Source organism: Humulus lupulus, chromosome 4 (genome assembly GCF_963169125.1).
Source record: "Humulus lupulus chromosome 4, drHumLupu1.1, whole genome shotgun sequence".
Classification (NCBI taxonomy): Eukaryota; Viridiplantae; Streptophyta; class Magnoliopsida; order Rosales; family Cannabaceae; genus Humulus; species Humulus lupulus.
The window spans coordinates 23,509,467-23,581,555 of record NC_084796.1 but is presented as its reverse complement, the minus strand read 5'-3'; the positions used below and the strand labels follow the sequence as shown (position 1 = coordinate 23,581,555).

Sequence of the window (72,089 nt, the reverse complement as noted above, 5' to 3'; positions counted from 1 at the left end):
TGACGAAGCCTTCGACGTATTCAAAGCTGCTGACTGACCCTATATCATTCAAACTTTACCCTTATTTAATTTAATCCTCAAAAATACTTAATCCTTAATTACCATTCATAACATGTGCTTAAAATCCTATTGGTTGATATCTAAACCTAATAATATAACAAATACTATCCTTAATATCAGTCATATAATCTAACCTTAGGTTATACTTAATATTCTTAAACTATAGGTTAAACTTAGAAAATCTATAAGTACTACTATGAGTGTCCAAATAATTCCCGGTCTGAACCAAAAATCCACAGTAACAAAGATAATACTATACATACTATAATACTACTAAACAATTAGCTAAGTAAAGTTCTTGGACTCTACAGAGCTATCCCCACCAATATCGTATCTGTCGGATCAACATCTTCTAAAAAATGCAACTCTTCACCAATCAAGAATATCTTCAATTATTCTTTCCTTTATTAGAAGAATTCTTTCTCAGCCTTTATGAGCACGAAAAATGACTCTATAAATAGGGCTCTAAAGGCAGTGAGATAAGGGAACTCTTTTGTGCATTATTCGTGAGCATTATTGTAATATTTGTGAGAGTTCCTCTTTGTATTCAAGGTCATAAGTATTCACGTGATCTTGTAGAAATATGTGTGTTTAATTTTTAGTGGTGAGTTTATACCATGTTCATGAGTGAATACACATTGTAATTTGAACACAACGTTTATAGTCTTCGGGATAAGATTTTTACAAGCCTTGCGTCAGGAGGACGCAAGCACTCGTTGGCCATTGAAGGGAGTTCAAGTGGTGGAGCGTTTCAATCAAAATCAGATTAGTGAAGAGAAGTACAACAAAGTTGCGGCAAATCTCAAGAGGGAGTCTTGTTTTGTTTAAGTCAATAATTTGTACTTGTGATTCTTTATTAATTGGTTTTATTCTCTGGGCGTGGCCCCAAGGAGTAGGTTATCCGAAAGGGTTTCTAAACCTTGTAAAAATTTGTTGTGTTCTTTATTGTTTTGCACTATCTTTTTATTATGTTCAGTTCCTGTCGTGACAAGTTTGGATTCTGTCCCGACATAATTGAAATTTGTGTAAACAGTTAATTACCATTCCGTACTTTAATTAATTGACATGGTTTAATTAATTTGGTAATTACTAAAAACGGAATTTCAACCACTATCCAAATACCAAGTCGATGAATTAATTAAGAAAATGCAAACTGTGTGAATGAAATTTTCCAGCTCAATTCAAGTTTGGAGTATATTGTTTGTATATATACGAATCAATGAAATAGTTATGAATGTTGCAAACGTATCACAGATTGACACGTAGCAAGTTTGTAATGCAAAAAGAATGTTGCACAGGTCACTATATAACAACCCAGCACACGGTGATATCTAGATCCTTCTACATACACTTGGCATAACTAATTATGTATTAATAGTAAAATAGAATTAAGCTATATTCCTTAACACCTGCCCTCAAGTAGAAGGGTGATGTTGTCACTCTGAGCTTATCAATTAAGAACTTGAATATGATGCGACTGAGTCCCTTTGTCATACAATCGGCTACCTAGTCTTGAGATGGTACATATCATATCTGATTGCTTATGTATTACCTTGTCTCAAACAAAGTGCACATCAATCTCAATATGCTTGGTTCGTGCATGATAAACCGGATTCGATGCTAAGGTGCTAGCTCCCATATTATCACACCAAATGATTGGCACATATGGTAGTTTGAACCTCAATTCGTGTAGTAGTTCTTGCAGCCAAGAAAGTTCAGCAGCTAGTTGTGCTAGTGCCCTGTATTCGAACTTAGTACTGGACCTAGCTACTACAAATTGTTTCTTCGATGACCATGACACGAGCGTATCACCAAGAGATACACAGTAGCCTCCAAGCAACCTTCTATCGTGTGGACAACACGCCCAATCAGCATCTGAATAACAAGTCAATGTTGAATGATTACTTGGTAATATATGTAGACAATGATGCATTGTGCCCTTCAAATATCTCAAAATCCTCTTTACTACACTTTAGTGCATTTTTGTGGGAGCCTTGAGGAATTGACGTAGTTTATTAAGTGAGAAAGTAATATCCGTCCTAGTGTGATTCAAGTATTGTAGTACCCCGATAACTGATAACTCTACGAAATAGAGTTATTTTACCACATTTTTTATGCTAATTGTTGTTTAGTCTTTGAGTTTTTAAGTAATTTATTAAGTTTTTAAGTGATTTTGAATTTATTAGGTTTATTTTAATTTTATATATTTTTGTGTATTTTTATAGTTATATTATTGTAAAATGTTATAGTTTAATTATTTAAAATTAATATTGTTAAGTTAGGAGTAAAAAGATGCAATTTTTAGTTTAAATGTTTAAGTAAATTAAGTTTTAATTAATATTTTCATGGAACTTTTGTTGTATATTTTATTATTAAAAATATTTAGTTTTAATTTAATTTATGTTTGTTTTATAGGGAATTTGTTGTATTTGCCCTTGAAAAGCAAGAAGAATGATGAAAAAAAGTGGCATTTTTGTGAAAAAAGCAAAGGAAATGAGCCAGCCTCCAGCAAGCCCACGCCCAGCTGGCCCAATCGCTTGCCTCCCTAGGCCCAATTCCACCAGCTCGTGCCACCTGCTTCCCACGCTTGGGCCGCCTGCTCAGCCAGGCCGAACTCTCCCAACATCTGCACCCAGCCGAACCCCACCTGCCAGCTGCCTTCCTTCTCCCCATGGGCTGCATCTGCCCAGCCAAAGCCCACCTTGGGCCAACCAGCTCCCAACCGAAGCTAGCTGCCTCAGCAGCCTCCCAGCCTGCCTGAACCACTCTGCCCAGCCACCAACACTCCTCTTGAGCCCACAATATATTTTTGTCCCCCTATGTCCGAAAATGCCAACTTTCTACCCAATTTTTCCACATATTTCACCACAAAAATCATCATTACACCCTATAATTTACCTCTACATGCCATATTTACTTTGTTTAATTAATTTAATCAATTTAATTAATTTAAATTGATTATTTTAATAATCTCATTTTGGCTATAAATAGGGGTTTTCAAGACCATTTTTGGGTGCTTAATTTTTTGTTACCATCTTCTATCTACCATTTTTCTCTCTACCATTCTCTCTTCCATTTTGGGTTTTTCAAGAGCATTTTAAAGTATGTATTTTATTTATTTTGTAATTTCTATTCTAGTTATGTGCTTCTAATCTTTTTCATAAGATTATTAAGATCATGATGAAGCAACTTGTAACTAGATAATATTTATGTTGTATGTTGATTTCCCTTGTAATGCAACAAAGTTTATGGATTTTTCTTCTTCATATATGTCTTTCATCTTTAATATCTCATATTTTGGATTGTTAGATAATATGCACTTTGTTCTTCATTTTGCAAAACATAATATTCGTTGTGTAAGATGTGTCATTAAATTGTACACATCCAATGCTTAGAACAAAAATATTATGTTTTACCTTATAAATAATGTTATTTGATTTTTTTTTTTCATTAGGTTGATTCACATTAAATACTTTGAAATTATACTTTTTTGAAAAGTGAAGAAAAATCCTATATTTTTAGAAGTAATTTGTGCTTAAAATTATAAATCTATTTGGAAAATGATAGTTTAACTTATTTTAACTATCACTAAAACTTGGGAATCAATATACTTATAAATATTATTGAACTTACATTTTGTGGATTCTAGTATCTTCATAATCTTTCTTTTAACACTTATTTTCAAAATATTATTGGTTTATTTTTATTCTCTTAATTAGCTTTATTTTCAATCTTTTATTTTATGTTCATAACATTAAAACTCATCAATCTTTGGAGCTAGGTTAGAATTTATTAATTTTAGTTTAAAATAGTTTTCTTTTTTATTTTAGACAACTCCTTTAGGTTCAATCCCGTGCTTACATGAATACTATATTTCATATACGATTCGTGTGCTTGCGAGTATAAATTTTTAAAACATACATGTTTTTGGTCCGCCAAGTTTTTGGCGCCATTGCCGGGGAGTTGCAAGAAAAAAGAAACGAAATTTATCTCAAGGTTAGTAAATTCTTCTACTAGTTATTTTAACTTTTGAACTTAAAAAAAAAAAGAAAAAAAAACTATATATACAAAAATATAAAATATATATCTATAAAAAAAAGGATAAAAAGAGAATTTGGGATGGTTCTACCACCCATATAAAAAAAACTTACTTATATATATATTTGTATTTATTATTTTTTTAGTTGACGACACTTGTGCCTCCTATCTATCTTTTTAATTTTTATAGTTGATGGCACTTGTGCCTCCTAATTTTGTTGTAATTTTATTTATTTTATATCTTTGTTAGTTGACAACACTTATGCCTCCTAACCTTTGTTGTAATTTTCTTTATTTATCTTGTTGTTATTTTTATTTATTTAGTGCAAGTTACTAGTTGATGGAAATTTTGCCTCCTAGTCCTTTATCTTATGTTTTAGTTGATGGCACTTGTGCCTCCTAATTTTTACCTTATTTTTGTTATGGTTGATGGCATGCTATGTCTCCCTACTCTTGCCTAATTTTCGATAGTCTTATTTAATTTTACCTTATTTTTCTTTGTCTTTTATCATATTTTAGTGTAATTGTGAAAAAAATACTTGAAAAAAATAAAAGAGAAACCTAAATCTTATCCTTTCACCATAAGCAATTTTTGCTTAAAGGAAATTTGAACAAAATTTTCAATCCGCCTCTACTAATTAACCTCAGGGAGTTGTTAGTAGTGTGCGAGTAAGTAGAATCAAATAGGCCTGGGGACGAGTAAACCATAAAAATTATATTGTTGTGAAATCTCTAAAAATTCTAAGTATGCTTTGTGGTTGCGGTTTTAACTGATCTTCCATATCAGAAAATTGCTTATTTGAGATTATCTTTGTTGCCATGTTTGTGAAAATTGTATGCATCATTGGGAACGTAACTCTAAAAATCGATTAGTAAAAAGACGTTTATCTTTGTTTGAAATTGAAAGTGTTAGTAAAAATTTGAGCATCATGGAACCAATTGCTAATCCTGTTAATGACAATGTTGTGGCTGAAAAAACTTTGCTTGAATATTTTGCGCCTATTTCATCTAATGCTCATTCATGTATCGTTCTTCCTACCACTTCTGCTACCAATTTTGAGCTTAAACCATCAATCATTCAATTGTTTCCATCTTTTTATGGGTTAGATAGAGAGGATCCTTACATGCATGTCAAAGATTTCTTAGAAATTTGCTCAACATTTAAATTTAAAAAAAATTCTAATGATTCAGTAAAACTAAGATTGTTCCCTTTTTCATTAAAAGACAAATCAAAAGCTTGGTTAAATTCCCTTCCCAAAGGGTCTATAACTACATGGGATCAACTTTATAATAAATTCTTGCTGAAATTTTTTCCTATGTCTAAAACTGATAGTCTAAGGAAAGAAATCTCCGAGTTTTTTCAAAAAGATAATGAAGAGTTTTATGAATGTTGGGAAAGATTTAAAGATTTATTATTAAAATTTCCTCATCATGGTTTTGAAAAATGGAAACCTGTAAAATAATTTTATGATGGTTTGACTCCCTCTAATCGTCAAATGATTCAATCTATGTATACTGGAAAAAAATTTAAAATTTCAAGGACACGAGACTTCGGACGCCCTTGAAGATTTTTCTGTCAATTCACAACAATGAAATTATTTTAATCCTAGATCTAGGTCAACTAATTCACCAAAAAGAGGAGGAAGGTATGAAGTAAAAGATGAATTAGACTTAAGAACGTCCTTAGACAAATTAGCGAGAAAAGTAGAAGCTTTAGCCATAAGCCAAACTATAAATTCTCCAATACAACTAAGAAAAGATGTTTGTTCTATATGTTCTAGTCCTTGCCATAATGCCCAATCATGTCCTTCCTACCAAGAAGCCTTTTTTGAGGAGGTCAATGCACTTCATGCTTATGGGAAACCAAATGATAGCCCATTTTCATCCACTTACAATCCAAATTGGAGAAACCATCCGAACTTTTCATGGAGACAAAACCAACCTCAAATGAATCAAGGGCACCAATACAACATGAAAAACCAAACTCATGCGAGAAACCTTCCTTAGAAGATACTTTACAACAATTTATGCAATCCACTCAAAAAATCCTACAAAATCAGTCTCAATCAATTACCAAACTCGAGACACAAGTAGGACAACTCGCCACTTCTTTAGCTGATAGAGAAAAGGAACATTCCCTAGTCAACCTATCCCTAATCCAAAATGCCAATATGAGATAGGAAAGTCTAGTCATAATGGAGAAATCAAATCAATTTCAACTCTTAGGTCTGGAAAGAACATTGTCACACCCGATTACATACCCGAGGTTGAAAAAGAAAAAGAAAAGAGTCAGCCTTCTAGTTCTAATTCCAATGACTCTTAAAACAAGGAAACTCCAATCCATCATTTCATTCCAAAAGCCTCATTCCCACAAAGATTACTTTCAATTAAAAAAGGCGGCCAATATAATGGCATCTTAGAAGTTTTTAAACAAGTTAGTATCAATATCCCTTTCTTAGATTCCATTAAACAAATTCTTGCATACTCTAAATTTGTAAAGGATCTTTGTACTGTTAAAAGAAACACTAATGTTCCTAAAAAGGCATTTTTAACTGAACAAGCTAGTTCCATTATTCAATATAAGAGTCTTGTTAAATATAAAGATCCTTGGTGTCCCACAATTTCATGCATTATTGGTAATCATTTTATTAACAATGATTTACTTGATTTGGGTGCTAGTGTGAATTTATTGCCTTATTCTTTTTATAAGCAACTTGGTCTTGGTGAACTAAAACTGACTTTTATAACTCTTCAACTAGTCGATCGTTCTGTGAAAATTCCTAGAGGCATTATAGAGGACATTTTGATAAAAGTTGATAAAATTTATTTTCCTGTTGACTTCATTGTACTTGATACTCAACCTGTGGAAAATGTGCATGCTCAAATTCCTATCATTTTAGGTAGACCATTCTTAGCTACATCTAATGCAATCATTAATTGTCGTAATGGTATTTTGAAACTATCTTTTGGAAATATGACTGTTGAATTGACTGTTTTAATGTTGCTAAATCTGTTGAGTGTGATTAAGTGCATGAAGTTAACATGATAGATAGTATTGTGAAGGTGATGGAAATGACTTACTTGACTTTTGTGAAAAATACTTTGGTATGAACTTGCATGTTGATGACTCTAATGATGATGTGAATTCCTTGCTAGAGTCTATACCCTTAAATGAAACCAAAGTTGAACCTTTTTCACCCTTAGATCATGTTCAAACAATTTCCGAGTCTCCAAAGTTAGACCTTAAACCTTTGCCAGAAAATTTAAAATATGATTTTCTAGGAGAATCTAAAACCTTACCTTTTATCATAGCATCCGCCTTAGATAAAGAACAAGAAGATAAATTGTTAGGTGTCCTTAGAAAACATAAAGAAGCCATAGGTTGGATCATTGGAGACATTATAGGAATTAGCTCATCCATATGTATGCATAGAATCCATCTAGAAGAGAATGCTAAAGCCTCTCGAGAATGTCAAAGAAGGCTAAATCCAAATATGAAAGTAGTTCGAGAAGAGGTCATAAAATTGTTAGACGTAGGTATCATTTACCCTATTTCTGATAGTCAATGGGTTAGTCCAGTTCAAGTTGTGCCTAAGAAGTCTAGGATCACAATTGTTGAAAATGAGAAAAATGAATTAATCCCTGCTAGAGTACACACGGGGTGGAGAGTGTGCATAGACTATAGAAAGCTGAATAATGTTACTAGAAAAGACCATTTTCCATTACATTTTATTGATCAAATGCTTGAAAGTTTAGCTGGCCATGCATATTATTGCTTTCTTGATGGGTATTCAGGATATAACCAAATCCCCATTGCCCCAGAAGATCAAGAAAAGACTACATTTTTGGAACTTTTGCTTATCGTCGCATGCCTTTTGGATTATGCAATGCACCTGCGACTTTTCAAAGGTGTATGATTTCAATTTTTTCTGACATGGTTGAAAGATTTCTTGAAGTGTTTATGGATGATTTTTCTGTGTTTGGTTCCTCCTTTAATGAATGTTTGCACCATCTTTCACTTGTTTTGATTCGTAGCAAAGAGAAAAACCTTGTGCTCAACTGGGAAAAATGTCATTTTATGGTTAAAAAATGAATTTTTTTAGGTCATGTAATCTCATCCGAGGGAATAGAAGTTGATAAAGCAAAAGTTGATCCTATTTCAAACTTCCCCCACCTAAAACTGTGAAAGAAATTAGATCATTCCTAGGCCATGCCGGTTTCTATAGATGATTTATAAAAGACTTTAGCGAAATTTCTTGGCCTTTATGCCATTTACTTGGAAAAGAAAATGTTTTTGTCTTTAATAATGATTGCCATGTTGCCTTTGAAAATTTGAAAAATTTGTTGACTACTGCACCCATTATTCGACCCCCTGACTAGAAAATACCTTTTGAAATAATGTGTGATGCTTCTGATTATGCTATAGGTGCTGTCTTAGGACAAAGATTTGAAAAAATACCTCATGTAATTTACTATGCTAGCAAAACTTTAAATGATGCTCAATTAAATTATTCCACAACCGAAAAAGAATTGATTGCTGTTGTTTTTTCATTGGAGAAATTTAGATCTTATTTGTTAGGGTCTAAAATTATCGTCTATTCTGATCATGCTGCATTAAAATATCTCTTGTCGAAAAAAGATGCTAAGTCTCGTTTGATCCGTTGGATCCTGCTTTTACAAGAATTCGACTTAGAAATACATGATAAAAAGGGATCTAAAAATGTTTTTGTTGATCATTTATCTAGACTAGTTGTTGAAACTATACATGACTCCACTCCTATCACTGAAACTTTTCCTGATGAACAATTGATGCATGTTTCTTCATTGCCTTGGTATGCTGATATTGTTAATTATTTGGTCACTAAAGAAATACCATCTCATTGGTCTAAGCATGATAAATATAAATTTTATTCTGAGGTTAAAAACTTTATTTGGGATAATCCCTACTTATTTAAATACTGCCCTGATCAAATAATTAGAAGATGCATTCCAAATTGTGACCAATCAAAAATCATATCTTTTTGTCACGATCATGCATATGGGGGACATTTTAGTGGTAAGAAAACAAATGCTAAAGTTTTACAATGTGGTTTTTATTGTCCTACTATCTTTCATGATACATATGTTTATTGTAAAGCTTGTGAACATTGCCAAAAGTTAGGAGGTTTAACTAAAAGAAACACGATGCCTTTAAATCCTATTCTTATTATTGACATATTTGATGTTTGGGGCATTGATTTTATGGGAACATTTCCTAACTCTTTTGGTAATCTTTATATTCTTGTTGGAGTTGATTATGTGTCTAAATGGGTTGAGGCTATTGCATGCCACACTAATGACCACAAAGTTGTGCTTCGGTTTTTGAAAGAAAATATATTTTCCCGTTTTGGTTCACCACGTGCTATCATTAATGATAACGGTACACACTTTTGTAATAATCCATTTGAACATTTGATGAAACAATATGGCATTACACATAAAGTCTCAACAACATATCACCCACAAACTAGTGGTCAAGTTGAAGTGTCCAATAGGGAAGTTAAGCACATTTTAGAAAAAACTGTGAATCCAACTAGGAAAGATTGGTCCTTAAGACCCACTGATGCATTATGGGCGTATCGTACCGCGTACAAAATGCCCATTGGCATGTCACCCTACAGACTTGTGTATGGGAAGGCATGCCACTTACCTGTTGAGTTATAACATAGAGCATTTTGGGCTATTAAGTAGTTAAACTTTTCTTTAGACAAGGCAGGTCAGAAAAGAAAATTTCAATTGAATGAGCTAGACGAAATTAAGAATGATGCATATGACTATTCAAAAAGATATAAGGATCGTATGAAATTTTACCATGACAAAAATATTTTGAGAAAAGATTTTTCTCCAGGTCAGAAAGTCCTTTTATACAACTCACATTTGCATTTATTCCTGGGGAAATTACGCTCTAGGTGGACTGGTCCTTATATTGTTCGAGTTTTTTTTCCACATGGAGCTATCGAAATTGAAAATCCTAACAATGGTGATATTTTAAAAGTTAATGGACAAAAATTAAAACCATTTTTAGAATTAAAAACCAATGAAGTGGATGAGATCCTCCTTAAGGACCCTGATTGCCATGCTCTTTGATTCCTATTTGATCTTGATAACTTGTGTTTTATTTGTTTTATGTGTGATTTAATTTTTGTTTGTTGTATATTTTACTCTCTTAGTGATGCACCATGTCGAGGTACGACCATTCTAAACTCTAAACTCTTGTCAATTTTAATTTATATTTATATTTTGACACATTAAAGACAATGTTTAAATTAAGTTTGGGGGTAGCGAGTTTAATGGTTGTTTACCATTCCTTATGTTGAATATGAGGGTAGAATTGTGTTAAGTTTGTTTTTAAAAAAATTAAATATATATACTGTTTTATTTTGTTAAGTTTGTTTTGAAAAAAAATTATTATTATTAAATATAAAAAAAAATATTGGTGATATTTTTCATTTTCAATGATAAAAATCTTGATTGAGTTTGAATTTAATTCTCTTAAAAATATGAATAATTTTTAAGCTTTATCTTTAATTATTGGGTCAATTTTGCTTGTAACAAAAACTACATTTTTCATAACAAGAACACTCTTATTTCCTATAAGTTTAAGTGAAAATTAATTTTAATGAAAACTTCTTTTTAAAGAAAAATTGACAATTTAATTAATTACATATGTTTAACTTTTATTCATAATAATTTTTTTAGACTTATTTTCATTGTGCAATTGTTGAGAAAATCCTTTTTATATCACCAATTATAAAAAAAAAAATGTGTGTTTTAATTTTTCTTTTGCTTGAGGACTAGCAAAACTTTAAGTTTGGGGGTGTGATAACTCTACGAAATAGAGTTATTTTACGACATTTTTTATGCTAATTGTTATTTAGTCTTTAATTTTTTAAGTAATTTATTAAGTTTTTAAGTAATTTTGAATTTATTAGGCTTATTTTAATTTTATAGATTTTTGTGTATTTTTATAGTTATATTATTGTAATATGTTATAGTTTAATTATTTAAAATTAACATTGTTAAGTTAGGAGTAAAAAGATGCAATTTTTAGCTTAAATGTTTAAGTAAATTAAGTTTTAATTAATATTTTCATGGAACTTTTGTTGTATATTTTATTATTGAAAATATTTAGTTTTAATTTAATTTTTGTTTGTTTTATAGGGAATTTGCTGTATTTGCTCTTGAAAAGCTAGAAGAATAATGAAAAAAGTGGCATTTTTGTGAAAAAAAGCAAAGGAAATGAGCCAGCCACCAGCAAGCCCACACCTAGTTGGCCCAACCGCCTGCCTCCCCAGGCCTAATTCCACCAGCCCGTGCCACATATTTCCCACGCCTGGGCCGCCTACTCAGCCAAGCCCAACTCGCCCCCACATCTGCACCCAGCCGAACCCCACCTGCCAGTTGCCTTCCTTCTCCCCATGGACTGCATCTGCCCAATCAATGCCCAACTTGGGCCAGCCAGCTCCCAACCGAACTCAATAACACTTCTATTAGTTGAATTATTTTCCAATAGAATTCCATCATGAGTTGACAGAGGTCTACCGGCTGTCATGGGTGAAGGAAAAGGTTTCAAGTTCACCATATTCACCTTTTGTAGCAACTCTGCTATGTAGCGTCCCGGTGAGAAATAGATGTCAGTGTCATCTCTATAGACTTTTATTCCAAGAAGGTAATGTAGAGGTCTCAAATCTTTTAGAGTAAACTCAACATTTATTATATCAATAAACTTCCTGACTTCACTTTGTTTGTTTCCTGTCACAATTATGTCGTCAACATAGATGAGTACAATTATCACATACTCTGTTGTCTTTAGTATAAATAGAGAAGAATATGTAGGTATTAAAAGTGTAAATCAGAGATATGTAGCGGAGAATCGGAGTTTTGAAAAATTTATTAATTCTAGTCAGGATCATACATATATAGATATATTAAAACACATACAAATAGATTATAGATTATCTCTTGAACCTTATCAATTATCCATGAATCTTTTTGTATAAATCAACGATCTTCCAATCCAGATTCTGAAAGCTCGCACATTGATCTTCCAGAACAATCCTCAAACACACAAGGACAAGTGTGGGCACATAGGATTGAAAATGTTGATTTATGACACTCTAGATGTACTCAACACATGAGAACTAGAAATGTTTGATAGAGAGAAGATTTATTGGATAGTTTTCCAGGTTTAGGAAAAACTATCGCTTTCTTTTCAGAGAGAGGGTCTGACAGTCTATGAAAACCAATTATTGAAAAGTATCGCTTCTTTTAAAGTTTATAAAGATAATTAACTAATTTAATTAATCTTTATTTTATTAAAATAAAATGGATCAGTTATAACATATTTAATTATTTAATTTAAATCATATTAAAAAAAAATTAATTAAATAAACAAATTATTTGAAATTCAAAATTCAAATCATAAATATAAGAAATCTTTGTGTTTGGCGCCACTCACTGTGCAATACAGTGAGTGGCGTGAGCCACATTAAGGTTTTTCATAATTTTCTTATTTGTTTATTTAATTAATATTTAAGACAATATATTTATCCCAAGATAAATATCAGTTAATTAAAAACTAACTTTATCTTAAATATCAGTTTTAAATAAATAAATATCTTATTCTAAATAAGATAATTAGTAATCTCTCTTTATATTAATCCAAATATTATTAATATTTATTTTAACCTATAGTTTTTCAAAATAAAAACTATATAGTAAAATAATTAGTTAATTCATAATTAATCAATTGCCCATAATTATCACATAATTATTTCATTGCCCTGAAAAATTAATTCATTTGCAATTAAGTCATCTCTACAAATCTTTCGTATGACATCCTTACCCTTGACAGTGTAGGACAGAGGTGATCTGTGGATATAATACGAAACTCCAATAAACTAGATTATTAATTAAAATCTTTAATCCAATAATCTTATTTATTAATTCCATGATTACTTCGCTATAAATATGGAATTTCACTCTAAGTATTTATAGAATTATATTTACAGAGTTCTATCTTGTAGTCCATTGATATAATCAATAAATGTAGTTCTGTCCTCTATTTATTTGTTCGCTAATTAGAGTTGATCAAGATTACTGTTTTACCCTTCTAATTATCTCTTGATCCTTAAGTACCATTAATCCACTAACGAATAATGATATTGAATCTCCAAAACAAAAGTCATTAGCCTCATTATACAAAGAAACCTTATCGAGTGAATCAAAAGATCCAATAAACACAAATAGGAGTTCATGAATACGTAGGATTTAGATTGATCTACAAATTATCATCTATTATGATAAGAGTTAAATCTTTATGTCAAACAACAAGTTTATAAAGATAATTAATTTTCATCATTCCTGTCATATATGATCTCTATTATATACACCACATTTACTAAGATGTCTATCCACATCAGTAATCTGAATCTAGATCACTCGCATCATGTATGCATAGTAAACTACACTAGTAACCATTCATTAAAGATACATTACTGTAATATGTTACTGACTATTTTATTCATTATATATGATCTTAATTCTCTCATACTAATACAAGATCATATTCTCATGAATGAATAAGGAATTTTCTTGATATTATTATATAATTAATTTAAACATTAATTATAACATTCAAACATAATAAAATTGTACTTTTGTTTAAATCAATAAAATGTCTTTACATGCTTCTATGGAATTAATTCTAACAGTATCATCCCTTGAGCCATCAAATTTCCAGTCCAATATTGACTTCTTCAGACGATCGTACCATGACCTTGGAGCTTGTCTTAGCCCATAGATTGATTTCTATAACTTACACATGTAGTGAGGCCTTGTTGAGTCTTCTAAGCCTTGAGGTTGGAGCATGTATATGTATTTGCCAACGTTTCGCTCAATAACGCATTGTTGATGTCGAGCTGTCGAGTATCCCAGCCATGACTTACAGCAATTGCTAGCACAACTCTTATTGTTGATGCTTTGATTACGGGGCTAAATGTCTCGCTGAAATCCACTATGGGTCTTTGATGGAATCCCTTGGCCACCAACCTCGCTCTACAGCGTTGAAAAGATTCGTCTGAGTTGTATTTTCTTTTGAACATCCATTTACCTCCCACTATATTATAATCAGAATATGATGGGACCAAGTCCCATGTATCATTCCCTTTGAGCTCCATAAATTCTTCTTTCATGGCTGTCTTCCAGCCCTCATGTTTGAAGGCATCGATAGCAATATATGGTTGTGTTGATGGAATATTAGATTGTACACTACTGGTATACACTTTTAGCTTGAAAATCCCTACCTTTGATCTAGTGATCATGTGATGCTCATTATGTTGACTGATGTCACCAACCTGAGTTGTAGTGTTATCTCCAAGGTCTGCTTGTGGTGAGAGGTTCTCCTCTGCTGCTACAAACTTATCTCCTAATTCAAACATTGAGTCTCCAACACATCAGTTGTCTAGAGATATATCAAGTACTGCCATCACTATTGATCATGTGAGATTGTTTGATTCACTTTCTTGTTTGACTTGTATGGATTCAGCAGCTGAAGTTAGATTCACTTGAGTGGTTGTGAGAATGTTGGATTGGTTGGCTAGTAATTTGTTGCTAGTTGTTGGTTCACAGACAGCGTAAACCATGACTGTGGCATGGTCATTTAAACTTCTTTTTTCACCTCATAGTTATTGAGAAAAAGTGTCATGAAAGGAATCCCTTCCTCGTTAAATATCATGTTCCTAGAAATAAAAATTCTCCCATGGAGGCTGAGGCATTTATAGCCTTTGTATACTTCACTGAACCCCAAATTCACACATTTGATTGAACGAAAACTGAACTTGCTTTGCTGATATGCCGTGGGGCATGGAAAACAGGCAACTCCGAAGACTTTCAACTCTTCTTATTCTAGCAGTTTGTTGTTTAAGACCTCAATTGGTGACTTCTCTTACAATACCTGTGTTGGAAACCTATTGATTAGGTAGGTGGCAGTCTGAAATGCATCTGACCTTAATTTCAGAGGTATGTGGGCTTGTGCAAGCAACGTCAATTTAGTTTCGACAATATGACGATGCTTTCTCTCCGCACATCTGTTTTGTCCTGATGTATAAGGACAAGGATGTTGAAACTAAATGCCATTACTATGAAGCAACTCAGTAAATGCCTGATACGCTCCTCCCATGTTAGACCTTAAGGTCTTAATTTTCTTGTTAAAACGATTCCCAACTAGAGCTTTGAATTATATAAAATCTGTTAATGCATCATATTTATATTTTAGTTGAAAATGCCAAATATGTCTGCTGCAATCATCTAGAAAGTGAATATGGAATATAAAATTTGTGTGAGAAGTTATAGGGGTTGGTCGCCAAAGTTCAGTATGGATTAAGTCTAGCACTGATGTGGCTCTACTATAAGAATTCTTAAAGGGCAAAGAGTGAGATTTCCCATATTGACAAGCATCATAAAATTTAGGTTTTTCATTCATTCTAGTCTTTACTAGACAGTTCCAAAATCTGATTTAGTGCATTAACAGAAGGGTGTCCCAACTTCCTATGCCAAATGTCCACCAATGACCCACTCGATGCACTCTTATTAGGCTTCTCCTTTGTTGCTACACTAGAGAAAGAAGTCCTCCTAGCAACAGCTTGAACTAAGTTCAACTAAGGCAAGAGAGTGGTATCCAACTGATAAAAACCATCTTTAAGTTCCCATCAAAGTACCACGATCCCTGTTGTTTGATCCTTCACACAACATGAGTCACAAAAGAACTCAACAGATACAGTATTATTAGTTGTTAACTTAGACACACTTATCAAATTTTTAGTGATTTGTGGAACATGCAAGAGATCTTTTAGTATCAGGGAAGTATTATTATATTATTTTATAATATAATGTAATATTATATTATATTATAATATAATGTTTTAGATTAAATAAATGTGTCAAAGAGTGTCACATATTGTAACATATAATAGAGAGTAACAATATTTAGATTTATGAGATATATCCAAATAATGCAACATATTTGGTGTTACAAATTTGTAACTTCCAAATATTACCCTTTATTGTGTAAATTTGGTGTTACACAATATTGAGATGAATTTCATAAAGTCATATGTGAAATGGCTGTTAGAGATATGATTTTAACCCCAATAATGTGTTTTGGGAGTAACATCATTTGGGAGGGTTTGGAACCGTTTGGAAAAACAACACATTTTTAAGTATTAAAAATGGTCAGTGGCCGCAGCCAGTGGGACAGAGAGTAGTGGATGCGGCCACTAATGTCTCTGGCCGCGGCCATAGGCCAAAATTGACCATTTTTTTCAGTTTTTTCAATCTTTGTTGAACGGGTCAAAAAACCCAAATAACTCCTAAATCTCATTTTTAATTCCATATTAATCCAATTAAACATTGGCAACAACCATGGCGGTTGGTGGAATTTAAAATTCAAAGGGTGTCTCTAAACTCTATAAATAGGAGCCTATAGCTCACTTGAAAGACACAACATTTCCATCCATTAATTAGAGCACTTGGCTAGAAACACCTTGAGGCTTAATAATTCCATAAAGCATTTCCAATATCTAAGAGAGATCCCTTAGTACTTGAGTTAGGGGAAATAAACTTTTGGACAAAGGTTTTAAACCTTGTTCAAGTTGGTGATCCCCAACCCTCTTCACTTAGGCTGTGTAAGTGAGAGTTTACTTGTGTTTCTGTTCTTCATTTTATTCTATTGTTTTCCTTCTTATTATCTTGTTCTATTTACTTGTATATTTTGTTTAAGAGTTGTGATCTTTTCTTTTGGTCCAAACACTTTATTTTACTTGTAATCTTTTGCTTAGAGTTGTATTCTCACTATTCTCTTCTTCTTATTCTTCTTCTTCATCTTCTTCCTTTTCTTTGTTTATTTGTAATTTTCAGTTATAGAGTTGTAACCTTATTTAATCAATCTATATTTATTTGTAATATTATTGCATAGAGTTGTAATATTCTTACCCATTTCCATTGAGGCAATCTATTTTTTTCTTAACATTCAAAAGCTTACCCTTGTTTGTTTCAATGAAAGGTGAGACCATCAAAATCATGAATCAAGACCTAGTGAGGTTGGATAGGTTTGATGAGTCCAATTTCACTAGGTGGCAAGACAAGGTGAGATTCCTTTTGACCACTCTCAAAATTTCCTACATTCTAGAATCCACTCTAGAACCTCTCCCAACGCCATCCGACAAGGACACTCCTGAGGAGGTGGAGAAAAGAAGGAAGAGGGAGGAGGACAATCTCCTTTGTAGGGGTCAGATCCTCAATGCCCTATCCGATAGGCTCTATGACCTCTACACCGAGACCAAATCGGCCAAGGAGATATGGGATGCACTTGAGAAAAAGTTCAAGGCGGAAGAGGAAGGTACCAAAAAGTTTTTGATATCTGAATACTTTGATTTCAAATATTTTGGTGATAAACCTATTCTTCCTCAAATTCATGAATTTCAAATAATTGCTAACAAACTGAAAGTTTTAAAGATTGATCTTCCCGAGGCCTTTCAAGTTGGTGTTATAGTGGCTAAATTACCACCAACTTGGAAGAGCTATAGGAAAAGAATCCTTCATAAAAATGAGGATTATTCTTTGGAGGAAATCCAAAAGCATATTCGAATCGAAGAGTAATTGATATGTAGAGATAAACTTGTGGAGGGGTCTAATGGAGAGACTTCCAAAGCAAATGCTATAACACCCTGGTTACCCCATGATAGTTACTGTGAACGGTGAACCAGAAATTTGACTCGCTACCCGAGTCCTTTGGTTAAAAACATGCATCTAAGTGTTATTAACAGGCTAAGGTGGAAAACCAATAAAAAGGAAAGGATATATTTTATTAAGTAAATAAAATTATTCATGGGCCCATAAAATCTTTTACAAGTTATTTACAATTCAAAATGATCATTACTATTTCAAATTTACAAACCTGCCGTCCTAAGCGGCAAAAATAGGGTAAACCCCCTAGTTCCTCTGAGAACTCCTTGGCTGTGGTGGTCAAGCGGCCGCATATGTACACATCACCACCTGAGCTCTCCACTCAACGCTGGGTGAGCTTTTCTTTCTCTTTACCTGCACCACATAGCACCCATGAGCCAAGGCCCAGCAAGAAAACACAATATGGCATGATATAATATCAACAATGATCATAATAATCATTCAGGACTTTCAGTCCAAATAGAGGAGTGACAATTGGAAAAGTCACTAAAGTGGGTTCAGTTCCCAATAGCCATGTGACGATAGGGTCAGTGGGGCTTTAAAGATAAGTGATCATTTCACTGGCTTAAACAGGTTAGGTGCATGATGACTAGTCATCAACATAACCTACCTCATGACCATAGAGTCATAACCATGGAACACAGTTCCCTAGCCATGTGACAAACAATCACCTAGGCCTTTGGCCCTGGCTCTGAGTAACTAGTCCTAGACTAGCCAAGCGCTTATAAGAATCATCGACCTTAGGGTCAGTCCAGCGTTAATGCCTTAGAGTCATTAAACGCTGATATCGATTAGATCCAATCTTCATTCGGCCCTGCATTCAGGATGCTTATGCCGTTTCCGACTCTTAGATCAGTATCCTTGACTAGTCAGTACCATATACAAGTAAACAATATTCACTAGCATTTAATATGCAATCAATGTCCACATTTATCAACCAACATACCTCAACAGCAATCATGCATGTCATACACACAGGGTGCAGTTTTCTTACCTCAGGTTCGAGCGAGAAATAATATAAGAACGACCCTTGAGAACGATCAACCTTTAGATTCCTTAGTGGTTACCTAATCATAACCAGTTAGAAACCATCAATAAAGTAAGTCAATGAATGGTAATCTAAACCACACTCCCGGGATCAATCCCTCACTCTCAGGACTCTCAATCTACTCAAAGGGGGTAAAGGAACCAACCCCCGAGCCTTAAAAACCATCTCGGGCCCTAAAAATAACATTCCCTAAAACTGACCTAGCGCCTAGGCGCTGCCAACCAGCGCTGCCAACCAGTGAGTTGTATTCTCACTATTCTCTTATTCTTCATCATCTTCTTCCTTTTCTTTGTTTATTTGTAATTTTCAGTTATAGAGTTGTAAACTTATTTAATCAATCTATATTTATTTGTAATATTCTTACCCATTTCCATTGAGGCAATCTATTTTTTTCTTAACAAGTATGAGAATCATTTTTTAGAACACTAGCTCCAATATGAGAGATGGGCAATTGATGTCCATCTCCAATCGTGATTTTTTTCCTTACCACCATAGTCAACTTTGGTAACCACCTTGTCCCCTTCTGAAGTTAAGTGGTTGCTTGCACCACTATTGTAACGACCCAAATTCACTAATAAGGCTTAAGGGCCTTGATTAGTATGCCTGGAGGGCATAACGGAGATTATGTGTGGTTTTAATAATTTAGATGCATGATTATGATTTAAAGCATGTTATATGATTACTTGAGTATTTGAGATGCATGACTATGTGTGTTAGTATGCATATAGGCCCAGATTAGGTTAGACGGGCATAATCGTAATTTTGGCCATTATGGGCATAACTGCTTTGATATATGTGATAATTGTTGAGACCACATTATTATGTGGATATATCCGCGATCAGTGACTCGAGACGATCCTAGTGAGCAAAGTAGCAGAAAAGTCATAGCGGGGATTTATACCCGGCTCGGGGTGAGCTCAAGGGTATAAATGGGAATTTAGTGGATAAGCTGGAGATTATTATGATATTGAGGACTGCTATTGGTGATTAATTAGGTATCGGGAATTAAGCGGGAAATAATAGAGACACTCGAGGAAGTAGCGGGAATTGGGTAAAATGACTAAAATGCCCTTAAGTGGACTAAAGAATTAGAGTTAATAGGGAGGGCATAAAGGTCATTTGACTCTTAAGGATGGGTATTACTGAGGTTTTAAGTTAGTGGAATTTGTAGAATATCAAAGAAGTCTGAAAAGAAGGGAAAAGAAAGAGGGAAAGCAGAGAGAGTTTCTCTAAGTCGGTTTGCACTTTCCTTCACCTGTTTCTTGAGAATTTCTGGAGTAAAGCTTAGAGGAGAGCTGGGATAACTAAACATCAAGGATCTTGACCTAAGACTAAGGAATTGGCAGAGGTTTAGCAGGGTTTCACTAACACTTGAGGTAAGATTCAAGAGTTCATCCATTTCTGTTTCTGGTTTTTAAGTTGTGGTACTTGAGCTGAATTGAATGGAACTTTGGGGCATTCAGGCTTAAGGCTGAGGAGTAGCAAGCCAAGGGAGCCTAGGGATAGCTTGTGGGCGAAATTCTATCAAAGGTATAAATTCTAAGCTCTAATTCTGATGTTCAGCTGGTTTATGTTGGGTTTTAGAGTTTGGAGGGGGCTATGGTGAATTTTGGGTTTGTGATTGCATGTGCTTGGGTTTTAGATGTTTAGGGTGCTTGGGATGAGTGGAGTGTGGTCATGAGGTTGTTTTTAGGTTTGGGTAAGAGTTGGAAGAGGTTTGGTTGAGGTTGGCTCGAGAAAATCGCACAAGGGAAATTTTGGTGTTGGGCTGTCTGTGACTAGCGCTACAGCGCTACCCTTTGGGCGCTGTAGCGCTAGGCCATTTTGCTGGAAGGGTTTTGGCTTCTGTCTGTAGCGCTATAGCGCCCTCCCAAGAGCGCTGTAGCGCTACCCTACCTTCTGAAGGGGATTTTAGGGTAATTTGCAAGGGTTTTTGACCTAAGGTTTGGGGTTTGGTTCCACCACCTTGTTTGGTGGAACTAGGACATCCCGGGGGGCTCGGGATTGGCCCCGGGGCTAGGTTTTGAACTTGAGGATTGATGATGACTTTGGCCATGATTGTATTTAGGTGAGCGCTAGGGCTCGAGTGGGATCGTGCTCAAGGTGTCGAGGGATCAAAGCTATTGAATTGAAAGGTAAGAAAACTGCACTTGGTTATATGATTGTGATGGGACTAAGTGCTCCCGAGAACTGTATCATGTCAATGTTGGTATCACGCCATGGGACATATAAAAGCGGCCTAAGAGTGCCGTACATACTAATAGCGCACAGAGCGCGACTCGGCCACTGGGAGCCATGGACACTGGGATAACAGAGGGAGCAGCCTGTGAGCGCTAGCCCTGGTTATCGTTTATAAACTGTGCATGTTATGTATTGATATACCTAGTATGTGGAACACTTGACTATATTGAATGGTTGTCTGACTAAGGCTATGTGACGCAACGTGAGATATTAACTTGTCTGATAATTGCTTATGCTTTATTGTTATTGTGTTTTCTTGCTGGGCCTTGGCTCACGGGTGCTACGTGGTGCAGGTAAAGGCAAGGGCAAGTTGGACTAAGCCTGAGGTGGAGAGCTCCGAGGTGAAATGTACATAGCCAGTTGTTCGATCACCATGGTCGAGGAGTGGATCAGGACAGAGATTACCTAACCGTTTGTTTTGCCTTAGTATGGCTGGATATTGTACCTGAGTCTTGCAACTTTTGTAAATGATCTTTGAGCTTGTATTTTTGGGATCCCGTATAAACAAATAGTGTTTCTTAATGAAAAATGTGACTTTTGAGACCAAAATGCTTTAACCCTAGTTCCTTTGAAACTTCAGCGACACAATTTTAATTAAAAGACTTGATTAGCAAGTCCGGCACTTTATAAACACACAGTGTAACGGTCTTGGTTATCCAGGGCGTTACAACTATCGACATACCAACTCTCATCATTAAGCACTTCTGGTGTTGCAACCATTTTTGTTAGTTGCTTGTCCTAAGCATGATCCTTGTTCTGCTGCTGACCCATATACGACTCACCATAGCAGTTGTAGCAGTGTATTGCTAAGTGACCATATCTGCCACAAATTTTGCAAGTTTCCTTAGAGCCACTTCCACGACCCTCTCATCCTCTGAATCGATTACCACCATCTCTTGGTTGTCCTGAGTAGTTGGAGTAGCCTCGTCCAGTGGGTGTGTTTAAGTAAGGCCGATGAGAGTCAAAATTGTTAGGAGGTTTTTGTGAAAAATCTGTTGATGGACCACCTAATTGAGCTTGTTTGCTAGCTGATCTAGTGTTAGTGAGCCTATCAAGCCTGTTGTCAAACCTCAGAATCAGATTCTGCAGTTCCTACCAAGTTATGTTGGGTTTCGCTTCAACCTGCACAATGATGGATAGATAATCAGTAATGTCCAAGACCAACAAAACGTTATCAACTAAGTAACTCTCTAGGTATGGATCCCCTGCGATTGCAAGTGTATCAGCCCACATTCTTCTATCTTAAGTAATCAGCCATGTTCATTGAGCCCTTTCTTGTGGTCTACAACCTGTTCCTCAACTCATCTGTGTGTGCCTGAGAATATGCCCCATACAGCTGCTCAAATGCTGTCCAGAGAGCTAGAGAGGTCTGAGATCCCATTAACTCCGGTGCAATGGCCTTCTTCATGGAGCCATAAAACCAGCCCATCAGAAGTTGGTCATGAACTAGCCAAGTCTCATAATCAGGATACAAAACAACTAGTGAATTGGAGGATTCAATAATACCTGAGGATAAGAACTATGGAGGGCACGATTTTCTGACCATTAATGTACCCTTTCAATCGATGACCGCGAATGATGGTGGTCACCATCGTCTTCCACAGTGGGTAATTATTTTTGTCAAGCTCCAACGCAAATGGTTGGCTCAAAGTGTTGAACGGTGTTGCAACTGGAACCAGATTGGTCACAGTGGTCGGCATCAAGGCAATCGACGTAATAGGGACTGTTGCTGAACTCAGAGTTTCTGATGTAGGCGTCGCTCCTGTGCTTTCCATTGTCTGAGGAGTTGATGCTGAGTCTGCTATGGTGTGGGCCTAACATGTGCTCTAATACCAAGTTAAGAAAATGCAAATCGTGAGAATGAAATTATCCAGCTTAATTCAAGTGTGTAGTAGATTCTCTCTCTGTATATATATAATATATATATATGAATCAATGGAATAGTACTGAATGTTGCAAACGTATCACAAATCGACATGTAGCAAGTTTGTTCTGAAAAAACAAGGTTTCACTAGTCACTATATAACAACCCAACACACGGTGATATCTACATCCTCCAACATACACTTGGCATAATTAATTATGTATTAACAGTAAAGTATAATTAAGCTATTCCTTAACAATTTCAATAATAATAATAATAAGCTATAAATATATGTAGATATATTACAACAACAAAAAATAATCTAACACGAATTGATTCTTCAACAAGCTTGCTTTGTCACTGGCATATATTTGATGACTTCTCAAGATTACTCCATTTGTACCCTTTCTGTGAAAGGTGCCCTTGTGGTGAGATTAATTTTCACACACAAATATGTTGGAAAAATTCAATAGATATTTTTGTTTCATAGAGGGGACACACAAGACATTAGATAATATAAAAGAGGTTAAGGGTGAGGAGTAGAGGTGAACATTTGACCCGAAAAACCCGCAAATGTGCCCGACCTGTAACCCGAAAAACCTGGTTTTTTTGCAAAACTCGTCGACTTCGGGTGAAATCCGGTCCGAATCCGAAATGGTTCAAGTCGGGTTCAGGTTTTAAAATTAAGGACACACAGGTTCGGGTTAACCCGAACATAACTTTAAAAAAATTCGAAAAAATTAATGTCTTTTTCAAAAAAAAAATTACTAAGGCACAATTTGTAAAAAAAAAAAAATCAACATTACCAAACTAACAACAATGTTAAAAAAAACACGTGAAGAACAAAAAAAATAAAAAAAATTGCCAAAAAAATGGTATTTTTGAAATATTTTTACCAAGGCCCATTTTCGGCCCAAAGCCCATTTTTGGACCAATCCCACCAGAAACCCGACCCGACCAAACCCAAAATCATCCCAAAACCCAAAAATTTCGGATCGGATTCGGTACCTCTTTCCTTCACCCGAAACCCGTAAAACTTAAACCCGATGTACCCAAAACTCGAAAACCCGACCTGTGTGCACCCCTAGTGAGGAGTTAGAAAATTGTCTGATATGCGTAATATTAAAACTGAGTGTACCATCTTCATTTACAATGTCATCGAGTCCTTTTAAATTGTTGATAGATGGATAGATTGCTGAAGTCAACGATGACATAGTGTGAAACGCAACTATCCAAATATTAAGTTGATGAATTTGCATTGGTTGTTGTTGTTGGATTGTCTATGGGAAAATTTGATGAGATGAGATATTTTAGAGTAGCATTGTTACGCAGTGTTGCCTTTTTTCTCACAAAAGCTGACTTATTTCTCTAGGAGTTCTATTAGGATCAGTGTTCCCAATTGTTGTAATTGGTATAGATTTTACCTAGTCAAAAATTTTAAAATACAGGTGTCTTTTAGCTTTAAGTCCCTCAAGAAGACATGCAATGAAAAACATCAGTAGTATAAGATGATGAAACGCCAAGATAAGTTACAATCATCTTAATTAATGGCTATGGCAGTTAATGATCATTTAAAAGTGTTCATGATTTATGGTGAGGACTAGCTAATTAAGAGGTTTTTAATCCCTCGAAACAGATGGCACTCTAACCAAAATTACAACCTCACATTTTATAGAGATAAAACTGCAGACCACACATGTAAAAGGAAGATTATTCAAAGTACATGCACTAGAAGAAAAAATATTTTCAATAATACCAAAAAAGTATTATAAAAAACTTATCAATTAAAGAAACTTTTTGAAACATTAAGTAAAAAACATTAAGGAAAATTGTGTAATTGTAGGTCATGACACCTTTTATAATACATTTTCTCACTTATACAGTAAAGAAAATGGTGTTATCCAATTCGTCCAAAATATTAAAAATTTCAGGAAAAAATAAAAAATATATATTTAATTCCTAAAAGTTTAACTTTTAAATATTTTAAAAATAATTAAAAATTCAGAAAAATAAATAAAATATTTGAAATTCCAAAAAATTAACACAAGTATTTTTAAAACTAAAAAACATTAATTTACTGAAAAATCTAAATAAAATCATAAAAATTTCGTTTTGATTTTTGATTAAAATATAAATACAATCTAATTTCATGTTGTTTAAAAATGAAATTTTTACGATTTTATTTAGATTTTTCATTAAATTAATGTTTTTTAAATACATGTGTGTTTATTTTTTATGAATTTAAAATATGTTATTTATTTTTTTGGAAATTTTTTTATTTTTTTCTAAATTTTTAATTAATTTTAAAATATTTAAAATTAAAAAAAATAGATAAATTTGAGGCTGCCACGTATCCCATAGGATTAGTTTTAATAGTTGGCTTAACATCAGGGAGTTAAGTGTGTTGACACCATTTTTCATCAACTTAAATAGTAGAACAATTAAACAATAAAATATTAGAGCAAATGAGATTAGAAGAAAAACAAGAAGATTTTTACGTGGTTCAGCAATTGACTATGCTTAATCCACAAGTCTATATTATTAAGACTTGAGAGTTTTCTGAAAACTTTTCAGAGATAAGTTACCTAGAGTTTTCTCTCCAAAAATCAGAAATTGGTCCTTTACAAATGGTGTTTCCTTCTCTATTTATAGAGAAGGTTGCAGAATTCATTCCCACATATTTCGGGAAGATATTCTATAAATCAATCAAGATAATGCTATTTAATGCATTATTTCCTTTATACATGGAAACGCCCCATGAAGATCAGGAACGGATGACAGATTAAATGATATTCCTTAAATATTGGGATTGTACAGTAGTAAACATGTTCACACGTAACCGATTATCCCAAATGATTCATAAACTCTTCGAGATCAGCAATTGGCATGAAACTTGCCGAGGCCATGAGTCAAACATGAGCTCGCCACCCAACTTCGCGCTATGCTCGGGACAAGTAGATGCCGACGAGGCTATCGCATCCGAGCTTGCACTTCCCGAGCTCAATCGGTGAAAAATATAATTAAGTGTCATGTTGTTGCGAGCTCAGAGAATACTCGAGGCTACACATCCTCGAGGTCGTTGTTTACTTTAAAGAGGTTCGATGGTTGGACCATATGATGACCGCATGTATCTCGAGCTCACTCCTGACGAGCCCAGTTTTCGAGGTCATAACTTCTTATCTCGAAATCTAGGTGTAACAAAGTGCAAGAAAATCCACTACTTGAGTAGTTTATCCATCAAAATTTTTATATGGGTATTTAACTAACAGAATTGTAACTGCTTGAGTAGTTTTGCTATCAAAATTTTAACAAAGGTATTTAACTGCAAGAATTGTAACGACTTAAGTATTTTTTGTGCCATTATCCCTATCATATATATATTTAAAATATTATAAACAATGTTTTGGTTTAATTTTTCATTTAATATGTTTATGTCATTCTTTTATATATAATATTGTTTATTTATTTGAAATTTATATGACAATGATACAAATTTACTAAAAAGAATTAATAAATTCTACAAATAAAATTAATCAAACGTGCTTGTATCTAGTGTATATATATATATATACACTAGATATAAGCAGCGTACAATGCACGTTTGCATAGTTTTATTTATAAAATTTATTAATTTTTTTATTAAATTTATATCACTCTCATATAAATTTCAAATAAATAAACAATATTATATATTAAAAAGAATGACATAAACATATTAAATAAATAATTAAACAAAAACATTATTTATGCTTTTTAAAAATATATTTATATATATATATAACATGATAACCTTTTTAAACACACATAATAATTTTTTTAATAAAAATTAAGATTATGTTTTATAATATTTAAATTTATATTAATATAAGTATTAAATATTTAGTCTTGTATTAAATATTATTATAATAATAATATTTTGTAATATTTGAATTCATTTTAATATAATTAATAAAAAATTAGGATTATATATTATTATCATAATAATATATTATAACATTTAAATTTATATCAATATAATTATTAAATATCTAATCTTGTATCATTTATTATTATAATAATGATATTTTATAACATTTGAATTTAAATTTATATTATAATATTTGAATTTAAATTTATATTATAATATTTAAATTTATATTAATATCATTAAACTTCTCTCTTTAGTTTTGGGTTCTATTAAACTTTTCTCACTTCTAACCTTCTTTTGACTTAAGTTCTTTATTGTGTTTCATGGTTGGGTACTCAACATTATTTTTATAATAAATTCTTTCAAGTCGTTTTTGGTAGGGTTGTTCATGGATTGGTTTGGTCCGGATTATCAATTTTTTTTTTTTTAGCCAAACCATTATAGCGATTTTTTAATTTTTCAAAACCAAACCAGACCAATTAAATGCTCAAACCAAACCACTTTAGAACATATTGATTTTGTTCGAAACCCGGATTTTTTATCAAGCGATTGTTCAATTTTTTACTTAATTTTTTTATATAAAAAAATATTTTTCAAAGTAAATTTTTATTTAACCTAACAAGTAACAAGTTCATAACACATAAATAACAATAAAAATATATTCTCAAAACAAATCACATTTACCTCTTACACAAAGATTCTTGTCTTTCACATAGTCCTCTTACACAAAAAATATTATTGTAAATACCGAAAGCTAATACTTCACAAATTCATAATCAATATCACCCACTACCATTATTAATACCATTTACTAATACCATTATCACATATATTTGTCTAAAAGTATAAAAATTCTTAATAAAACTTGTAGAATTTGAATAATAATCAATAATTACATCAATATATACAATATGACTATATCACTTCATATTTATTATTAAAGTTTCAAGTTTAACATATTTAATTTGTTAAATAATAGATTAACATGCTAGTACAAAATTTATATAATTTAATAATTAGAAATAAAAATATAATAATAGCTTATTATAAAATACAATTGTAGAAAAAATATATTTATTTACATCTCACGAATTAGTTAGCAATAGAGATGTAAATGTGGGTCGGTCCGACCCACATTTTCGTACCTCCGAATAATTCGGGTCTGGTCGAGCCCATATTTAAATTCGTGTCGGGGTGGGCCGACCCATATTTGAAAGAGTAAGCCCAACACAACCCATAGGCCCGACCCATGTCGTGCCGTGTCAGGCCCAAGTCGGGTCGACCCACTTTCCTTATTTGAGCCCAAATTCGGACTCACTTTTAGGCCAATTTTATTATTGCCAAAAAATGTGAGGATGGGGAATTAAACCCTCCACCTCCTCTGTAACGCCCTCCTAATCAAGGACTGTTACACTGTGTACTTAAAATTGTGTTAAACCTGTTAATCAAATCATTTGGCTTAAATCGTGTAACTAAGGTTAGTGACAAGGGTTAGGGTTAAAATTTTTGGTCAAATAACCATTGACTTTTATTTCAAAAGTGTTATACAACATGGGATCCCAAAATATTACAACACAACTATTTAAAAGGGTAAATACATAACAAAAGTTACATCAGCTGGCCTAAGCGGCAAAATAGGGCTATAACCCTAGTTCCTCTGAGATAACCCGACCGTGATGGTCGAGCAGCCGCATATGTACACGCCGCCATCGAAGCTCTCCAACTCATGGCTGGTCAAGCTTTTCCTTTCTCTTACTTACACCACAAAGCACCTGTGAGCCGAGGCTCAGCAAGAAAACAGAATGTGCAACAACAGAGAATATAACTTTAAAATAACCATTCAAAAATAATCATTAACATTAATTCATAGCCAATATCATTAAAGTTTAATCACATGATCATTGGATCAACTTGGGGTCGTTGCCCTATTCAGTTGGCTTTTAAGCCAATTCTCGGGGCTATGCCCTAGCTACGTGACTATAGAGTCACCTGGGGCCTCGCCCTTAGCTATGTTTCACTAGCCATAGAGCTAGCACAACCCCCATGGTTCACCTTCGACCTTAGAGTCGATCAACGTAATAGTACATTGCTGGTTTAGGCCAATGCCTTTCGACTAGCGCACAACGCGCTATTGGCGTCCTTGACTCATAAGTCAAGCCCTGATCTAGGATTTCATACTTTACTTATAAGAAACAGATGTGGATAGGCACATCTCGACAATTAAGCACATATTCATGCTAATTATTTAATTCCATTGGATAATCATTTCCATAATACTAAGCATATTCACATAATGGGGCCACATGCTCTAACCATAGAATTCATGTAACGAATATAAGCACTTAAACATTCATCAGCAAGCACTTAAAATAATAGCCCAATATAACCAATCCAGGGGCCCAAGCCCTAACCATATTAAAAAATAATAGATGGGCCAAGCCCTAATCATAATGACACATAATGAACGGGTCGAGCCCTAATCACACTCAACACGTTCTGGGTGCAGTTTTCTTACCTTAGGTCCAAGCAAGCATAAATAAAAGCAACCCTTGAGCACGATCCCAATTCCGAGCCCTTAGCGATACCCTAAGTCACAACCATAAAATAGGATCCTATTAAAATTGAGTGATCAAAGGCTTCCGGACCAAATCCTAGCCTCTGGGGCCTCGGGTTCCACCAAACCGGGTAGTGAAAACAATCCCGAGCCCCAAGGAAAAAGTTTCATTCTAAAACAAACTCCCCAAGGAAAATCTGCCCAAGCAGGCTGCAACTTGCCCCCTTGTGGGTCGCAGCGCGCCCCCTGGCTAGGCTCTTTCCCCCTCTCTGTCTAGAGGCACGGGCCGCGACTTGGCCTCTCAAGTCGCGACGCACCCCCCAGGCAGAGGCCTCCCATGGTGCATGGCTCAGGCTGAGTCGCGACTTATCAAGAACAAAGTCGTGACTTGGCCCCAGGAACCCAGAAAATCATCCATTTCCAGCAGCCAAATTCAATCCTAACCATACCAAATTCCACCCCGAAACATAATTCAATTATCCCAATCACCCTAATATGTTCCCAGCAATAAAATACAACAGAAAACTAGCTCAAAACCTCATCAAAACTCCAATTCAATTCATAACCTTAAAGTGTTTAAGAACACTAAAAACCAGCCAAGAAAATACAGAATTTAATGACCCAAAATTGTAATTCAAAGCTTACCTCAGTTCCTGATTGAATCCACAAGCTATCACTAAGCTAATCTCCAAATCTAGAGCTCCAATTTTGTGATTTCTAGTAAAAAAAATCCCTTGATTCTTCTATGGTTTTAGCTTGGAAGCCTTGAGAGAAAAAAGAGAGAGAAAGAGTCGGTCTAGGCAAAGTTTCTAAGTATTTCTTTTGTTTTGTTTTATCTAACTTAAGTGACTTAAGTTAATCCCAAGGCTTGGGGTACCAAAAACATCCTCGAGGGCAAAATGGTAAATTTCCTCAATATTCCCTCCTAAACTCTCTAATTTCAAATATGTCTCTAATTATTTATTTTCATAACCCAATAACCCAAATAAATGTCTATTACCCAAAATACCCCTTGACTCGCCCCAAGTCGGGTATCGGGTCCCGTTGTGACTTTCCCGCTAACTTGCTCCCTAGGATCGCCTCGTGCTGAAAAGTTCAAATAAACTCACATAATAATGTGGTCTCTCACATATATCACATATATGCACATAAATACACATTTGTGCCCGCAACGGGTCAAATTACCAAATCTTCATTCTCATAAGAAGCGGGCCCACATGCATATTTAATATTCCTAAATATGCGCATTTAATCATATTATCAAATAATTCACATATATTAACAATTAATAAAGCAATTAAACACATAATTCTATATATTGTCATCCCGACCCTCTAATCAAGGCCCTAAGCCTTATTAGGTAATTTTGGGTCGTTACATCCTCTTTAACAATCAATAGACTCACCACCAATCCAAATATATTTCTTTGTTTAAATTATAGTTTGAGATATTTTTATATACTTTTCAACAATACTTTACACAAAATTATATCATAGATAATTATTAGATTTTGAATACCTACTAATAAATGCTAAAAAATTTAACTCACAAATCTTTAAATAAATTAATATAATTATAAATTTATAAACATTGAGAAAAATAATAGACTATTATTATCATTTTAATTTATAGATAATTGACATTATCGTGATTAATGTCAAAATATCGGGCTTTTTATCGTGTCGTGCTTTCGGGCTAGTTTGTTCGTGCTTTAATGTCGTGCCTTCGGGCTTGTCGTGTCGTGCCGTGCTTAGGCACATGTCGTGTTGTGTCGTGCCAATTTTCAATTCATGTCGTGTCTGGACCAAGCCTATATTTTTTCGTGTCGTGTCGTGCTCGTGTCTTCTGGGCTTCCGGGTTTTGTGTCGTATTAGAAAGTCTGGCCCATATTAATAGCTCTAGTTTATATTGGTGAGCTACTAATTAAATTGCACGGTTTCATTAAAAAGAAAAAGATAAATATGCTTATAACATAATATTATATAACAAAAATCCTCTTCAATAGTTAACATTAACAACTGTACAAAATGTAGTACTATAATATATATAGTGTTAACACCCTTTAACACAGCACATGACTTTTTTTTTTTAAAATGAGTAATAAATAATTAATAAGCATTTGAAACATATCGACATTATCAGCAACAACACCGAAATATTCAACTATAGCAGCTGCAGTACGGCGACGACTCCCCGTGCACTAAAGAGAAGGGCAACAACAAGCTGTTGGACTTCACGCCATTCGCGAAGAGAAACAGTGAGAGGACAGGAAGGAGAGTGACTGAGAGAAACTGTGAAAGCGTGGAAAGGGCTTTAACCTTTCTTGCATTCTTCACATATGTATATATTTATATTATTATTTGTAAATCCTAAATTTTACATATTTTATAGAAATATTTTTTTAATTAAAAGATCAATTTATGTTTCCCTTTATTGTAATTGTCGGAAATTCACTTTCCCTTTTTTGAGACTTATAAATTATATTAGCTTTATATTATCTCAATTTGATTATAAATGGAAATTATATCTTGCAAATATTCACTACTTACCCAAAGTCATTTCTAGAATATTTGATTGTATATTTTCATGCAGCTCAAGAATTGAAAGTCAGGGAAATTGAATCTTTAATGTCATTAATTGTTCTTTCTATTTTGAGCTATTTTTTATCTGACACAGGTCTAAGCTGTCCCCACCAAAATCATATCTGTCGGATCAGCATCTTCTAAAAAATATAACTCTTCATCAATCAAGAATATCATCAATTATTCTTGCCTTTATTAGGAGATTCTTTCTCAGCTTTTATGAGCTCGAAAAATGACTCTATAAATAGGGCTCTAAAGGCAGTAAGAAAAGCAAACTATTTGGTGCATAATTTGTGAGTGTATTATAATATTTGAGAGAGTTCCGTGTTTGTATTCAAGATCATAGTATTCACGTGATCTTGTAGGAATATGATTGTTTAATTTTTTTGTGGTGAGTTTATACCACGTTCATGAGTGAATACACATTGTAATTTGAACACAACTTTTATAGTCTTCGGGAGAAGATTTTTACAAGCCTTGCGTCGGGAGGATGCAAGCACTCGCTGGCCATTGAAGGGAGTTCAAGTGGTTTAGCGTTTCAATCACGATCAGATTAGTGAAGAGAAGTACAACAAAGTTGCGGCAAATCTCAAGAGGGAGTCTTGTTTTGTTCAAGTCAATATTTTGTACTTATGATTCTTTATTAATTGGTTTTATTCTCTGGGCGTGGCCCCAAGGAGTAGGTTATCCGAAAGAGTTTCTGAACCTTGTAAAAATTCGTTCTGTCTTTTTATTGTGTTCAGTTTCTGTCATGACAAGTTTGGATTCTGTCCCGACAGAACTGCAATTTGTTTAAATAGTTAATTACCATTCCGCACTTTAATTAATTCACATGGTTTAATTAATTTGGTAATTATTAAAAACAAAATTTCATTATTATTATTATTATTATTATTATTATTATTATTATTATTATAGATCAATGTGCAAGACACGTTTTCTTAGTTTTAAAGTTGTAAACATTATCTATAATTTTAATAAAAACTAATTCACCATTTAAAAATATATATATGTAATAGAATGAATTATAGTTCTATAGTATATATCAATATTTATATCAATAATCTCTACGTATATGATATCTAAATATAACATTCGCATTTACATGGCTATATGACATATATATAATACAATAATATTTAAAAAAAAATAATAATAGAAAAAGTCATAGTGTAGACAGTAGTATACATACATCAACTATTTTTAGTTTCTTCGCAATGTCTTTTGCTGAATTTGATAAAGAAAAAAAAGTTATAATCACTTGATAAAAAACAAACTATCACACAAATTTATAAAATAAAAAATGATATGTCTGCCTTTATTATTTTCAAATAAATAGGATTTAATTATTTAAATTATCAAAAAGTATCTTAAAAATATCTTATTTTAATTAATTAATTTTTTTTTGTTTAAGTTTATGTTTGTTTTAGTTTTTGAATTTGACAGTGACAACAAAAGAATATATAGTATATGTTTAATATAATATTAAGTTTAATTAAATTTTATTTAAATTATAAAATGTCTAGTTTTATTATTTTTAAATAAATATTATTGTAAAATATCTTGAAAATATCTTATTTTAATTTGTTTAATTATTTATTTATTTAAGTTTAAGTCATGTTTACAATCTACCGTTAAATATAAGAATATTCTGTTAAATATAAGAATATTCTGTTAATGTTAACGGAAAAAAGACCGTTAAAACCAAAAAATTTCGTTATTCATACCGTTTTTATTTAGAAGAGATTTTAGTTTTATTTATTAATGTACTTTTAACTTATATTTATAAAACGCATAAGTGTATAACTTATATAAACAGTCCGGTCTGGTCCAAACTAGCAGGGACAATTTTGAAACCAAGACCGAACCACAATCAAAGAAATGGTCCGGATGACCGTGCAAGTGCCGAATTCTTTTGGTGCGGTCTCAGGCGGTTTGGTTCGGATTGGTTTGGGTTTGAGACCACGATTCCCGGATTTTTTTAACAGCCCTAGTTTTTGGCAAATTTATGATTTTTGAACTTTTTCTTATTAGTACAGATATATTTTAGCCCTTGACCTTTTGTAGATAATATTTTGTTGTTTCCGGTTATGACTCGTATTCTAAGAGAGAAGAAAATATCTCACATCCCAGAATAAATGGTTCCATCTACAATATTTCTATCAATAAAGCTTAAAAGTTTATGACTGGACAAATAATTCGTTGAGATGATTAGGTTTGAGTTCTTATGGATAGTGAGAAGACTAGTTCTAGACATATGGTACAAGCTTGCACATTCTTTTATCAAGTAATTTGTTCAAACCAGTTGCATATTTCTTTTCTTGCAATGCTTCACTTGTATATTGTGCAAGTTCCACTCTGTTCTTACGGCTTAATTAAAATATATTGTACACTCTCAACAACTACTTAATCTATTATTATATTTCATTAGCAAAAACAACCCATTAATTATATTTGTCTACCCTATTGTGCAAGGCTAGTATAATTGGTAAAGAACCAAAAAAATAAAACCATGCTAACAACATGGGGTAAAAAGGCCTATGCTGGCGCTTCATCTCAAAGGCCTATGCAGGCATATGTTGTGAGAAAAAAAACAATTATCATACTAAGTCATATGTCTATATGACTACAGTTAATTTTAAGTTGGAACCCTAATATTAACTTGATCTTTCCCTCTTAAATTGTATTTATAAATATGAGGGGTTTAAATGTTTATGTTTAGTATATTAATGAAGCTATAAATATATATATATATATTAACAACTAGCAAATTATAGATTCACCGTGTGATAAGTGCTGACAAATTTCTTGTATTTAGTTTCTTTCCTTAGTTAGAATATCACTATTAATTGTAAATATTATGCATTTATTTCTTTTATTCTGTATTTTTGTATATATACCGTGTATCTCAATAAAGAAAAGCAAGTCATTTTTTCACTCAATCAATCATCTATATAATTTTCTCTATATTTTATTATGGTATCTGAGACTTAGGGTTTGTTTTTTCTAACCTCTAGTTCGAACTCCGATCATCCTCCTCGGCTCTGGCGGCATCACCTCTGACGACCAGATCTCTCCAGGCGAAATCATTAATACCTGTTCTCCATCACCTCCGACGAGCAGCTCTTTTCAGGCAACGTTGTCAGTCCTTGTCCTCCATACAGATCGCATGAAGTAGAAGCCGAAATCACAGTGACGAAGGCCTCTGCTCTTCAGTCCAAAGCGTTGTCCTCAAATTTATCCATTTTGATTCTACTTTCAATTATGTTTTTGTTTCAAATAAAGACAAAATTATGTTATAGCATTATCGACTTGGACATCCAAATTTTTCATATTTAAAACATTTGTTTCTAGCTTTGTTTTTAAATAATAAAATTGAGTCTTTCCAATGTGATATTTGTCAATTTGCTAAACATACTCGAACTGTCTTTCCTCATAAACATTATTTACCAATCAGTCATTTCTCGTTAATTCATAGCGATCTGTGGGGACCTTCCAAAGTCACTACTTGCAATAGTCATCAATGGTTCATCACATTCATCGATGATCACACACGTCTCACTTGGGTATATCTACTCAAACACAAGTATGAAACTCATAATGTCTTTCAAAATTTTCATCAGATGATTCAAACACAATTTCAAACATCTATTCGTATATTACGCACAAACAATGGAACTAAGTATTTTAATTCTATCTTGGGACCCTATCTTTCCCAAAAAGGAATCATTCATCAAAGTTCGTGTGTCAATACCCCTCAACAGAATGATGTGGCTGACTGAAAAAAATCACCATCTCTTAGAAGTGGCTCGGTCCCTAATTTTCACTATGCACGTTCCTAAGTATTTGTGAGGAGAAGCCATTCTCACCGTTGCCTATCTTATTAACCGCCTTCCTAGTCGGCCTCTTCAATTTAGGACATCTCATTCTTTTCACCATTCATCCTATCCTCATATTTCCTCCAACTCTCTTTGTGTTAAAACATTTGGATGTACAACCTTTGTTCACGTTCATCCTCGAGATCACACTAAACTTGATCCAAGAGCGATTAAAACTATCTTTCTTGGTTATTCTCCCATTCAGAAAGGCTATAAGGTGTTATTGTCCTCTCACAAGGAAATCTTACGTCTCTCGAGATGTCACATTTGTTTAAGACACTCCTTACTTCTCTCCCACTTCGCTTCAGGGGGAGAAAAACACTCACGATGAAGCTCAATGGTCGTGGGGGTTAGAAGTTCCTCTCGATTCCTCTATACAGTTCCAAGACTCAACAAAAAAATTAGTTGACTTAAAATATCAAGATCTTGCTCCATCTTCTGAGTTAGATTCTAAGTCACAAAGTCTTGTTCCATCCTCAGAGTCAGTTGAAACAGATATACATCCACAAAATCAACAGGAGTTGCGTGTTTATTCTAGGCGACAAAGAAATAACCAAATCATGAATTCGCGGCACAGTCAAGAGACCAATCCGGTGGTAGATCCTCCTTTTCAAGATGTGTCAGCTGATTTCCCCTCAAACACTATTTCTGACCTAGACATTCCTATAGCATTAAGAAAAGGAACTAGGTCTTTCCCTAAAAATCCTATCTCCATGTTTATTTCCTATTCAAATTTTCCATATTCTTTTAAAGCTTTTACTTCTAGCTTGTCAGAAATTGTTATTCCTAGAAATATTGATGAAGCACTCGAAATTTCTGAATGGAGAACAACTGTCAATGAAGAGATGAGAGCTCTTAAAAAATTGAGACTTGGGAATTAGTGGAATTACCACCTGAGAAAAAAGTGGTAGGATGTAAATGGGTGTTCACAATCAAGTATAATGCAAATGGATCTATCAAAAGATACAAAGCTTGGTTAGTTGCAAAGGGGTTTACACAAACCTATGGAATTGACTACATCGAAACCTTCGCTCCTGTTGCAAAGCTCAGCACTATCAAAGTCTTACTTTCATTAGCAACCAACCTAGATTAGGAGTTACATCAACTAGGTGTAAAAAATGCCTTCTTAAATGGTGAACTAGAAGAAGTCTACATGGTTCAACCTCCTGGATTTGAAGAAAAATCTCCCAAGATCGTCTGCAAACTCAAAAAATCTCTATACGGCCTGAAACAATCTCCTCGGACATGGTTCAATCAGTTTTCAAAGGTAGTCAAGGGTCTCGGCTATACACAGGGTCATACAGATCACACCATGTTCATTAAACACTCAAGAAAAGGAGAGATGACTGTCCTGATTGTATATGTTGATGATATAATAGTCACTGACAACAATACCACGGAGATAAATTTGATCAAAGGATTGTTGGCAAAAGAGTTTGAAGTCAAGGATCTTGGAACACTGAGATACTTTCTAGGTATGGAAATTGCTAGGAGCAAAAGAGGTATTATTGTATCACAAAGAAAGTAGAAACTTGATTTTTTAAAAGAAACTGGAATGCTAGATTGTAAGGCTACCAAAACTCCAATCGAACTAGGAAACAAAGACCGAATGTTTAAAGGAGAATCAGTTAACAAAGGGAGATATCAACAGTTAGTTGGAAAGCTCATTTATCTCTCACATACTAGACCAGACATTGCTTTTGCAATAAGTCTAGTAAGTCAATATATGCATGATCCATGCCAAGGTCATCTCAATTCTGTGTATCAAGTGGTGAGGTATTTGAAGCAAACTCCAGGCAAAGCGTTGTTTTTTTAAGAAAACTCTTAAAATAAACGCCGAAGTATTCACTGATGCAGATTGGGCCGGATCAATTGATGACAGAAAATCTACATCACGATACTGTACTTTACTATGGGGCAACTTGGTAACATGGTGAAGTAAGAAACAATCTGTTGTTGCAAGAAGCAATACGGAAGCGGAATACAGAGCCATGGCTCATGGAGTGTGCAAGGCAATTTGGATAAAAAGACTACCGGTGGAATTAAAGAATAAGTATGAAGCTCCCATCCACCTCTAATGTGACAACAAGTCTACTATTAGTATTGCTCACAACCCGGTTCATCATAACAGAACAAAGTACGTGGAAGTAGACCGTCACTTTATTAAGGAGAAAATTGATGGAGGAGTTATCAAAATTGAGTATGTGCACATTGATCAACAACTTGCAGATATTCTTACCAATGGATTATTTGAAAAAGTATTTGATCTCCTTATGCACAAGCTTGGACTCATCAATATCTATAGTCAAGCTTTAGGGGAGTATTAACAACTAGCAAATCATAGATTCACCTAGTGATAAGTGCTTGCAAATTTCTTGTATTTAGTTTCTTTCCTTAGTTAGAATATCACTATTAATTGTAAATATTCTGCATTTATTTCTTCTATTCTGTATTTGTGTATATATACCGTGTATCTCAATGAAGAAAAGCAAGTCATTTTTTCACTCAATCAATCATCTCTATAGTTTTCTCTATATTTTATTAATATATATGTGGAATGTTAATGTAGAATTTTCATTATAATACAAGTCGTGTAACAGTACATATAAATATCTGACCTCGGGTTTGAGTTTGAGATCATCAAGAGTAGTACTAAGTACGCCGAAGATGGCTCTCCTTGAATCTTTACACGAGTTCACCTATCTTATTCTATTCATCTTCCTTGTATCAATTTTTCTCAAGTACTTACTCTTCCATAATAATAAGGCGGCAACAAAAATAGGCTTGAAGCTCCCACCAAGCCCTTCAAAACTTCCAATCATCGGAAACCTTCACCAACTTGGCACCAAACCTCACATCTCTCTCCGAGACTTGTCACAAAAATATGGTCCAATATTCTACATGCAACTCGGTCATATCCCAACAGTCATAGTTTCCTCACCTAAAGTGGCCGAAGAAGTTTACAAAACTCATGACCTTGTCTTCTCAAACCGTCCTCAAATCATTGCTGCCAAGTACCTCTTTTATAACTGTAAGGACATAGGTTTCTCACAGTATGGTTCTTACTGGAGGTACGTAAGGAAAATCAGTAATCTGGAGCTTCTCAGCTCCAGAAAGGTCCAATACTATAGCCATGTTAGAGAAAAAGAAGTTGCTCGTTTGGTTCGACGACTTTCGGAATCTTATCCTGGCACGGTGAATCTTAGCAAGATGCTGGGATTGTATGCAAACGATGTCGTTTGTAAGGTAGTTTTCGGGAGAGACTTTTCAGAAGGAGGTGACTATGATAAGCAAGGTTTCCAAGAGTTGCTTGAAGAGTTTCAAGAGTTACTTGGGGGACTTGGTGTTTCAGATTTCTTTCCTTCCCTTGAGTTTGTGATTAGCTTAACAGGAATGAAATCGAGACTTATTCATACGTTTAAGCAGTTTGATGAATTGTTTGATCGGATCATTGGTGAACATCTTGATCGTCATGGCCATGATAGAGTGAAAGATGAGAGGAGCAAGGACCTTGTGGATGGCTTACTTGATATACAAAGGAATAATGGTTCTAGTGAGATGACTCTAAGCATGGAAAATGTCAAGGCTATCATTCTTGTGAGTATATGAAAATACTATTAGTTTATTTTTTGAAAGGTTAAAGCGTATTGGACAATATATATTGAAAAATTAAAAGGTAAAATATTGAAAAAATTAGTCCACCTACCATTGTAAAACTTAATTAAATTGAAAATTTTCAGATAAGTTTACTAATTTTAATCTTTCATCTCTATGTCTATTAATAAGAAAAAAAAATTATCATTCTTGTTTTTTCATAATTTATTGTTGCTTTTTTCCTTAATATTTAGTCATCCAATTTTATCCAATTCAATCCTACTTTTCAAACATAACCTACCATAACAAATTAAATTAAGTGGTGATCATCCCACATAACATAACATACTGTACTTTCTTTGTGTGTGTGTGTGTGGGGGGGGGGGGGGGGGCTAGATAGGACATAGGTAACATAATGTTATTTTGTATTACAGGACATGTTTGCTGCAGGAACTGATACAACTTTCATATCCCTTGATTGGGGTATGACAGAACTAATCATTAACCCCAAAGCCCTTCAGAAAGCACAAACCGAAATTCAAAGCGTTTTGGGAGAAAGAAGAGTGGTTTTAGAGAGTGATTTGCCTCAACTGAACTACATAAAGGCAGTCATCAAAGAGACCTATAGACTACACCCTCCAGCTCCTGTTCTAATGCCAAGAGAATCCATTGAGCATGTAGTCATTAATGGGTACGATATTCCAGCCAAGACAAGGCTCTTCGTCAATGCTTGGGCAATGGGAAGAGACCCAGAAATATGGGAAGACCCTGAAACTTTTAGACCAGAAAGGTTTTTGCAGGGCACCCCAATTGATTTCAAATGTCATGATTATGAGCTGATACCCTTTGGAGCTGGGAGAAGAATTTGCCCAGGTATGAATTTTGGTATAGCAGCTGTTGAACTTGCTCTAGCTCAGCTTCTCCATAGCTTTGATTGGGAGCTTCCCCCTGGTGTTACAGCTAAGGATTTGGATATGACTGAAGTTTTTGGCATCACAATGCATAGAAAAGTTGGATTCGTTGTCCTTGCCAAACCACGCTTTCCATGATGTGGGCCTAAATAGTTAACTGTCAAACTTTAGTCCTTTGTGATAAAGGTTTCAGCCCAACTTGCTGCGTTTCATGTTTCAGATTGAATTTTATGACTTATTTTAAAAAAACAAAACAAAAAGCAACTTTCAAGATACGTCCAAACGCCTGAGATTAGGATCACCTTATCTTTTTCTTTTTTAAATGGCAATCTTATCTTATCTTGACTAATTGTTTGCTGTTATTATCATAAATCATACCAATTTGTGAGATGGGATTTGTAGTGCCAATGTATTCGACTTCAGTATAGATTTTCTTTCGCATGCATTATTTTCTCTACAGGAAACACTAGTCAATGACTGTAACACTTATATTCTTGGCTTCTCATTTTCTACAAATAAAAATATTTCAAAATATTACAGGGGCCTTTGGAGGGTATCTAGAGAGTGAGCTCCATGAACTAGCTAAATGAAGGCAATTATAAAAGGGACCTTTCGATTACACTCCCATGCTCTAGGGCTAGATATAGAGAATGAGAAACCCATGGAGTATGTTAGTAATAGTATCAATAGATATGATATTCCTGCCGAGGCAAGTAGTTTTCTAATGCCTGTGCTATTTAGTAATAGTATCAATAGATATGATATTCCTGCCGAGGCAAGTAGTTTTGTAATGCCTGCGCTATCATAAATCATGCCGAGGCAAGTAGTTTTCTAATGCTGAGGCAAGTAGTTTCCTGCCGAGGCAAGTAGTTTTCTAATGAACTAGCTAAAAACTTGAGAGGATCTAGAAGCATTAAACCAGAAAGATCTCAGGGAAGCACTATCAAATGAAGAGAACAGGATTTTGAGCTGATACCTTATGTTATGAGACTGGTGTTAGAAGAATTTCCCAGCTATGAGGTTCGGAACACCGATTGCTGAGCTGCTCTTCCTCAACTTCTGCATTGATTTGATTGGGAGTTCCTCTTGGTGTTACTGACTGTTTAAAGATAAAGATTTGGATATGACACAATTTTTTGGCATCATAATGCACAGGACAGTAGAGCTAGTTTGATCTTTGCCAAACCAGGCTTTCTCTGAGCTAGAACACTGTAATATAGTTGGTTGTTTTCTGGTTCACATGTTCAAAGCATACAGCAAAATGATCAACTACCCATCTCGGGATAATTAGGTTCTATCATTTGAAAACGACAATTTATATTATTGGTTGTATATGTTAATGGTAAAACTCACTTGTGCGAATTCTACATATGAGCACAATATGTGAGAGCAGAAATACTGCTACACAAACATGCAACCTTGAGACCAGAAACACAGCTACTACAAGGGCAGGCTACTTATGCGAGCACTAAGGAATTGTACAAGGAATGTTAGCTGGTCACAAGCATCAAAATTCTGCACACCATTTAAACGTCAAAACATCATAAATGATGTAACTACCTAACTTTTATTTATTTTCATTTATACCATTTGTAACCGACCAATAACTTTGTGTATATTTATTAATATCAATAAATAGTATGAAAGTTAAGACTAAAATGAATGTACTCGTAATGGCTCTATATGACTATAAAAAGAGTCAAATGATAATGAAAGGGGGCAATCTTTGACAGTGAATGAACGTAAGCTCTACTTGAGCTTACCATTATAGTCAAATGATAATGAAAGGGGGCAATCTTTGACAGTGAATGAACGTAAGCTCTACTTGAGCTTACCATTATAATCTCTGATGTTATTTCTTCACTTGATTATTATCCACACAAATTCTTTAAATATTCACACTATTTCTTTGAGTATTCACACAAAGTTTTCCATAAACGAAGATCATCGGTCAAACATATTTTATATTTTTATTATTTTTAATCAGGTTTTTAATTTATTTTATCTTATTTAATTTATAAAACTAAGGGTATTTAGATCTTATCCAAAAAGATAAGTTGACCAAAATATAGCTTAATATCCTAATCTTTAACTTTTTACCTAAACAAAAAATTATGTTTGTAATTATTTAAAACTAAGAATCCAAAATAATATAAAAAACAAAACAGAGAGAGCTAAAATGGTATAAACCCATTGAAACTAAATTTTCACCTCACTGACAATATTTGGAGACCAAAAAATTATAACAATTTCTATGCAAGTGTCCAAAATTGACTCGAACCACAAACCTTAATAGAAAAACCAAATGCCTAACTATTTGAACTACCCATCTTAAGTACACATTGTCCTATAAATTTTGAATCTACCATGTACGATATACTTTCAACTACATGCCAGAAGATGAAAATATGAAGTAAAAGATAGAATTCAATAAATCTCCCTGAATTTTTTCATGCAAGCACAGTTAAAAACACTAATGCTCCCACAATTCATTGCCTAATTGGCTCTGTAGGTGAAAAAGTGAATCCAAATAAGTAGAAAATGAAATATAAAAAAGAGGAATGCAATACATGCACGTTTAGATTACCTACACCTAACTCTGAAGAAAATATGTAGGCTAAAGAAATACTTCACTAATTACAAGAGACATCTAGTTTAATCAAATACTAATTTCAACAGCACATGGTAGAAATCTTGGCAGGGCAAGCAGGAAAAGTTAACACTGACTGATTTACAGTCAAACATCTTTAACTTAGTGACAATAATCCTACCAACCAAAATTGACTTATCAAGCTCAGAAAAATGTGATTCCTGTCATCTGCTACCGCGCAATGTTTTCCTTAAATGAAAATACTCGCATACATGATGCATCTAGTAAACATCAATGTGATCTTAAATCCTGGATATAGATACCTAAACGCTGAGCACCAATAAACAAGGCATCAGCAATCAGAAAGACTCCAACCTGTGTCAAAAGAATAAACAAGATACTAGTATCTTTAGAAAAGGAAAATATATAAAGAAGGTCAATTTGTCCCATAAATGAGAATTACCAGACGAGCAGAGAATAATAGTCGGTAACCCCAACCCGATTTGGCAGCTACAACTCTTTGTTGATCGGTCCAACTGAAATTAAAGGAACTTGTGATAAATTCACTTGCTGATAAGACTGGATCATGTGAAATACTTTCCTTTTTTATTTCACTTGGAAAAATACATCTTTTGCTAATGATTAGAATTTTTTTGATAGATTCTATCTAAAAAAATGTATACTTGTCTGCTTTTTTCATGCACTTTATTTTAAAAAGAAAAACAGAGCAGGCATAAGTAATTACCCAAGAAATTCTGACATCCCACCGATTCCAGCAAATTTAAGTGGCTGTGGTCCTTCTATGACAAGATCCTGCACCATAAAATGAGAACGTGAGAATATCAAGTCCATATTTAGTTGAAAAACGAGAGTAGACGAAAATTTTATTCCAAAGTTACATGAAACAAGCACCTCGTCTTCGGCAGCCTCCAGACCCCCTTGAACCCAGAAAAGGTTTGTATATCCAGCATTGTACAGCAATTCACAAGCAGCAAGAGATCTGTCCAGGAATCAAATAATGGACCAAATAAATGATATACAATTTGAGTAGTCTATGCAACATTCATGGCTGCTATATATCATTTCTAAAGGTGATTCTTTTATGTCTTTCAAATGATACATTGCTTAAAATGTGCCAAATATGACTGGGAAGTGAAATGGTTGAGTTCTATAATATTGTAAATACATGCGCATGGGAGACTCCAAATTCCATTCCCACTTCAAAATAGTGATATGCAGTAGAAGTTCCAAACTCTATCACATAACTACAAGTAGATTCTTCTTGTGCATTGTTTATTATAATGAAGCAATGCATATAGGAATTCCTACTCGACAACAATAAATAATGCAAAGAGGTTGTATCACCCTTTTTACATTATTTATCACTCACTGGCAATGGAGAACCATAGTGTTAGGATGAACCAATGCAGGTGGATAATTCAGTAAGGTTGGAGTCTGTCACGAAATATGAGATAAACTCACTCATGACAAATCGGACATGGGAATTAGCTGAAATACTTTAAAGAAAGAAAGCACTCCATAACAAGTGAGTTTTCAGTAGAACATGATGGAAGCATGCATTACACAGTAAGACCACTTATTAAAGGCTTTGAGAAAAAGGAAGACACGATATCTTCTCTTTAGTAGTGACACTATCTACAATCAAACAGGCATTAATAATTGTAGTTGTAGAAAATTTACAACTTGACTAGATATAAAAAATAACCTTTCTTTATGGTGATTTGGGGATTTATATAAAACAACCCAAATGATTCATAAAAGCAAGAAAAAATGACTTGGCTAGTGGGCTGAAGAAGAGCATTTATGGCTTAACAAGCTCCTAGGAAATATGGGTTTGAAAAGCAGATAAAAGTTGTTACATCAATAATTTCAACAGTGAAGCGGTCCTGAAACTTTGATGTTGTCACATTTTGAGTACATCAGCGAAGTACTCGACAAGTTCAACATGCAGAATCCTAAACTATTGAGTACACCTTTACATGTTCATTTCAGGCTATCCAAGCAACAACCATCCAAGACAGAGAGGGTGCATACATGGTGAAGGTTTCACATGTCTCTCTCCACAACCGAGGTAGAATATGTTGTCATCACTGAAGCCAGTAAGGATATGATTTGGCTTCAAGGTTTCTTGAAAGAACTGGGTTGTGAGTTTGAGTATTATTAACACTTTGTATAATTTTCTCCCTTAGTAAAAGATCTGCAGCAGCTTGTAGACGTAGCCAAACATTAGGCGAACCTCGTTAAGATTTTGTACTATTTATCACATGTTATTATGGTTTGTTCATTTAATCTGGTTGAACAGGTAGATAAACAAAAGCTCACCTCAATCCTTTTTGACATGCCACTATAAGATCAGTATCTTTTGGGAATTTCTCCATGACTTTTGACAAGAACTGGCTGTTGGCAGAAGAAAATAAAGAATATCCAACTCAACATTTGCACATATAAACCATGGAAATCATATAGTTTCCAACTTACGTATCATAAGACAATGTAGGCACACCACTCCACCAGCCACCTACACAAAATTCATGTATAATTAAGAGAACAATGACCAGAAGGGGTAAGCAGCTAAAATAATTAGTTAGATTTTAACATGTAAGATTGGTAATCAGAGTACCTATAATAAACACTCTTCTTTCCTTTGACAAGCTACTTATTACTAATGACTGTAAATTAGTTCCATTAACATTGATAGAAATAGGGGTAATATTTCAATAGTAATGTGGAACATACCCATCACAAAACTTGTCACCTTCCTGGAAACTGTCCCAGGATCTGCACTGTTATCGACTTCAAATATGGGAATCCAAGTGGAGCCTTTTACCCAAGCCTACAGAAAGAATGAAAGGCAGTAAGAAAACTGGTCGTGAAACCAAGGATGCAGACATTAACAAAAATGCCATAAGAACTAATAAAAGGAGAGTGAAACTAGAGATAGTAGTGTAAGTAATAATTTTCATACTGAAACTGAAACATCAAGATCAGGAAGTTCTTCAGATAAAAAAAAGGATCACCAAGCTCTAACTTCATCGTTTAAAGCTAGAATAGCTACATTACAAGTTATTTGTGTTAAAAAAAGAAAATGTATGGATATAAAGCTAGTTACCCTTTGGCGTTCGGTAGAAGGACGAACATCGAGTAAGGTTTTGTTAGAGAGTTGAATTGCATACCCAGCTTCTTTTGGTGTCAAAATTTTAACCTTTCCATCTCGTACCTATAATTAAGAACAATAATCTTTTAGAAAGGAAGAAAAGAAATTGCATTTATGCCATTTCCATTTACCAGAACTTAGTTCATTAGAGTGATCAGGAACAATTACCAAAGCTTCCCATCTCTTCCTGGCAGCAGCCATATCCTTCACTTGTTTCAACTCGTAATCTTCATTTTCAGCTTCCATTCGAATCACAACCCTCCTCTTAAAAATAAAAAACAAATAATCACACATAAATCAAACACGGCAGCTCTGTTTAGCACCTAAGAAAATACCACGCGCAATCAAAAACCCAGATATAATCTTAAATCAAGTTGAAAAAACGAACACTTATTAAAGAGTAAGTTAGAAAAAGTTGAGAACTTGCATACAAAATGGTGGGTTCTATAAGATGTTGTGAGTTGCAGAGAGGAGGAAGATGAAGATAGTTCCCAAGTCCTTTGGCATAGTGTTGTTTTGGAGGAAAGTTGAGATATTCTTTGCTTATGAAAATGAGGGGAAAGTGTGTTAAGGGAAGGAAGTCCCAGAACTTCCATTGGTGCTGGGAACCGGGGTGAAGAGTTTTCTAGAGTATCCAAACTACGAAGAAAATGCTTATCCAGATTTCAGAGTAGTGTTCTGTGCCGGGAAATTTGTTGAAATGACCTTCCTGACCCTATCGATTAAATCATTTCATCTAAAAAAGAAAATCATTTTAGTCAATGTATTTTGCAGTATTAACCGTTTGGATTATATGTTTTACTAAATTACATATCACAACGTTTGTTTTACAAAAACAAATCAAAATACTACTCATGGTGAAAATAATTTCAGATACAAGTTAAATTATTGGGTCCTCGTGAGACAATTGGTACTGACAAGTGGAGAAGGTGGCAAGAAATATAGAATAAAACTAGGCAATATAAACGCGCGCATAATTGTAAAATTCTAATTGGCATATTTGACAATGTTGACAAAATTAATTAAAGAAAATTTTTTGAAAAATTGGTAGTTTCTTGTTTTGTTGAAATGTGTCTTTTTATAATCAGATTATTATATATATGTTAATAAAATAAATATATAATTTCCTATAAAAGAATATCCTTTCTTGAAATGTAAATTATTAGTATTATTTTTTTATCTGATTTATTTGTCCAGAAATCATGTATATATTGTTTTCTTATTTATTTAGGGAAACTGGGTTTAAAAAACTGTCCAGGTTCAATGAATCTGTTTGAACGGATTGCCAGTCTGTTTGAACAGATTCTGACTTTCCTGTTTTGGAAGATTTTTCATTTATTAGCTTATTGGTTTCTGATTTGTTTTCCACGACCTAAAGGGATTCTAAAAAGTATATAATCATCCTTAGGTCGTTGGTTTTTTATCATCTCTCTTGGTGTATTATTTTCCAAATATTTTCAAGTTTTAGAGAGACTTTTTGTTATGTGAAAAACTTGAGTCCAGCAAGTTCTTAGTGGTTTATTACAGTGTACTTCTGTCTTTGTGTTAATTGTGCAGGTTGAACACACTTGGACATTGTTCATCAAGCTTCGGGAGAAGCCTTGTTCGTGAGTCACTTTTTGGGAGGAAAAGTGCAAGTGTTATTGTAACGCCCTACTACCTTAGAGCCGTTACTAAGTGAGTTTAAAATGTGCAACTAACTCGCTGAGCGAGGTTTTTAGAATAAAAGTGTGCTTTAAACAAAAAAGTCAAGGCTATAATCTTTAAAAGTACTTCATTTCACTAAAAGTTCCAGCTATTTAACACTTGGGATCCCAAAACAAGGTTTGTAAACTATTTACAACTCAAAATAGATACACAGTGGATAAATTATCAAAAATAGAGTTTAGTACAGTCATTTCTCAAAAATGCCCCCAACCAAAGCGGTCGGGCAGGCCAAACATGTACACGCCGCCCCCACGCACTCCGTACTCATGGCTGGTTGACTTTCTCTTTGCCCTTACCTGCAACACAGAGCACCCGTGAGCCGAAGCCCAGCAAGAAAACTCAAACAGTACATAACATATGCATAGTATACAGTCACTACAACAGATAGCTCATTTCTAGTCAGACAGTCCATAAAATCAAACACATATACGGCCATGCCGCCCCAGAGGCGTTACCAAAGCCTGGGATCTCGGTCTATACCGTACGGATATCACATGTATCCATTGGGGTCTCACCCTAGCCACGAGCACTACATGTGCTAAGTGGTATTCCCGGCCCCTCTGCCGTTCTCGGCCCTTCGCCATTCCCGGCCCTTCGCAGTTCTCGGCCCTTCGCCGTTCATTCTGCTTTTACCATATTTAGCATTCTCAAATAACAATCAAATATACAATCATTTATTTTAAGCCATATCCTAGCAATGATACAATTTAGGGCCGCGCCCTGCAACAATACTATGGGCCCAAGGCCTGCTCTATGGGTGCTACAGCTTTCTTACCTGTATCCCGAGCTTTCTGATGCACTAAGGCCGCGAGCACAGTCCTCTAACCCGAGCCTCTCCAAAGACCTAGTCACAACACATATAAAACATTTTTTAATACTAATCAATCCAAAACCACTTCCCGGGACCAATCCCACACTCTCGGGATCCCCAAATTCCTAAAACAATTCATTGGAAACATCCCCCGAACCCCCGGAGCAAAAGCTCAAAATTGCAAAATTCCATGTCCTGAAAATAGCCTAGCGCCGCGGCGCTGCCCTAGAGGGTCGCGACGCCCAGCAAGTCAGAGAGAACTTCCCCTTCCCAGAAATAGCCTCGCGCCGCGGCGCCCAAGAACAGGGCCGCGGCGCTCCTTCGCGAACCCAGAAATCTAGGTTTTTCCCCTGCATTTCCCCGAGCCAAAACACTCCCAATTCATCCCAAACTCATACTTAAGCCCCAAAACCAATTCAAAACCCCAAATAGACCATTTAACAACCCATAAACATCATAACCTAGCCCAATTACACAATCACTCCCAAAATTCATACTTGAGTTTCAGATTTCAAATACTTAAACCAAAACTTGAGAGAAGTGCAAACCAGACTTCTAGACTCTTAAACCATAACAGTTATGAGATTTCAAACATGTTTAATACTCTTACCTTAATCAACAATTCAACTTGAGCTCCCTCCAATCCCAGCTTTAAACCAAATTCCTCTTGATAAACTAGCTGAATTCTCATGCAAAACAAGCCATGACTATCTTTCAATTTTCATTCTTACCTTCTAGAAATCAAGTTCAAAACTTAACAAAACATGGGGATAAACCTTACCTCAGAGTAGTCCTTGACCTGAGTTTGATTCCACACCCTTAAGCTCTTCACTAGCCTCAAAGAACTCAGCTCACTTCCTCTTCCACTTTGCCTTCTAGGTTCTTAGTTTTTCCTTTTCCTTCTTGATTTCTCTAGACCTCCAAAACTTGGCTTTTGTCATATTTAGAATAAAGTATTGTGTATATTCATTTCCCTTAGCTAGAGCTATCTAAACCTCTGCCAAAAGACCATCTTATCCCTCCATCAAAATCCCTTCCTAACTAAACCTCAAGGGCACTATTGTCCTTTCACCTATATTGCAATTCTACCATTTCTTCCACCTAAACTTGTTACTCTCAGCAGTAACTAATGGTTACCTAGGTTACTCAGTCACCAATAACCATTAACCACAAATTCTCAATTCAACTCACAAAATTCCCCAAAATACCCCTAGGCTCCTCCCGCGCCGGGTATAAAATCCCGTTGTGATTTTTGAGTTATCTAGCTCTCTAGGACCGTCTCGACACGTGCATCACATTAATATCACCACGCCCACGTGGTACAAACCACAAAATATAATTATCACATTTATGCCATCAACGGGATAAAATTACCAATTTACCCCTATCATGCAAACGGGGCCCACATGCATATTTATACTACCTAAACATGCATTCTAATCACATATTCATTTAAATTCATATATTATCATATTAATTCACTTATTGCCCTCCAGGCACGCTAATCAAGGTCCTAAACCTTATTAGCAACTTAGGGTGTTACAGTTATGATTTGAAGGGAGTTCAAGATCTTAGCACTTCAGAAATTTGATTAGGAGTTTAGATTACAACAGTTGCGACAAATTCAAGAGGGAGTCTTTATTTGTATAAGTCAATTTGGTTTTGTAATCATTTAGATATTCTTCTAATAAATTTCATTCTCTGGGCGTGGCCCCGTGGACTAGTAGCAATTTGCAAAGATTGCTGATACCGCGTAAAATTTCGTGTGTTCTTTACCTTATGTTTGTTTTTATCTTCTGGTCATAAATTGTGTTAAACATATCTGGTTTCTGTTCAAACAGTCTATGTGTCTGTTTAAACATTTCTGTAACAGTACAACAATTAATTATTTAATTTGAATAATTAAGTTGGTAATCATAAAAAACAGAATTTCAATAATAATTAGTATTATAATTATTTTTTGGAAAATAAGATTTTGGTTTTTTTTTTTGTAAAATATTTAAGTTATATATATATATATTTAGAATTTATAACTTAAGGAGTTGTTAACATTTTCACTAAATGAGTAACATAGTATGAATCATGACCTTTTGATGTTTGAGAATCATTTATATATATATATATATATTTGTTGATTCATTTTAGACTAACAATGAATATTATATTTAGTAAATAAATAAAAGAGTTAATGTAATTCACGATTTGGGAAAAAAAATCATATGTAGTATTATTTTGATTAGACGAGTTGTGAAACAAATAAGGTAAGGAATAATATTGAAATTAGTTAATACTCATATTTTTTTTACTACTATGTTTGTGTAATGAAGTTAATATTGTAATTTACAATAATATAAACACATGTAGCGTCAAAATATATATATTGCTAAAGATATAATTGAACTATGTACAATAGCAAGAATAGAGAATTTATTTTTTTAAAACTAGTAAAATTTATACCTTATAAGGTAAGAATTTGAAGGACATGAATAAGGAGACTATATCATTTTCTAGAATAAATAGATTTTTTATGAGTGGGTATTTTGAAATACTTCTTTGTAAACAATATTTTTTATTAAGGTTGGGTCTCCCACCTCATCATCAGCATTTAGTATGATCAATCCTTCTCTTGTGGTAACTCTATCCACACAGTAACATATAATTGACCGTGGGTGAATACTTGCTTAGGGAGGTACAAGCCAACATGTTTAAGAGATTGTCCTTGGCTTTTGTTGATTGTCATGGAAAAACATGGTGCCAAGGGAAGTTGTCGTCTATTAAGCTTGAATGGCCATCTTGATTCATTGGGAGACATGATAATTCTTGGAATTGTGACATTTTCACCAATATTTGTTCCAGAAATGATGTCGCCTCTAATGGACCATTTACCAAGATGCCTGATAATCAATCTTGTGCCATTGCATAGGCCTTCTGTTTGATTTAGATTTCTAAGGAGCATTACAGGAGCACCTTCCTTAAGTCGCATCTCATGATTAGGGATGCCATTAAATTTCAAACCGTGCAAAAATTCAGTTGGATACAAAAGATCTTCATCATTTGTCTTTACACTTGCTTTGCATATACTGTTTGAGCTAAAATATGTTCTCCCTTCACCTGGTATAATATTCATAATCATCTCATTTAGTTCATAGACCATTTCATTTTTTGGTGTTAATATTGCTCTTTCTGTCAAATATGCATGATCGTTGTACTTTTGTAAAAGTGATGGGTAGATAACTTTAATTATGGATTTCATTGGATCTTGAGATGGATTTATGGCGATATCAGAAGGAAGCTTAATTAATTGTCTATCAATGTCATCATATAATGAACCATCTCCAATCTGCAACATCCATTTGTCAAAAGAAGCTATTTTAGCAACCTCAGAACCAGTCAAGCTTCCATTATAGAGCCTCATATTTTGGTTGAGCTCATATATTTTGAAAAATGGCCACAAATATGATGAGTTAAGAGAAGCATCAACAATATCAACTCTTGTACCATTTGGGACAACTGGTAATATTTGTCGGAAATCACCACCACACACTATTGTAAGTCCTCCAAAAGGTTTGTTAGAGCTATTTTCAAACCTTGTTCTTAGAATATCTCTTAAGGTCTTATCCAAAGCTTCAAAGCAGACCTTATTTGGCATAGGTGCTTCATCCCAAATGATCAAAAAAGTTTTCACAAGAAGTCCAGCTAGTAGGGTGCCTTGTCGAATTTCACAAGTCGACTCTGCTGTAACATTCAAGGGAATATGAAATCGTGAATGAGCTGTCCTACCATTAGGCAATAACAAAGCAACTATGCCTGAAGTTGCTACAGGCAAGACTATTTTTTATTGTGATATGAGCTTTGCAGTTATTGTATTCCATAAAAATGTTTTACCAGTACCACCATGTCCATTGATAAAAAATAAATTGCCTTGTTCATTCTCTACTGAATGTACTATTGCTTTATAAGCTGATTTTTGGCAAGGATTAAGAGCAGCAAATGATTTCTCATGCAATATCTTTAATTGATCTCGGTCATAATCAAGCTCTTCATTAGCCAATCTATTACCCGAGTCTCTTATCAAAGATGGATTAGGCAGGGGCATTCCATCTATATCTTTCTAACTTTTTCCCATCTTCAGCATGATACTTTCAATCTCGAACAATGTGTATGCTTCAACTTGTTGTTCAATTAACTTAAGATCATTCATTCTAAATCTCTTCCTTTGCAATGAAGTTATGTCTTCTGACAATGCAATATAATTAGATTTCCAAAGTTGTGACGCATCAGAAACCTGACAGTGAATGAGTATCGTGACGAAAAGATGTCTTAATTCTTTTCCAGTTGCCCATATTGCAGCTTCAGTCAAGCAATCTATCCACTCTTTATCATTGTCTAACAATCCCAAAGCACAGCATGCGCCTTTAGAATTAGGATATGTCACCCCATTTATTGTTCTAATACTTTCATAAGAAGTGCACCTTTTGACAAAATTTAACAACATTCTCAAATAGAAGCGTTCTCCAGTCGAAGGATGCGCAAAGTAAATTCTTCCAATTGCCAATCCATTTTTTCTCCTAGTCCATGTTTTCTCCTTTGAATTCCAAACCCAACTTATAGGGAAATCCGAATAAGTTAGCTCTCGTGCATCATCATAATTCTTGTTTGCCTCCAACCATTGAGTGAACTTTGTTTTTTCTATTCCAGGTATGCAAACAACATTTTCAACACATTTGTTTTCTTCGAATATTACTGTGTGCTCTCCAGGTAAATGGAATGGTAATCTTTCAACTGCTGGCTGTCTGTAATGTATGTCAAATTGGAATATTCTCCAGCAAGCTTCAGTTGCCGAGATATATCTGCAATCCAAATATGTTTTTATCTCATCTATTTCTTTGGCAGTGTCAATAGATTCCATTGTTGCAATAGTTCTGTCATACCCTTTATGAACATATTTGAAAAGGTATTTGACTGATCTAGAGTAATTGCAAACCTCGACATTAATATGTGCATCAAATTTGACAACCAAATTCCTGTGATAAGGGACTACATATCGATTATCTAAAAGGACACATTTCTTTTCGACATGAATACATGTATTTCTCCTTTTGTAGACTGGAAAGCCATCTATGTCGATGGTCGTTTGATCATTGAATTTTTTTGGAAAATGTTTTGTGCACCTATCTTGCATCATACATGGAGAGTTTGAATTAATTTTTCCACAAGGTCCATGAATCATAAATTTATTGACGTCATTATAACCATCAGGATTAACATTTAAGTCCGGGATTTCCGCGCTTATTATATTATCAATATGGTCTGCTGAAGGATTTTTCAATGTCGAATGCAAGAAAAGTAGTATGTGTGCATGAGGCAGTCCTCTTTTCTGGAACTCAATTGTGTATATACCTGCGACAACATAGATAAAAACTTAAAATTTAGAAATTTTGGTGGGAATTGTGAAATTATTGTTGGTAAAAACATTTTTTATAAACAATTGAGTTGAGTTCATTATGGATACAAATGTGAAATAAACTTACATTTGATTATCTTTCCAAACGGTTGTTCTTTTTTCAGATCGTACATTAGTTGGAATAGCTTTATCTCAAATACTCTGCATATGATATCGACCCGATTGTTATCATCTTTGTGCCCTATTAAATGGATCATATCATTTATTTCTGGCCACTTTGGGTTGCAAGTGAAAGTAAGAAATAAATTAGGATATCCTGCCCATTTACAAATTGTCATAGCATCTTGATAATTTTGTACTCTATATCGTGGTCCCCCAGTGTATGACGAAGGCAAAATAATTGATTTCCCCACTTTTGAGCAATCTGAATCACCACGATGAATAGCGTCCATTAAACCAGAAAAAAGGTCTGATCTGAGTTTTTTTGGTTATTTCGTATCCAACAAAATCTTTCTTCTTCAATTTCCATGTAAGAATCAACTATATATTGTTGCAGTAGTCTACCAGATCAAAGAAGAGTATGACCCTCATTTAATCTTTGCTGCAACCTAAAGCAATAATGTTGCCTCATTGTCAACTTTTGCCTTTTAAAAGAGCTTTCAGTTACGTCTCTCAAAGGTATGCCAAGTCTATATCCATCTTCACCATAAGGGTGTATTAATGGGTGCGTCATAGACATGAAACTTGGATGCAGATCTGTGATTCTCTGAATTCCTTTAGTTCGGTGCTCCACAATAACGTCACGTTCGAAGATCGCTTCACTAAAATCACCAACTATTAAGCCTGCTACTTCAAATGATGTTGGCATATTGTATTGACGACCATCTGTTGTCCTGCTACTTAGGAGGCGTAAACGAAACATAGATTCTGGTTGTGCTTTGAATCTATCCCTTGCCATTCTAAAGGATTTGACCAAATTATTATGTTGATCCAACATTTGAGATAATTCATGAACGATTTCGTGTTCAATCTCTATCTGCCTCCCATGTCTTAGTAGTGTATCCATTCGGTTTCCTATCTCATTTTCAGTATCATATATATATATATATAGCTGAGCAAACTGTGGTTTTTTCCCAACTTCTGGCAACAAAGAACCAATGTGATGATAATTTTGACCACTCATCCGAAAAATATAAGGACATGCTAATTGATTGATAGACGTATCAACTCGGCCACCCATTGATGTGAATGCTAACATGGAGTTATAAGCTCTTATATTTTTTCGAAATTTAAACCCTTTTTGTCCAGATTCTGGTCCTAAGAGAAATTTAAGTAAAGGGGGTGCTTCTTTTCAATAATGGTATCTGCACACGTCCTTCCATACAACAAAATGTGAATTTAGGATGTGAGACCTTTTGTGTTTTCTTTGTCCGTTCCTCATACCATAAAATGGCACCACAATATTGACATGTGTATGAAGGGATTCCAAAATTCCAAGGTGTTGTATAATGAGCTGTCAATTGAACAAATAATAATGTAATTTCGTCCAAGTGAATATGGTAAGAAAAGTATTATAATACCTATTTTATCCTCAAACTGGACAGGATTAAGTCCATGAATGGTAACTTGTTTGAGCACTACTACAAAAAAGGATTTTTAGGACTTGCATTGCGAGTCCTCTATTTGAGAGCCTTAAAAACTGAAGTTTTTTAGGACTCGCAAAAAGTTTTCACTACTACAAAAAAAAACTTTTTAGGACTCACAATGTGTGTCCTAAAAAATTTCTTTGAGTACCTTTTAATTAATTATAATTTTATTTTATAAATCAATATTTGGGTAAAATGCCCAATTTTTTTTAGATTTCATTATTGTTGAATGAATAATAAATATATACTTATATATTTAAAATAAATAAATTATAGAAAATATTAGAAATATTTCTATGATTAGTTGAATGAATATATTAAAGATACACAAAAACAAAATCAAAGCAAACATTCATGAGATAACTAGAAAACATTAATCTACACCAATAATATTATATGATTATATACAATCAACATCAATAACATATCTGAAACTTTTCCATTGACATACAGATCCAATTTTTTTTTTTCATTGACATACAGATCCAAACACAACACCTGAAAATCCAACCAAACACAACCTGAAAATACAACACCTGAAAATCCAACCAAACACAACCTGCGAGCCACCACCTGGAAATGAAGACCCGCCTGCGAGCCACCACCTAAAAATGAAGACCCGCCTGCGAGCCGCCGCCTCTGTGAGCCAGCGTTGCAGTGAGCCCCTCCATGAACCACTATTGCGGCGAGCCACCGTTGCAGCGAGCCCCTCCGCAAGCCACCGCCCTTGTGAACCACCGTTGCAGCGAGCCCCTCTGCGAGCCATCGCCTCATTGTGAGCCACGAGCCTCTCCGCATCTACTTGAGCGAGCCACCGTTGTCGTCGACGGCGTCCATGTGCGGCCAGGTGCGAGTCTGAAACTGAGGGAGACAAGGAGACGCATGGAAAGGCTAAGGGAGAAGAGAGGGTCGGCAGGGGAGAAGAGAGGAGAGGGTCGGCAGGGGGCTGAAACTTTTAGGGTTAGGATTTAGTTTATTAGGTCATATTTTTTTTTAAATACAATATTTGGGTATAACCCCAAATAAATAAAATTCAATTTTCTTTTCTTTTTTTTAAAATATATATATGTTTTTTTTTAATTTAGTTATTAAAATAAAGCTTTAATTTATTCATTTATGTATCATTTTTTACTTAAAAGTTTTTAAGACACCCAAAGTGAGTCCTTAAAAGTCACCACTAATATTACACTTAAATTTTCTATTAAGGTTTTTTAGGATCCAAATATGTTTTTAGGACACTCATTGCGAGTCCTAAAAATAATTTTTAAGGAAAATTGGAGGGAATTTGAATTTTTTTTAAATTTAAACTTTTAGGATACACGTTGTGAGTCCTAAAAAGTCCAGGAGATGTTTGTTTTAAAAAAAAATCTCAAATATTTAGGACACACATAGTTTTTAGGACTCACTCCGCGAGTCCTAAAACAAATTCTTTAAGGACTCACAACTCAAGTCCTAAAAAGTCCATGAGGCTTTTTTAGAACTCGCATTTAGGTGAGTGTCCTAAAAATGTGTTTTTGTAGTAGTGGAGCTTTTTAATTTCTTCGTTTGCGTCCTCATCATTAGACCGAATTATAACTATATTACCAATAAAACATATGTTACATAAATATACTAATATTATCATTAATTCTACATGTAGTTTTATGTAAAGAGGTACCATTATTTGAGCTTGCACCATCTAGTGAGAAGTATGTGGACTCATGTATGTTTTCATTGAAAGAGAAGCACACTCTTTTTACTGGTCCATGTTGAACTGTATAATTTTATAATTCCAAAAACAAAGAATAGTTTAATAATTCCTAATCTTAGAAGCATTAACAATAATTAACAAAACTCAACAAAAGTAAATATTAATGTACCTGTATGAAGTATGTGTTTTCCTTTATTTTTTTTATTGTTTTGATAAAAATGTGTTTTATTGTTGATTGCTAAAATTGGAACTGCTCTAAGTAGATTGTATCATAATTAAATAACATGAAAATAGTTCATTAGGAAAACTGGTTGCACAAATTAAAAGTGACAATATGTAAAAGCAATAGTAGTAATAATAATTGAAAAAAAAATTATTATAATTTTGCAAAATTAAAAAGAAGAGGAGTGAAGAAGAGAGTGTTTGAAGTAATAGCTAGTAAATAATACATTGAAAGAACTTTCAGAAGAAGAAAAGAAGAATGAAAGAGGTTTTGAGATTTGCGGCTTGTTGCTTTGCTATAAATATATATAAACTCTAGTAAATAATGCATAAAATTGACTTGGGCATTATGTTTAAAATAAATGAGAGTAGATGAAAATATGACAGTTATAAAAAAGGTTTAGAATATATATATATATATAAAATAATGAAGAGATATTTATATATAATATTATTAATTTATATAATAATTAAATGGTAAAAAAATCAACATATGGTTACACCATAATAATATCATGTACTTCATATTTGAGATATTTATGATAACTAATGCTTAGTTTTTGCCACCGAAACTAATTTATATATAAAAAAATCAAAGTGTAACCGATAATCTAATTTATAGATTTTTCTAATTTTTTAACATATATTAATAATAAAAAAAATCAATGTGTAACCACGTTATTTATATTTTAACATATATCTAGCTAAGCATAAAACTAAATCAATTATTTAAAATAATAAAGTAAAAATCAATTATTTAAACTAAAGGAAAAATCTTAGCTAACTACGTTATATAATAATAACCAAACATATATAATAATAACCAACATATATTATATTTAAAAACAATATAATTATTTACATTATAGCAACATTATATAATAATAACTACTTTATATAATTAGTTATGTTATAGCTAGCTAAATATATGTTACAAAATAACTCATTATTTAAAAACATATATTTTATATTTAAAAAATTGTGCTAGGCGGCACAGATATACTTTTCTAGTAATTAATAATAATAATAATAGTAATAATAATAATAATAATAATTAAATTAGTATAGCTACTACTATTTTTTGTTAATAATAAAAACTCAAAAATATTAAGTTTATTATCTTATTTAAATTTTTGTAAGTTTATTATTTTATTTAAATTTTTGTAAGTTTATTAGGAGTTAAAATCAAAGATAATGTATATGAATTTAAAAATTAAATAAAAAAGATAATGGATTTTGTAAGTGAATTAAAAAATTAGATTAATGGAGAAAATAAAATAAGTGTTTTGAAGAGATTGTAGAGAGATAATGTATATGAATTTGAAAATTAAAAAAATAGATAATGAATTTTGTAAATGAATTAAAAAATTAGATCAATGGAGAAAATAGAATTAGTGCTTTGAAGAGATTGTAGAGCGGTTATATTTTTCTAGTAATTAATATGTATAATAATAATAATTAAATTACTGTATTTATAGTATAGCTGCTATACTATTCCGATATGAAATGATAATATTAATATTATTAAGATAAGTAATATTATTGAATATATATATACATATATAAGGTTGGTAGTATTATAATCGTTTTGTTTGATAAATGCTATACAAGTGAGAATTAATAAATGCTACAAATGCATATTACGAAATTTGATGAAATATTTTCTCAATCTAGCTAATTATAAAGATTATATTTAAGTAGACAATAATAGTAATTTGTACAATATCTTATTAGTACCTGAAGAATGTGAAATTTGTTGTTTTCTCTTCATACTACTGTGTTGATTGCTAAAATTGGAACTATCCTAAGTAGATTGTATCATAATTAAATAACATGAAAATAGTTCAATAGGAAAAATGATTATGCAAATTAAAAGTGACAATATGTAAAAGCAATAGTAGTAATAATAATTGAAAAAAAAATTATTATAATTTTGCAAAATTAGAAAGAAGAGAAGGAGTGAAGAAGAGAGTGTTTGAAGTAATAGCCAGTAAATAATACCTTGAAATAACTTTCAGAAGAAGAAAAGAAGAATGAAAGATGCTTTGAGATTTGAGGCTTGTTGCTTTGCTATAAATATATGCAAACTCTAGTAAATAATGCATAAAAAAGACTTTGACATTCTGTTTAAAAGAAATTAGAGTAGATGAAAATATGAAAATAACAGTATATAAAGAATCCTCACTCGATAGGTGCCTAAACTTAGACACTAAAAATTGTTGCATGCATTAGATTAGCCTGTGACAAAAACACACAATATATTAATAAAATATAAAATAATTAATAATATAAAGAAAACTGAGAAAATAAACTTTTTTACAACCTTCTCATCTATAAAAATCATATCCATAATAATTAATTCTCCATTCTTCTTAGTATTGAGAGACTCCCATACTCTACACACTCTGATCGTTATCATCCAATCATCTCTATCATTGTTTAAGTGGGAAAGAAAAGAATATTGTATTATGAATATGAAAATTATAATTGAATGAGTTTAGACAGAAGAAGAGAAAAAAATTATAATAGAAGAAAATATGAGAATTATAGAAAATGTTTATAATATATATAAAATCATGAAGATATATTTATATATAAAATTATTAATTTATATAGTAATTAAATGGTAAAAAAATGAATAAAATGAACATATAGTTATACTATAATAATATCAGGTACTTCATATTTGAGATATTTATGATAAATAATGTTTAGTTCTTCTTTATATTTTTTATTATTATATATTTATGAAAAATATATGTACTAAAACTATATACTTTAATTGTCATTGAAACTATATTTAAAATCATATTTATATTTTTTGGATTAATTTAATAGAAAAATTGAAAGTTAGTTTGACATTAATTGTAATACAGTTGAGAAAAATATCTTATTTAAATATATTAATAAAAAAATATTAATTAAACTTAAAGATGTTGAAGTGGCATCTTAACATATATTAATAAAAAAATTAATGTGTAACCATGTAACATCTTTCTACTAATTAAGATGCAAACAAAATAAATAAGTTTGTATATTATTAAATCAGTTTGTAAAGTATTATTTCAGCACTTTAATACTTTATATGAATCAGTTTATGTATTTATTTTTTAACATATATTAATAAAAAAAATTAATGAGTAACCGTATATCCTCTTTCTACTAATTAATATATATAATTATATATATAAGATGCAAAAAAAAGCTTGTATATTATTAAATTAGTCGTCTATAAAGTATTATTTCAGCACTTTAATACTTTACATAAATCAGATTGTATATTTATTTTATCATTATAATAAAATATTTGTTTCTAATTTTGTAACATATATTAATAAAAAAAATCAATATGTAACCGATAATCTAATTTATTGATTTTTCTAATTTTTAGCATATATTAATAAAAAAAATTAATTGTAACTGTGTAACCATTCTTTGTTAATTATAAAAATCAAAGATATATGAATATCTTATTTAAATTTTTGTAAGTTAATTAGGTGTTAAAATCAAATATAACATATTTTTCTAATAATTAATAATAATAATAATTAAATTATTGTATTTATAGTATAGCTACTACTATTTTTTATTAATAATACAAACTCAAAAAATATCTTATATAAATATCTTATTTAAAATTTTGTAAGTTTATTAGGTGTTAAAATCAAAGATAATGTATATGAATTTAAAAATTAAATAAAAAAATAATGAATTTTGTAAATGAATTAAAAAATTAGATTAATAGAGAAAATAGAATTAGTGTTTTGAAAAGATTGTAGAGAGATAATGTATATGAAGTTAAAAATTAAAAAAAATGATAATGAATTTTGTAAATGAATTAAAAAATTAGATTAATGGAGAAAATATAATTAATGTTTTGAAGAGAGGTTATATTTTTCTAGTAATTAATATGTATAATAATAATTAAATTACTGTATTTATAATATACCTGCTACTATTCCGATATGAAATGATAATATTAATATTATTAAGGTAAGTAATATTATTGAATATATATATATACATATATAAGGTTGGTAGTGTTATAATCATTTTGTTTGGAAATAATTTTTATATTGCTTAATAATAATAATAATAATTGTCATTAACAATTGGTACTTTATTAGTTAAATATTGGACTATAATATTATAAAATTGGAATCCCAAGATTTAAAATTGCACTATAATATTTTAAATTAACCAATTTATCCTAAAATAGATTTTTTTTCTAATCAAAACAAAAAAATATTAAATTTTTTATTAGTTATTTGTCTTTGAATAAAATTAGCATAGTAAAAAAATTGTTTATGTCAAATTTTGTTATACAGAATATACAAGTCACACTTGCATACTACCTAATTAAAATGATAACCACTTGAGTTTAGCCATAATATATAAATAATATTAAAGTAAGAGATCTAAATTTTAATGGTAGTTCTGGAGTGAGCCTTAAACAGCCTATTGTCAATCCAATAAAAACTGCACATTATCATATCATCATAAACTATATGTGCAAATGATAAAATATCTAATTTTTTGCACAAGAATAAGAGTGTGGTCTATTTTCTTATTAAATAATAAAAATATATTTTAAATTCCATAGTTGAATAATAAAAAAATAAAAAATAGAAATAACACTAAAAACTAAAAAATGCATCCAAAAAAATAATATATTTTTTTCTTTATTGAGTATTTTCATCATCACTAACTTCATCATGATCATCAACCATTTGGTTTCTTCTCTTTTTTTTCTTGTGATAATCTCCATCAGAATCTTCTAAATCATTGACATTATGAGGATCCTGTATAAGATTATTAAACAAATAATAAATTTATTTCAATTACATATTTTGCTTACAAATTGAACTTAGCATAAGTAACATTACCTTATTTTGTCCTTTCTTCAATTGATGTTGTTGTTCCAATTTCTCATCTGGCATGAAAACCTTTGATACAGTAAAATTCTCAAGTCCCTCTTTTAAATTATAGTCATTCAACCTCAACTTGTAAACAAAATCCTTCCCACAAAGGCTTTGAATCTCTGCAGGAACATCATTATTATTTGAAGACAATTCATTAAACAATTTGTGTACTGATGCATCTAGTAACTTTTCAGCCACAACATTAAATAAGACCAAAGTAGTGTTTGCAGTTTTGTCCATGACTTTTATATGTATTTTGTACCTACATTAGAAAAATAAATTAGAAAAAAAACAAATAATATAGTGATTTTTTTTATTGGAAGAAAATCTAATATAATTTTCTTACATCATAAGAGGGTAATCACTTTTTTTTTTTTTGCAAGTGTGACACATATAAGCACCATTTGTAGATTTAACATTTTTTAAGCAAATTTTGCATGAGACATAGTACCATCCAAATGAGTTGTCTAATTCTATAATTTTGCCTCTCAGAGTAACAATATATTCCTACAATGAAACAATTAGTATTTATTAAAATTATAGGACATAATGAATGAAGAATACAAGAGAAAGGCAAGGGGCCAATAAAAAATCTTCAATTCACCACTCCAATCAGCTTGTAATAGTTCTTGAATGGTCATCCTGTTCACGAACATATCTTCCTCAAGAGTAGTCTTATTCATATTAGAACTTGCAATAGTTTTCACACCATTAGAGATGGTGGAAAATCTTTCGATTAATGATGTTACATAATCTATTTGAAGATTTATGTAAATTTTACTTGCACTTGTGGTAGAGAAGCTAACTTCACCTATTTACGGTAAATGTAAATTAACATATATATATATATATAACTTTTAAATATTAAACATTGGGATCTAAATAAATAATTACTTCAAATTTTTTTAATGGTTGTAGAAGTTACTATCACAATAAATGGACCATCATCTTTATTGTACAAATCTGGATTGAATGTCTCCCTTAAGTTTCCTCACAAAGTAATCTTTGATGTGACCGAACTATACATAAAATTTTACAAAAGTTAACAATGCAATAAATAGAAAAAAAAAACTACAATAACAAACATATATATTTGTAATATTACTTTTATGCATTAACTTATACTTACTAATTTGTTAAAACTCTGATATCTCTTTTTTTTCAACCACCTCCAACAATCTCAATATCACCCACAGCACATAAACATCCGAAAACATCTAAACACATGATAGAGAAATAAGTTTAAAATGTTAGAATATAAAGATCAATAATTTAAAATTAAAACTTTAAAAAATAACAAACATTAATAATTAAAGAACCTGAGAGGATTGTGTTATCATTAACACGCAAATCAATCAAATTTGGAGATATGAATTGGAATTCATTGATTGGAATGTTCACCATTCCTTCTTCTAGCCTCTTAAGCTTAGTTGAAACCAAAAAAATAATTTTATGGTCATTTGAAAGTGGTCTATACTGCCCTGTGCTTGCAACAACTTTGAAATTATTTACACTATATAAAGAACCCCCACTCAATAGGTGCGTGAACTTAGACACTAAAATTTTCCTAATTGTTGCATGCATTAGATTAGCCTGTGACAAAAACACACAATATATTAATTAAATATAAAATAATTGATAATATAAAGAAAACTGAGAAAAGAAATTTTGATTCGACCTTCTCATCTATAAAAATCATATCCATACTAATTAATTCTCCATTCTTCTTAGTATTGACAGACTCCCACACTCTACAAACTCTGATCGTTATCATCCAATCATCTCTGTCATTGTTTAAGTCGGAAAGAAAAGAATACTTCATTATGAAAATTGTAATTGAATGAGTTTAGAGAGAAGAAGAGAAAAAAAAATAGAGAAGAAGAAAATGTGAGTTATAGAGAAGGTGTAGAATATATATATATATATAAAATCATGAAGAGATATTTACATATAATATTATTAATTTATATAATAATTAAATGGTAAAAAAATCAACATATGGTTACACCATAATAATATCATGTACTTCATATTTTTATATAATAATTAAATGATATTATGATAAATTATATAAATATCTCTCCATAGCTCATTTAATTTATAATTAAATTACTGTAATTGAAATGATAAGGTCACCCTAATCAAAGATATTTTTCAATCTACTAAATTACTTAAATTAAATTACGTATGATAATAAGGTCACCCTAATCAAATTATATAAATATCTCTCCATAGCTCATTTAATTTATAATATTCAAGGCACTAATAATAAAAACTCAAAAATTATCTTATATAAATATCTTATTTAAAATTTTGTAAGTAGTTTATTATCTTATTTAAATTTTTGTAAGTTTATTAGGTGTTAAAATAAAAGATAATGTATATGAATTTAAAAATTAAAAAAAATTAGATTAATGGAGAAAATATAATTATTACTCTAAAGAGATTGTAGAATGCTACATAATCTCCTTAAAGCTCTCATATATATATATATATATATATATATATATTATATTTGAAATTATTTTTATCAAAATTGAATATAGTATATTATTTTGATTCATTTTATAAAACATGACGTCTAAAATGTAATTTAGCAAAATATAAAATCTAAACACATAACTGGACGAAATACATTAGCAAAAAATTAATTTTCCCTTCAAAAAATATAATAATTATGTTAAATGGACGAGTTTATGGCATTTTAGTTCCCCCAAATTTAAGCAAAATATAAAATATAATTTATATTTTTAAAAATTTACACAACCAATTTAAAATATATGTATAATTGCCAAAACCGATCAAAAATAACTTGGACCTTATTCTAGTAAAAAAATTTGACAAGATTTGTACGAAAAATCCAAAATATGCTATAAATGAATTATAATAAATGACAATGTGTTTATATTTGAATTTTTATTTTAAATATATTTTGTTTTATTTTTATTTAATTTTATTTTAAATAATTAAGTAATATAATATATGTAAAGGTATTTCATAATTTTTATTAAATTCTTTGTGGACGATGTTTTTCATCAACCAAAAATAAATAAGAGTGATTAAGCTTATTTCAAAGGATAAGGAAGAAAAGAATTGAACAGAGATTTTTTACGTGGTTCGGTAGTTAATTCTGTTGGGGGAGAGTGAGATAACACCACCTCTAAATTTAGAATCTACACAAAAAACAGATTGACAGAGACTAAATAAAGATTGTGAAAGATTATGCAATCCCATGTTGGTGAATGATCTTCTTTAACCTTCATGAAACTTGAAAACCCTTGTAGAACCACCACTTTGAGCAAATCCTTAGAACAAAAGCAAAACACAATTCCAAGGCTTATACACGTTTCTTGACGTTGTCCTAGTACTCTATTTCTTAGCCACCATTGATGCTTGAGGCATTTTGTAGGAGGAAATGAGGATTGAGATCGAACAAGCCTTAAACTCACAAATTCAAGCACTTTCTTTATGAGTTCTTGGTGAAAAATTGAGATTCTTGGAGCTAGAGAGAAAGAGGTTACAGAGAGACTGGAGAGAGTGATCAAGTGTTTCAAAACTCTATTTTGACCCTTATATAGAGTAGGCGTCATTATTAGGTCTAACCAATAGGATTAGACTTGAAAAGCACGTCATTTGGAGTTAATTTACGTAGGTTATACGAACTCCGTAGGCGACGCATCACCTGCATGCAGGCGATGCATCTCTTGCTAGGGATTTTGAAACCCTAAGCATTAGGCGATTCTATGCTACTTGGGTGGCAACGCATCGCCACCCTCTTTGTTTTTGGACCCCTCCTAAAGTCCTGAAAATGCTCCAAATGCTACCAAACTTTTTGGAGACCCTTAGATACCTCCATGCATCACTTTGGACCCAAAAACACATTTTTAAACTACCTACAATTGAAACTCAAATTTCACATCTTCACTATATGAAATTCACCAAGTGTTTATGCATTGCTTGTATTTTAACACTTATCTTTTTGTATTTAACCAATCATATAAATTCCATACTTGGTTAAATACAAACCTCATTCTCTAGCTTAAACAGTTTTGGTGCATAAAATAAAGTACATTTTGGTTTGAACTTTACCTTAGTGAAAATACCACAAAGTCCTATCGAAATCATTAGTTGCTTAAAATCTTGAACCAAGTATTCCATATGATAAAATTGGTGATATCTCACACACCTCCACCACATCTTTTGTTTTCCCACTGTCACGCTTAGCACTTTTCATGGCCTTGTGCTCATCCATTTCATGAACTTTTGGGGGAGAAACTCCAACTCCCACGAGAGGTGGCACCACCTCTAAGTTCACATAGGCGAAGTTCTAACAACATCTTTGCTACCTTTATAGATGCTTGTTACACTCAAATGAATTTCATTAAAAGCCATAGGCTTAACCCTAACTCAGTAGCAACCAACACTAACAATCTTGGATGGAACTCACCATATGTTTTAGTGTTGAAACTATTCACTTATCAATGACTTGTTCTTACCCATTGAACTCTTCCCCTTGATTTGTACAAGCTGGGAGCTGGGTTGTCATCATTGGTGAATCTATTATTCTAGGAGTTTTAGTCTCATCCATTTTGAAGTGGAACTTACTAACCTCTTCACAAGAGGTTTTTTTTTTGTAAATAGATTTGCTAAATTCTCGCATGTCTTCATATATGAGTTCGATATGATTCCTCCTCGAATCAATTGTCTCACATACTCATGTCTTAGACTTATATGTCTAGACTTCTCATGCCATTATAAGTTGTAGCTAATGTGGCTTGTTTATCACCATTGGGATATTCCTCATGAAATCCCTAAGCCACTTGGCCTTTTTGTCATTTGCCGCTAGAGCTATAAACTCATTTTCCATGGATGAGTGTAATATATGTTTGTTTCTTTGGGCCCTAAGAAACTGCTCCTCTTTTGAGCATAAAAACCCAATCACTTTGGAGAGATTATCTCCCACACTCAATATTCAACTTGCATCAGAATATCCTTTAGGCATCTTAGAAAACATTGGAGATCTAGCTTCTTGGTCCTCTCTAGGCACCCTAGAATTCTCTCAATTTTCCTTCCAATGTTCGATACTTGAATTGCTAGTAAACCTACTTAGTTTACTAACCACATATGCAATATATACTCTTGTACGATGAACGACGTACATTAGACTCCTTAATGCACTTGCATACTCAAGTTGAGTCACCACTCTACCATTATTATTTTCAAGTTTTATGCTTGAATCAAATGGCATATTCGCTGTAACGCCCCAAAATATCTAATAAGGTTTAGGACCTTGATTAGGAGGTCGGGAGGGCCATAATTGATTTATTATGCTATTAAATGATTATATGCATGTTTATGTGAAATATATTATTATATGATGATAAATTCATGCATATGGGTCCACATTTTATTATAAGGGCATTTCGGTAATTTGTCCCGTTGAGGGCGTAGTTGTATATTTTCATGCATGTTGGTAAACTATAAATAATACCACATTATAATGTGGATTTGTTCGAGCCATTTGGCATGAGACGATCTTTGAATGCAACTTATCGGTCTGGTCATAACAGGGTTAATTTCGGGGCTCGGGGTAAGTCTCGGGGTAATATGAGGATTAGAACATTGCCGCGAATTAAAAGGTAATGGGATATGATTTAGTAGCATCTGAGAATATTGGGAATAACGGGAATTGGAGGGTGTTAATTATGATTAATGAGATATGGGCGAAAGGACGGTTTTGCCCTCGATGGCTGTTAAGGGTTTTAAATAGCTTGGGGGTATTTTGGTCTTTTCACCCTAAGGTTATATTTAGCCATTAGAAGGCTGTAGAATTAAGCAAAACAGAGCATCATCTTCTCCTTCAACCGATCATCATTTTCTCTTCCGTTTTCTTTTGAATTTTGAAGCTCTTTTGAGGAACCAAGCTTTGATGATCTAGGGTTCTGTTTTACCATTGAAGAGGGTGTGATTCTGTGATTGAGGTGAGTTTCTAACCATTAAAAACTCTTGTTCTTGCTATGTTTTTCTTTTGAGTTCCAACTGGATTTTTGAGTTGGATAATGGGAATTAATGGGAGTTTTTGGCTAGGGTTACTTGGGTTTTGATGCCTAGGGCTTGTGTATATGGTATTTGGGTTCATTTGGGGGTTTGGATGAAGTTTGGAAGCTGGCTTTTTAGGTTGGAAATGGAGGACTCGAAGGAGGGAAAAGCAAGGGCTGATCAGCTTGGACCTAGCGCTACAGTGCTAGCCAGGGAAAATCAATCCTGGTTGTAGCGCTGGGGCACTAGGGGGGCAGCGCTGTAGCACTACCATGTTTTCCCTGATGCATATTTTGGGCACTTTTGAGGGTTTTTGGCTCGGGGCTTCAGTTCCTAAGGCTCGAAATCGAATCTACTCACCGTTTGGGTACAATTCGGGGTCCTGGGAGTGAGGTTTAGGTCAAGACACTTTTGTTGTTGATTTTCATTTATGGAGATTGTAATTGGTTATGACTAGGTGACCACTAAGGGATAAAAAGATCGATCATTCTCAAAGGTCGTTCAATTGTTATTTCTCGCTCGAACCAAAGGTAAGAAAACTGTACCCAGTATGTGATGCATGAGAAACATGTGATTAGGGCATGCCATGAATGTTGAATATGAGATTGATCACAGCTTGAGTCTCTGTGTTTGTGCATGATCATAATTATGCTAGTAATTGCTAAGTAAGCATGTTGAATGCCCTACATTTGGATATTTGACATATGATATATTCTTGGTTCATTGCTTACTTATGCATGACACTGACCCATGAGTCAAAAATCGGCAATGGTGTCAGTATTAACTATGAAGCTGTGACTCATTAGTCAAGTTCGACAGTAGTACTGAGCACTAGTTGTATGGTAATGGCTTAAGAGTCAAGAACAGTTTTAGCATGTCTAACGCAAGCCGAAAATATTAGATCTAATCGACATCAGCATTGAATGACTCATCATGAACATTAATGCCGGACCGACCTCAAGTTCGATGAAAACTAAAAGCGCTTGTCTAGCCTATGGCTAGTCACTTAAAGCCAGAGCCAGAAGGCCTAGGTGACTGCATCGTCACATGGCTATGGGTGCTGAGCCCACGTTAGTGGCTCACTCATCAGTCACTCATCATGGTTAACAGAACCTCAAGTGTTAAATCACTCATCTGATTAGGGCTATACGTCCCATCATGGTTAACAGAACCTCAAGTGTTAAATCACTCATCTGATTAGGGCTATACACCCCATCATGGTTAACATAACCTCAAAGTGTTAAATCACTCATCTGATTAGGATTGACTTGATAGTCATCCATTCAGGAAGGCAGGATCTCCCATCATTATCTGAACCTATCTGCATGCATGAATAGGGCTATTATTGCTAGGCATGCACATTATGATTAGTAACATGTTATTACTATTCATGAGCATATTGAGTTTTCTTGCTGGGCTTCGGCTCACGGGTGCTATGTGGTGCAGGTAAAGGCAAAAGAAAGTTGTACAATCCTTGAGTTGGAGGGCTTAAGTGATGATGTATACATATGCGGCTGCTCGACCGCCACGACTGAGGGTTGAAAGAGGAACTAGGGTTAAACCCTATTTTGCCACTTAGGTCGGCTAGTTGTAAATATTTTGTTGTAATTAACCTTTAAATTATATTTTTGGGATCCCAATGTATACAATAAACGTTCTAGTGAAGCGTTGTATCTTAACCAAAAATTTTAACCCTAAACTGCTAATCATACTTAGTTACACGATTATGGCTAAATGACTCGATTAACGAGTTTAGAACTGTTTAAAATGCACACCGTAATGATCCCTGGAGTTTAGGGCGTTGCATTTGCCTATTTGATTTTGAGATTTCTAAACTTGTCACGCACTTTCTCAACAAAGTGAGCTTGACTTAAGGCATCACCCCCACTATTTCTTCTCCCTTTTATACCAAAGAGGGTATCGACCTCTCAAAGGTCCTTCATCTAGAAAGTGGAACATAGAAACAACTTCGTTTCGATTATGCCTCTCATCTCATTAATCAAAATCAACAATCATCAATATATAGACACACTAAGATGACATAGCCATCACAAGTCTTAGAGTATAAACACTTGTACATTATTGTATCTACACCCATCTGAAACAATAGAGTTATCAAACTTCTCACGTCATTGTTTCGGTGCTTGTTTTAAACCATGTAATGATTTAACAAGCCTACACACTTTATGTTCATTTATCCTTAGAACAAAACCCTCCAGTTGTTCCATATAAATCTCCTCATTGATATCTCTATTTAGGAATGTTATTTGGACACCCATTTAATGAACATAAATGTTATATATTGATGATAAGGCAAAACTCTTTTTGTGGTTGTCCTAGCAACTAGTGCATACGTGTCAAAATAATTGATTCATTCCTTTTGCTTAAACCCTTTAGCTACTCATCTAGCTTTGAAGGTTTGTATGTGTCATCAGTGTGATATTTCCTCTGAAATATCCACTTGCACCCAATTAGTTTTGAATCTTGTGGAAGGTCTACCAATTCCCATGTGTGATTTGACATAATTGAATCCATCTCGTCATTTATTTCCTACTTCCAAAAAACACAGTCTCTCGAATACATTGCTTCTTGGTAGGTTTTGGGATCATTCTCAACTTGAAGAATCATAGGAAATTTCCATGTGACTTCTTCAAGTTTACCATAGAGTATCTCTACTTGAGAACATTTCTCGTTTGATCCCAACTCTTTAAGCCTTTGGCTTCTTTGAGGCAATTTAGGTTGCTCATTAACCTTTGGATCTTTCTCTTTAAGAGATTCTCCAACACTTGCGGGTTCTTGAGAGTTGCTATCACAATATAAAATATTCTCAAAGAACTCTACTTCTCTTGATTCAATTAACACATTAGACTCCAAGTCTAATAGTCTATAGGCCTTGCTATTTGAGGCATAGCCAACAAATGCACACTTTACGACCCTTAGACCCAACTTGGTCATTTTAGGCTCCGTGCTCTTGAAATAAGCAAGGCACCCCCACACTTTAAGATAACCTAGGTTAGGCTTCTTTCCTCTCCATAACTCATATGGAGATACATTGTTCCTTTTACATAGGAATTCGATTCAATATATGAAACACAACAAGCAACGCTTCACCTCACAAATCATAACACAATTTAGTATGTAAAAGTATAGAGTTAATCATCTCAAGATAAATCATATTCTTTCTGTTAGCTATTCCATTTTGTTGTGGAGTGCATGGTGCATTGCATTCATGTATAATGTCATGTTGTTCACAAAAAACATTGAAATCATTTGAAAACTATTCACCACCTCTATCACTTCTATGAGTCTTTATCTTTCTTTCCAATTGATTTTCTACTTCAACTTTGTAGATTTTAAATGCATTAAATGCACTATCCTTACTCTTAAGCAAATACACATAAGTATACCTAGAGCAATCATCTAC

The 72,089-nt window shown here is 33.1% G+C and overlaps 4 protein-coding genes and 1 non-coding gene across 5 annotated transcripts; 1 reads left to right on the top strand and 4 right to left on the bottom strand.

Annotated features, from left to right (window-relative positions):
* Positions 1-5,429: 5,429 nt before the first annotated feature.
* LOC133833459 (small nucleolar RNA R71) lies at positions 5,430-5,536 on the bottom strand. Its single transcript, XR_009892837.1, has one exon. It is a non-coding gene; the product is annotated as a small nucleolar RNA R71 (small nucleolar RNA).
* Positions 5,537-38,461: 32,925 nt separating this feature from the next.
* On the top strand, positions 38,462-40,863 carry LOC133830194 (cytochrome P450 71AP13-like). The gene is made up of 2 exons (XM_062260119.1): positions 38,462-39,551; positions 39,983-40,863. Exons 1-2 carry the CDS (start codon positions 38,622-38,624, stop codon positions 40,595-40,597), a joined length of 1,545 nt encoding a protein of 514 aa, XP_062116103.1. The 5' UTR covers positions 38,462-38,621; the 3' UTR covers positions 40,598-40,863.
* Positions 40,864-42,980: 2,117 nt separating this feature from the next.
* LOC133830195 (rhodanese-like domain-containing protein 11, chloroplastic) lies at positions 42,981-46,929 on the bottom strand. The gene is made up of 10 exons (XM_062260120.1): positions 46,656-46,929; positions 46,393-46,488; positions 46,180-46,287; positions 45,807-45,903; positions 45,549-45,588; positions 45,393-45,467; positions 43,962-44,049; positions 43,795-43,862; positions 43,513-43,585; positions 42,981-43,424 (listed from the first exon to the last, which is right to left on the bottom strand). Exons 1-10 carry the CDS (start codon positions 46,818-46,820, stop codon positions 43,341-43,343), a joined length of 894 nt encoding a protein of 297 aa, XP_062116104.1. The 5' UTR covers positions 46,821-46,929; the 3' UTR covers positions 42,981-43,340.
* A 4,427-nt stretch (positions 46,930-51,356) lies between these two features.
* Positions 51,357-52,838, bottom strand: LOC133831990 (uncharacterized). The gene is made up of 2 exons (XM_062262388.1): positions 52,664-52,838; positions 51,357-52,570 (listed from the first exon to the last, which is right to left on the bottom strand). The coding sequence occupies exons 1-2, from the start codon at positions 52,836-52,838 to the stop codon at positions 51,357-51,359; spliced, it is 1,389 nt and encodes a 462-aa protein (XP_062118372.1).
* Positions 52,839-52,853: 15 nt separating this feature from the next.
* On the bottom strand, positions 52,854-54,598 carry LOC133831989 (uncharacterized). Its single transcript, XM_062262387.1, has 2 exons — positions 54,274-54,598; positions 52,854-54,142 (listed from the first exon to the last, which is right to left on the bottom strand). The coding sequence occupies exons 1-2, from the start codon at positions 54,596-54,598 to the stop codon at positions 52,854-52,856; spliced, it is 1,614 nt and encodes a 537-aa protein (XP_062118371.1).
* Positions 54,599-72,089: the final 17,491 nt, after the last annotated feature.

What these genes read in the sequence shown, in the direction of transcription:
- LOC133830194 (XM_062260119.1), top strand. Translation starts at nt 38,622, where the DNA reads ATGGCTCTCCTTGAATCTTTACACGAGTTCACCTATCTTATTCTATTC. An exon ending in ATGTCAAGGCTATCATTCTT is followed by an intron (nt 39,552 to 39,982) that starts GTGAGTATATGA and finishes TTTGTATTACAG; the next exon opens with GACATGTTTGCTGCAGGAAC.
- LOC133830195 (XM_062260120.1), bottom strand. Translation starts at nt 46,820, where the DNA reads ATGGAAGTTCTGGGACTTCCTTCCCTTAACACACTTTCCCCTCATTTT. An exon ending in CCTACATTGTCTTATGATAC is followed by an intron (nt 45,468 to 45,548) that starts GTAAGTTGGAAA and finishes TTCTGCCAACAG; the next exon opens with CCAGTTCTTGTCAAAAGTCA. An exon ending in TGGAGGCTGCCGAAGACGAG is followed by an intron (nt 43,863 to 43,961) that starts GTGCTTGTTTCA and finishes TTTATGGTGCAG; the next exon opens with GATCTTGTCATAGAAGGACC.
- LOC133831990 (XM_062262388.1), bottom strand. Translation starts at nt 52,838, where the DNA reads ATGCCCCTGCCTAATCCATCTTTGATAAGAGACTCGGGTAATAGATTG. An exon ending in TTCAGTAGAGAATGAACAAG is followed by an intron (nt 52,571 to 52,663) that starts GCAATTTATTTT and finishes AATAAAAAATAG; the next exon opens with TCTTGCCTGTAGCAACTTCA.
- LOC133831989 (XM_062262387.1), bottom strand. Translation starts at nt 54,598, where the DNA reads ATGGACGCTATTCATCGTGGTGATTCAGATTGCTCAAAAGTGGGGAAA. An exon ending in GTTTGGAAAGATAATCAAAT is followed by an intron (nt 54,143 to 54,273) that starts GTAAGTTTATTT and finishes ATGTTGTCGCAG; the next exon opens with GTATATACACAATTGAGTTC.